This window comes from Oryza glaberrima, chromosome 2 (assembly GCF_000147395.1).
Source record: "Oryza glaberrima chromosome 2, OglaRS2, whole genome shotgun sequence".
Lineage (NCBI taxonomy): Eukaryota > Viridiplantae > Streptophyta > Magnoliopsida > Poales > Poaceae > Oryza > Oryza glaberrima.
The window spans coordinates 23433444-23502266 of NC_068327.1; the positions used below are offsets into that span (position 1 = coordinate 23433444).

At 43.2% G+C, this 68823-nt stretch overlaps 9 protein-coding genes, 1 long non-coding RNA gene and 2 pseudogenes across 11 annotated transcripts in view; 5 read left to right on the plus strand and 7 right to left on the minus strand.

The window, feature by feature from the left end:
* Positions 1 to 390: 390 nt before the first annotated feature.
* On the minus strand, positions 391 to 1088 carry LOC127762608 (cytochrome P450 734A4-like). The gene is made up of 2 exons (XM_052287094.1): positions 877 to 1088; positions 391 to 784 (listed from the first exon to the last, which is right to left on the minus strand). Exons 1-2 carry the CDS (start codon positions 1086 to 1088, stop codon positions 391 to 393), a joined length of 606 nt encoding a protein of 201 aa, XP_052143054.1.
* A 2223-nt stretch (positions 1089 to 3311) lies between these two features.
* LOC127762008 (uncharacterized) lies at positions 3312 to 7438 on the minus strand. Its single transcript, XR_008015344.1, has 3 exons — positions 7316 to 7438; positions 5287 to 5385; positions 3312 to 3715 (listed from the first exon to the last, which is right to left on the minus strand). It is a non-coding gene; the product is annotated as an uncharacterized LOC127762008 (long non-coding RNA).
* Positions 7439 to 11312: 3874 nt separating this feature from the next.
* On the plus strand, positions 11313 to 12900 carry LOC127764814 (S-adenosylmethionine decarboxylase proenzyme-like). The gene has a single exon (XM_052289736.1). The coding sequence runs from the start codon at positions 11467 to 11469 to the stop codon at positions 12652 to 12654; it is 1188 nt and encodes a 395-aa protein (XP_052145696.1). The 5' UTR covers positions 11313 to 11466; the 3' UTR covers positions 12655 to 12900.
* Positions 12901 to 13550: 650 nt separating this feature from the next.
* LOC127764813 (histone-lysine N-methyltransferase ASHR3-like) lies at positions 13551 to 22769 on the minus strand. Of its 2 annotated transcripts, none has more exons than XM_052289734.1 (11): positions 22158 to 22769; positions 20677 to 20823; positions 19319 to 19480; positions 18302 to 18328; positions 17478 to 17595; positions 17259 to 17358; positions 16578 to 16671; positions 16030 to 16078; positions 15047 to 15218; positions 14869 to 14949; positions 13551 to 14112 (listed from the first exon to the last, which is right to left on the minus strand). In XM_052289734.1, exons 1-11 carry the CDS (start codon positions 22638 to 22640, stop codon positions 13740 to 13742), a joined length of 1806 nt encoding a protein of 601 aa, XP_052145694.1. In that variant the 5' UTR covers positions 22641 to 22769; the 3' UTR covers positions 13551 to 13739. The 2 variants fall into 2 exon arrangements, with proteins under 2 accessions (XP_052145694.1, XP_052145693.1); XM_052289733.1 differs by having other exon boundaries at positions 16000 to 16078; positions 22158 to 22768.
* A 1138-nt stretch (positions 22770 to 23907) lies between these two features.
* Positions 23908 to 27273, plus strand: LOC127762876 (pentatricopeptide repeat-containing protein At1g79540). Its single transcript, XM_052287403.1, has 2 exons — positions 23908 to 24958; positions 25785 to 27273. The coding sequence occupies exons 1-2, from the start codon at positions 23966 to 23968 to the stop codon at positions 26841 to 26843; spliced, it is 2052 nt and encodes a 683-aa protein (XP_052143363.1). The 5' UTR covers positions 23908 to 23965; the 3' UTR covers positions 26844 to 27273.
* A 7962-nt stretch (positions 27274 to 35235) lies between these two features.
* LOC127762902 (eukaryotic translation initiation factor) lies at positions 35236 to 41549 on the minus strand. Its single transcript, XM_052287431.1, has 9 exons — positions 41216 to 41549; positions 40446 to 40517; positions 39471 to 39566; positions 39134 to 39346; positions 38503 to 38600; positions 38061 to 38148; positions 37630 to 37980; positions 37170 to 37412; positions 35236 to 36709 (listed from the first exon to the last, which is right to left on the minus strand). The coding sequence occupies exons 1-9, from the start codon at positions 41372 to 41374 to the stop codon at positions 35693 to 35695; spliced, it is 2337 nt and encodes a 778-aa protein (XP_052143391.1). The 5' UTR covers positions 41375 to 41549; the 3' UTR covers positions 35236 to 35692.
* A 6165-nt stretch (positions 41550 to 47714) lies between these two features.
* On the plus strand, positions 47715 to 51384 carry LOC127763313 (hydroxycinnamoyltransferase 2). The gene is made up of 3 exons (XM_052287969.1): positions 47715 to 47816; positions 47955 to 48380; positions 50227 to 51384. Exons 2-3 carry the CDS (start codon positions 47955 to 47957, stop codon positions 51127 to 51129), a joined length of 1329 nt encoding a protein of 442 aa, XP_052143929.1. The 5' UTR covers positions 47715 to 47816; the 3' UTR covers positions 51130 to 51384.
* A 3572-nt stretch (positions 51385 to 54956) lies between these two features.
* Positions 54957 to 58308, plus strand: LOC127761112 (uncharacterized). The gene is made up of 3 exons (XM_052285338.1): positions 54957 to 55215; positions 56946 to 57449; positions 57693 to 58308. The coding sequence occupies exons 1-3, from the start codon at positions 54961 to 54963 to the stop codon at positions 57933 to 57935; spliced, it is 1002 nt and encodes a 333-aa protein (XP_052141298.1). The 5' UTR covers positions 54957 to 54960; the 3' UTR covers positions 57936 to 58308.
* Positions 58309 to 58942: 634 nt separating this feature from the next.
* LOC127761855 (phosphatidyl-N-methylethanolamine N-methyltransferase) lies at positions 58943 to 61142 on the plus strand. The gene is made up of 2 exons (XM_052286187.1): positions 58943 to 59279; positions 60445 to 61142. Exons 1-2 carry the CDS (start codon positions 59026 to 59028, stop codon positions 60692 to 60694), a joined length of 504 nt encoding a protein of 167 aa, XP_052142147.1. The 5' UTR covers positions 58943 to 59025; the 3' UTR covers positions 60695 to 61142.
* Positions 61143 to 61475: 333 nt separating this feature from the next.
* Positions 61476 to 62601, minus strand: LOC127762609 (disease resistance protein RGA2-like; annotated as a pseudogene).
* Positions 62602 to 64919: 2318 nt separating this feature from the next.
* On the minus strand, positions 64920 to 65980 carry LOC127762610 (uncharacterized; annotated as a pseudogene).
* A 2599-nt stretch (positions 65981 to 68579) lies between these two features.
* LOC127764548 (disease resistance protein RGA2-like) overlaps positions 68580 to 68823 on the minus strand; it is a 1792-nt gene continuing 1548 nt past the window's right edge. The window contains exon 1 of the mRNA XM_052289440.1: positions 68580 to 68823. This exon is cut by the window's right edge and continues 1548 nt beyond it. Coding sequence (XP_052145400.1) covers positions 68688 to 68823 — 136 coding nt within the window. The 3' untranslated portion in view covers positions 68580 to 68687.

Genomic DNA, 68823 nt, shown 5'->3' on the forward strand with positions numbered 1-68823 from the left:
AATGATGTATTAATTAGGCTTAATATATTCATCTTGCGGTTTACTGACAGATTCTGTAATTAGTTTTCTTATTAGTGCCCAAACACCCCATGCAATATGCTATATAATATTCGATGTGACACGCCAAAACTTTACACCCCTAGATCTAGATAACCCCTAAGTTATGGCAAATTTTGCTACAGGACATCGCGACTTTGCGGTTTTAGCCCACGGACACAGCACGAAGTCACTTTTGGGGGAAGACACTCTTAAAATATGGTTATTTGCCGATGGACACCGCATACATTAAAATATTAATTTTTGGGTCAATAGGAGAGATGAACACTGTAAAAGATCTAAAATACCCCTGGGCCCACTTGTCATATTCTTTCTCCCTCAACAAACTCCCTCTCACACTCTAGCCAAAGCGCCACCTTCACTGCGAAGGCGACGAGGAGTAACGCGTGCGGGGATGGCCGCCATGTCGCCCAAGCGGAGGCCGCGGCGAGGAGGAACGCGTGCAGGGACGCCGCAGCGACACCCACTGTGTCGCCCGAGCGGACGGAAACCCCCCACTGCTCCGCCTTGGAGAGAGCCACGGGTGCGGTCTTGCCAGTCCGGGTGCACGGCGAGCAGCACAGTGGCCCAGGTGTTGAAGCCGTTGTCCTGCTTGTCTTTGAGCTCAGTGGTGGTCTCGTCTTCCTCGCCGTTGTCGCCGCCACTGCGTCGGCCGATGAGCCGGACTAGGCCGCGCCTGATCTCCCTGTCCATGCCCCACGACATCCTGTTCTTGGTTGGCAGGAACCTGTTCGATTGAATTCCGACGCCAACCACGAGCTCAATTTCGGCGAGAATGGCTAATCGTTTGGAAGTTTTTGGGTTGTTCGTGGAGTTTACCTATATCCCGGGATGAGCACCTTGTGGAAGGCCTCGGAGGCGAACGCCATGAGGCGGGCCTGCGTGCGGAACACGACGCGGCCGGAGTAGTAGCAGCGGCCGAACGTGGAGCGCGTGCCGAACGTGGCATGCGTGATGGCCTCCTCCGCCGTCGGCGCCACGGCCGTTCCCTGTTGCTGCTGCCTGAGAAAGAGGAATAGCAGATCTGACATGTGGGCCCAAGGGCACTTTTGACATTTCACATGATTTGTCTCTCCTCACCTGAAAATTATTATTTTAATGAGTGCGGTATCCACCAGCAAATATCCAACTTTTGAGAATGTCTTTCCCAAAAGTCACTTCGTGCGGTGTCCGTGGGCTAAAACCGCAAAGTCGTGATGTCTTGTAGCAAAATTTGCCCTAAGTTATCTATCCATACATGAATTGATCGAGAAGATAAATTAAAGCTAACACATGACCACCGCCTAAAAACATACTTTATCCATTCTAAAATAGTTATCTTTCTAACATTCAAGATTTATTCTAAAATACTTCTTATCCAATCATCTTCCATTCAAATTTCTCACTATTATACCTCTAACTACCACACCACTTCTAATAACCATATACTGTATTATCATTTAATGAGGGAGACTATGTTATTTTTTCTTAAACTTTAATACATGCTAAACTACCTAAAATGACAAGTATTTCAAGATAGAGAAAGTAGCATATTGGTTTGTACATCAAATATGAATCAACACATGAGTTGTAAAATTTGAGATTATTCAGATTATGGTGTTCTACACCATCTTGAAATGTGAAATCAAAATCCAAAGTATGTTTAAAGAAACTAATGATAAATTTTCTGTGAGTTGTAACATTTGTCCTTAAACTTCTACTCCTTCATTTTTACGTGCATGCTTCTCAAACTGCTAAATAGTAAGTTTTATACAAAATTTTCTAAAACGGGTAAAAGGAAAAAAATAGTGGAGATTTTAATATATGTGTCCAATATATAATGTCTATGCCATGTGATCAAACTCATCCAATTTATCCAATTTATATGCAAATTAGATAAAAACCACTATGCAAAACCATCTTAATTAGGAGGTTATATAAATGGTACAATATTGTAAAATTTAGGGGGTTGAATGTCCGGTTTCAAAGTTCAAAGTGCTAAATAAACTTTCATCTAAATTGTAGGGTGTATTTGGACTTTTTCAAAATCATATTAATCCATTTTTAAGTTTTTAGCTAACACTTAATTAATTATGTGCTAATCTATCGTTTCTTTTTAAGTGCTGAGAAGGAAGAGTTCCCAACGTCCCCCTCAAAAGAAAACAACCTTAATATTCCCTATTGATTTGCCAGGTTTTTCTCAATCAGCAACGTCTTAATTTGAAGTTGTAATTTAAATGTAAGCAGATAATTAAGTTTCAGATATACTCCATACTAGTTGACAAGGCTCTTTAGTTTAACAGGATATAACACTTTGGTAGCTGACATTGCTCATATATTATCGTGGAAGGGAAAATATTTTCCATACTGTTGACTACACAAACTAAAAGATTGTGCATATATGCACCAAAAGATAGATAGATATCTTCACCTATAACTACGAGACATTTGTATAAATTCATAACTCTCAGCTCATTGAATTGGAGAACAGCATGAAGTGATTATTAATTACAAACACCATATATAGGTCTGGTTTAGTTCCCACTTTTTCTTCAAACTTCCAACTTTTCCATCACATCAAAACTTTCTTACTCACACAAACTTCCAACTTTTCCGTCACATCGTTTCAATTTCAACCAAACTTCTATTTTGACGTGAACTAAACACACCCATAGAAATCTGCTATATCTAAACACTATATATAGATGGTTCTGGCCATCTCGTGTTCAAAATCATAGAACACCCAAGAAGTGCGCACGGTAAATCAATGAAGCCGCTGCATGTTTGTTACCGTGTACTGACACTCAGTACCATTGTTACCGTGTGTGTTTTTTGCATGTTACCAGGTGTTTCTGGCACACGGGAGCCTTCTCATCCCTAGTCGTGAATCCGTAAACTTTCTATATATATTGGAGACGTACGACTCTTTCTTTCAAGAAAATCTATACTTACAGCAAGCAAGAAGCTCGTTTTCAAAACTCACCATGATGAGTTTTGAAAAAAAAACTCATCAATGGTGCACTACTACATTCATACTCCCTCCGTCCGAAAAAAAGACAAACCCTAGTTTCCGTGTCCAATGTTTGACCGTTCGTCTTATTTAAAAAAATTATGAAAAAAATTAAAAAGATAAGTCACACATAAAGTATTAATTATGTTTTATCATCTAACAACAATGAAAATACTAATTATAAAAAATTTCATATAAAACAGACAGTCAAATGTTGGCACGGAAACCCAGAGTTTGTCTTTTTTTTTGAACGGAGGGAGTAGACAATACGTAATCATTGTCCTACAATTCCCAACAATTACAGTACAGTGCTTCTTGATGACATAAAGGGTTATAGTACAGGATGAAACAGTTGCACGCTTGAAATAATGCAAATGCAATTCAGCAATATGCGAATAAAGTGAGGTCCAAAGAAAACCACATGTGAAGTAACTGTAGCCAATTATTAGGCCAACATAAAGAAAAGCATCACTAACAGTTTTGCAGCGACTCTATGAAGAACACAGGACAAAAGCATCGACGCACTAAATCCAGAATGGAACAGTGTAGCTTGATCAACGAGTTGATTATGCAGGGAGGGTAAGGTTTGCAGCGGTCCGGGAAAGGGACACGTCCTTTTCTACCTTTATTCATCCCATTCCTCGACCTCCTCCAGTAAACAGTCAAATTCTTTACAAACCAAATTGAAAGTTCAGAGATATTGCTTCCAGTTTTAATAACACAGTCAGAAGCACACCAGATCAACAAAACATGATTTTCTCAGGCTAGACTGTAATATGTTTTTTTAAGTGAAAACAGGTCATGTCAAAAATTTCAGTGTTCATGCTGGAAAGTGAAACACTTGGTCAAAGTTAATACAATTTCCTGAGCATGTTCGAATCTTTTCCAATATTTATCATGTCAACATTGTTTAAATGAGTTTCTATAAATGGACACAAACAAACGTTTCACCATTACCTCGTATTAGCTTCTGGAATAAAAGCAAAAAGATTCATTACTAGCCTTCAAACATTTTCTTTTTCTCCCATCATCAAACCGCTGTTTGATTACCAATTAATTGCAGACTGCTCAGCAGCAAAGTTGTTAACTTGATTTTCCTCTATGTGTTAACTGTTATCGGCATGGATGATGCCCAGTAATTTTTTCTTCTGGGGTGAACTCAATAATGCATTGGAGGATAAAAAAGGTCGCGAGTACTAGTGAATCAACTGCAATCAAGAAATCTGGAGGACGGGTGTGTGGCATCTTGGTTTATTCAAATGATCAAATCGTAATATTCTAGGAGAATGACATTACATTACATAGTTTTAATGTGCATGGAGAAGAAAATAAAAGGGCAGGAATGCGTAGGTCAATAATAAAGGAAGAGAGGGTAAATGTGTACACTGTAAGTGCCTATATTAGATGTGCATGCTCAAGCCACTATTCGCATGTGCAAGTACATACCCGCACATTGACTATTAAAGGTGCAAAGACACAGTCACCGAGGAGAATATTTCCAAGGAGATAAAAATAGCTGACGATGATAAACTAATTGCAGAAAACTGTCCGGGCCAGGTCAATGAATGCTGATTGCAGAAAACTAATGGCTGGTTTGGTTTGAGAACCTGCTAAAATTTTTAGTAGTGCCAAAGCCCAATGCTTGGGCAAGTTTGGGACTACCAAATTTTTGGTAGAGGAAAGTTGAGAAGAGTAGAATTGATTTGATGCCAAAATGTGACTATGAGAGACAACTATGTGAACAAAACCCCAACGTTTTGGTAGTGCAGTACTTGATTTGTTTTTTTTTAAAACTAAACAGTACTTGATTTGTTACCCTACCAAATTTTGGTAGGGCAAAATTTGGTATGGTAGCAAACCAAAGTAGCCCTAAGCCACCGGACACCAGCAAACTATTCATCCAGTGAGGTTTAATCAACAAAGAGTTTTGAGAAGACACTAATACATCCGCTCTTAAGCATCACACTAACTGAATAACATGAAGATCAACAGAAGGAAACACCATTATTTTTTAACAAATTTCTGATATCAAGTCATGTGTTAATTGGTAAGTGGAAACAACTATGCTTGTTAGTTTTATATGGCCTTATCATTGGTATTGTGTACCCAAGTCGATATCTGACATGTTTTGCATTCAGAAATAATGCATGTGAAAAAAAAAGAGATTATCCTGATACTAGCTGAATAAGTTGTCGTTTGCCACAACAGTTTAAAATGGCAAGTGGTAGCAGTGTACTCACCCATTCTCCATGGTAAAGTGATTTGTAGTACTTCACAAATTTCTCAGAGGCACCAGTGTATCGTCCCCTTTGGCACTCAAAACACTTGAAGCCAACAAACTTCATTATAGAAAAGAAAGTAAGGACATATATTATTTTCAAATAAAAAAAAGTTGAAGTACGAAACACAGAGAAACTGCTAAGGCCTCACTGTGGCAAACTATACATGTGGTACTCAATATAGCCAGTAAAACAGTGCCTGGTTTTAGTTTGTTGTCAGAAAGCAGAGGTCAGCAGGTGCTGTTTTCAGTTAAATCTGAAGATTTTAAAAAAGAAGGAACTTATTAGCAATATTGAGAATAGATAATACAACAGAATAAGATGTTGTATGAATGAGAACATGGTCATGAAGGGTGATGTAAAAAGTGGGGGAAATGAAATGAAGTGTTTATATGTGCCAGTAAAGTTTCAGAAAGAGTAAATGGGTCATCAATGCAATGTATTAGGATTGGTTTGTTTAATTAAGCACACTTGGATACCAGATTCCTGTTCATTAAAAAGACATAGGCGCAATGTATTAGGATAGGCCTATCAAATTAACCACACTAAAAAATAGACACCAGATTTCAGTTCACTAATCAATTTATCATAGGTAAATTTATTTTTCCACTGGTGTGAATTAGGAAAGACATGCAGTGGTAAATATTGAAGTGCACTGTAGGCAGTAATCATGATGACACTAAACTGCCATAACCAGAAATTACCTGCAACCGGAAACATTGAGAAGAACAAACTGAACTGATAAGCAAGACATAGGCCCTGTTTGGGGGAGCTTCACCCAGCTGCAGCTTTTCCCAAAAGCTGCTTCTGCTAGAAGCTGCCCCAAGCAGTCTACAGATTACTGTAGGCAGTAATCTGTAGTCCACAGAATCTGTAGTTACAGATTCTGAAAAATGAACTAAGAAGCCAGAAGCTGGAGAAGCTGGGTTTCAGAGCTTTTCCAGATTCTCAGAAGCTGGCTACCAAATAGCTGCTTCTCAGAATCTAAAGCTCCCCCAAACAGGCCCTAAGAAACGCAATTCAGTCTGAAATGTTAAAACAGATAGAGAACAAAGCATAGAGCATTTGCAATTTCATTTCGAAATACTTCAAGAGCTTCAGACTACTCTTAAATAATAAACTGCCATGACATATAATGCGAATCAGAATAATCAACTTAGTGAAGGAATTATCATTGTTCTATTATGTCAATACCAAAAGAGAACTCTTACCAACTAGTGAAAATTTCTAAAGAACTGAAAGAATACCTATAAGGCTATATAACATGTGAAACTTTCAGCTAGCAAGCTGAGCTTGCAAAACAAACTTTAACACTTCAAACTGAGCATTCAAACTATTAAATATCCCTATTTCAACTTAGGAAGCAGAATATTCACTAATTTAGCCAACCGATGGATTTCCGTATCTAAAAATAGCTTCTAGCACAAACTTCAAAACTTTCAACTTGAATATTCCAATTTTCAACTGAAACCTTCCAACTTAGACCCATTCATAGAGAGATTACACTATAGTTAATAAACTAGATCAGAAGCTTCACTGCCATATCAATCTAAATAGATTATTGCTTCTTCCTTGCACCCAACGACATGGAATTTTACTATAGCTTTTCCCTGACAAGATTTGTGCGCAGGCACTTGAGTGTAAAATGAGAGACAGGCGCAAAATTCCCAGCCTCCCAGGGGGCAATGATGCAACCACAGGATGAGGCAATCCAATTTCCTAGTACTAAATTTAACCTACTTACCGCCGCAGATCGATAAACCGCACACGACCACACCCTCCTGCAATAATCATCCCCCTCTTCGCAGCCTCCGCGTCGCTGCTAACCCCTGACAACGCAGGACCAAGACTTCCAGAATGATCCCCCCGGTTCTCGGATTTAGTTAGGGGCAACAATGGCGGCGAGCCGGCGGGTACCAAATGGGATGGAGCGGGCGGTGTGGGACTCCACAGATGGAACGGAAGCTTCTGGAAAGGATCGCGTACGCACCTCGGCCATCATCTCCGGGGAGGCGGGGCGCCCGGTTACCCGCCGGCGTCGCGCGGCGCAACGGCGGGACGCCGAGGAGGCGGCCGCGGCCGCGGCGGTGCTTGGTGGGCGAAACTGGCGTGGGCCGCGGCCAGCCTCCATGGCTTTAGGCCTGTGGGGGTTGGATTCTTGTAGCTGATGGGCTTACAGACCAGAAGAGCCCATTGGGTATAGCCCAATAAGCCCAGAAGGAGCGATGGTCCATCCCGCTATGTTGGTGGGCTTTTTTCTTGGATACGTGTGTTGGTGGGCTTGATATGCCATTGGACTTGTTAGGCGGAATAAGTTCACTTTATGCCCCTCATCTGAATGTCGAGTTTAAATCACATTCTTTAACCGCAATATTATAAATCTTGACCACCCAACTTACAAAACCGGGTTGAATTAGTTCCTTTAGAGGTATAGATGGATGGTTTTGATGATGTGGTAGGTTGACCCGACCCACTTGTGCTAACTAAACGCTTACATGAGGAAAAATGAGCCCCACATGTCATTCTCACTCTTCCCCCTCCTCTCTCGCCTTTTTCTCTCCATCTCTAGCAAACGGCAGCTAGAAGGATCACGCCGCCAAGCCAATCGAGCCTGGATGCTGGTATCGCGATCGCCGCCTCAATAACGGCACACAAACTCTTCTTTCTATCTGCTCGCGATGAGAGAGTCCATGGCAGGAACAACGCGAGCCCACTACCACGCAAAGCATGGCAGGCCGCCATACTCTAGAACCAAATTGCCTACGACTTCCGCGTCGTGCCATGATGCACTCCTCCTATTCCCGTGAGAACGGATGCGTCCTCGTCATCCTCGGCCATGCCACCTTGCAGTCTACCGTCGTGCTCCATCCCCTTTTCGCCGATCACAATGCATCCACCTCCACCTTCTCCCCCCACCCTCGTGACGTGTCTGGGTTTGACCGCTTGCGCTGCCACTGCGGCATGCGTCGGCATCCCCTTGATCGTGCGTGTCGTCCTCGGGACCAAACTGACCATGACACTCGTCGTGTGCGGTGTTGGTGAACCCTACAAGCTATAACAAAACCTGTAAACTGCTTAAAACTTGCTTGCTTGCAGCAGATGGGGAGAAAATTGGGGGTGGGGGAGAGGACGAGAGAAGAGTGAGCATGATATGTGGGATCATTTTTGTTTTTTTTTTCCCATGCAAACGCCTAGTCAGCATAAGTGAATCGGGTCAACTTGTCATATTAGCGAAACCAGCCATCTATACCGTCGGAGGGCCTAATTTAACCGATTTTACAAGTTGGTAGGGGGTGGGGGGGTTTCAAAACTTTTGGTATTGCTGTTTACAATGTCAACATAAGGGACCTAAAGGACCTATTTGGCAAAACTCCAATTCCTAAATTTAGCTTAAGGAGTTAAGTTTGCTGTGGAGTTGTGGAGCAGCCTAAACCCACCTCCACCTCTCTAGTTTATTTTGTGATAGCGCTCCACCCAGCTCCACCCCAGTTACACTACTATTTTAGGTGGAGCTGAAACTGTTTAACTGAGCTTTAGGAGAGATGCGCATGAGCTGGAGCTGTGCCAAAGAAGCTCAAAATGAACTTATTCCTTGTTAGGTCGCGTGCGGTTTCAAACTATAGTTTCGAACTGATGACTAATTAGCACATGATTAATTAAATATTAATAAAAAAATAGAAAATTCAAATAAGTTAATATGATTTTGTAAAGCCACTTTATTATAGAAAATTTGGATAAAAATGATTGTATTTAACAGTTTAGAAAGCGTGTTCACGATGTAATCCGATGTTACCTAACGCCTCCGTTACTTACTGACGGCATGATCCGTGCAACGCAAGTTTCGAGACCGGCCGAAAGCTGGGTCGTTCCAGGAAACTTGCTTTTTCGTCTTTTTCTTCGATGACTCAAATCGATATAAATTAAATAAAAAGAAAGCAAACGCATGATTTTTTTTTTCAAATGACGCAGCAGCACCATAAAAAAGATATGGATGAAGATAAGCACGTCATATAGCTCTAACAAAAAAAATTCTCTCTCCCTCTCTCTCTCTATAAAAAAAGATAAGCACGTCATCCAGCAACACGTTTTATACTACGGACTCCTCCGAAATAGCCGCGCAAAAAAAGGAAAAAAAGAGCATCAATTCTTTTCCCCCACGACTCGTCGACGCATCCAGCGAACGCGAGGTCGCGAGCGTTTCCACGCGCCCCTGTCCACGCGTCCCGCCCAGCACCTCGTGCGGGCCCCACCTGTCATACCCACCGAGAGAGGGAGCCGTCCAGAATCAGCCCGCCAGCCCAGCCAGCCTGGAAGGCAAGAGAAGAAAAGAAAAAGAAAAAAAAAAGGGAAAACTCCGTGCACGCGGTCCACAGCCCACCCCGGGTTCCCCCTGCCCCCACGGCGGTGGAATCGGCACGCGAGGTGGGCCCCACATGACGGCGCGGGTCCAGTGAACCACGCCTTTGCACGCGAGACCTCCTCCCCCGCGGCCTCCACCACCACCCCACTATAAATACACGGCGAAGGGAAGGCCTCCCCTTCTCAGCCTCATCTTTTGGATGGTTTCGTTTTGGTATTCCCATACACTTTGTTTCTCTTCCCCGTCTCGTGGTCGAGAGAAACCGAGAGGAGAGAGGGGGAGAGGAGCGCTGCCGATTTTCCGGAGGGGGAGATCTTTTTCTTCTCCCTGAAGGTTCGAGATCGATCTGCGACGAGGAGGAGCGGGGAATCGTAACTTTATTTCCGAGGAAATTGTAAGATCTCGCGCGACCTGTTTGTTCTTCTTGGTGTTCTTCTGTCTAGTTACTTCGTTTGTTTTATGTTTGATCTATAGTCTTGATGATCTGTGAAGACTAGTTGTTGTTTTCGGTACGGATGGTAGGAAAGGTATTTTCCTTTGTTTAAGGAATTGCAAGATCTCGCGCGACCTGTTCTTGATGTTCTGTCTAGTACTTCGTTTGTTTGTTTGATCTAGTATGTTAGATGATCTATGAAAAGTAGTTATTTTCGGTACGAATGGTAGGAGAAGTATTTTCCTTTGTTGGCGTCAAAATATAATATTTAATCACTCAGTCTTGTGAATGGTAATTCTGAATTCATATTTTTCTTTTCTGATCTATATCGTGTTATTCTGTTTATGATTTTTTGCTGAGTAGATCCCCTTGTGCTCGATGTATGATAAGTTATCTATATCGTAATAGATTCGTATGTCAAAACTTAGTCGAAATTTTCGATCTCATCTCTTCTGTTAGCCACAGGTGGCTGATTGAAATATTCTTCAATTGAGTCTGAATTTTTATGTTATATGCAAATAATTGTCCCGCTCCAGTTCATATGTCTGATGAAACATGAATGTAAAGGAATTAAGACTTTGGTTATATGATTCGAGTCTGAATTTTCTTATGCTTATGCAAATAATAGTCCAAAAGAATTGGTGATTTTTTTGTGTAGTTCATATGGTTGATAAATATGAATGTGTCTCAAAAGCAACGAAGATTTTGATGACAAGACAATCTGCTATTTGAGTCTGAAATTTCTTATGCTTTTGCAAATAATAGTCATACTCAGAACGAATTACTGAAATTTCCCTCCAGTTCATACGGTTGATGAAACATGAATGTATCTCTTTAGTAATTGAAACTTTGACATCAGACAATCTGTTGCATTGCCTAGTCTTGCAGATTCTCATCGATCCTTTTAATTCTTCTCTGCAGTCAACAAATTGATGCACTAATGGAGTCCAAGGGTGGCAAAAAGAAGTCTAGCAGTAGTCGTTCCTCCCTGATGTACGAAGCTCCCCTCGGCTACAGCATTGAGGACCTCCGACCTGCCGGCGGCATCAAGAAGTTCCGCTCTGCTGCTTACTCCAACGTATGTATCGAATCAACTGAACACTAGTTTGTTTCTCTAATTGGCGGTTGATTGGTTGCTCACGATGTTAAATTGTTTTCATCTCTTGCAGTGCGCGAGGAAGCCCTCTTGATAGCCCCCTTGGCTACCTTGACCTAGTAGTTTAGTTACTCCTCTGAATTCTCGTTTTGGGCTTTCTTACATCTCTCTGGCTAGCTGCTTCCCAGTGACCGGGAAGGTCATCAGTCCTGCTTCCTTTCTTCCTCATCTCTGGCATCGTCCTTCGAAACAATGGCAGTCCTGTCAGTTGCTGACTCTCCACCGGTCTCGGCGATCGGGTTTGAGGGATATGAGAAACGCCTCGAGATCACTTTCTCCGAGGCGCCTGTCTTTGCTGACCCCAATGGCAGGGGGTTGCGTGCACTGTCACGTGCTCAGATTGACTCTGTTCTTGATCTGGCGAGGTGCACCATTGTGTCTGAGCTCTCCAATGAGGTCTTCGACTCGTATGTCCTTTCTGAATCGAGCCTCTTTGTGTACCCATACAAGATTGTGATCAAGACCTGTGGGACTACCAAGCTCCTGCTCGCCATTCCGAGGATTCTTGAGCTTGCTGAAGAGCTATCTCTGCCACTTGAAGCTGTGAAGTACTCTCGTGGGACATTCATTTTTCCTGAAGCACAGCCCTCTCCACACAAGAACTTCTCTGAGGAGGTTGCAGTCCTGAACCGCTACTTCGGCGGTCTCAAATCTGGTGGCAACGCATACGTGATTGGAGATCCTGCAAAGCCAGGGCAGAAGTGGCATGTCTACTATGCCACCCAGCACCCGGAGCAACCTGTGGTCACTCTTGAGATGTGCATGACTGGGCTGGACAAGAAGAAAGCTTCTGTCTTCTTCAAGACTTCTGCTGATGGACACACAACATGTGCTAAGGAAATGACCAAGCTCTCAGGTATCTCTGACATCATCCCAGAGATGGAAGTCTGCGACTTCGATTTCGAGCCCTGCGGCTACTCCATGAATGCCATCCACGGCCCTGCTTTCTCAACCATTCATGTGACTCCTGAGGATGGCTTCAGCTATGCCAGCTACGAGGTCATGGGCTTCAACCCTGCTTCCCTTGCCTATGGTGACCTTGTCAAGAGGGTGTTGAGATGCTTTGGCCCGTCGGAGTTCTCTGTTGCGGTTACCATCTTCGGTGGCCACAACCATGCAGGGACCTGGGCCAAGGGGCTGGATGTCGGGGCCTATTCTTGCAGCAACATGGTTGAGCAGGAGCTGCCTTCTGGGGGTTTGCTCATTTACCAGAGCTTCACTGCTACTGCTGAAATCGCCACCGGGTCGCCACGATCTGTTCTGCATTGCTTTGCTGATGAAAACACGGAGAAAGCTGGTAAAATGGAGGCTCTCTACTGGGAAGACGATGCTGTCGAGGAGATAGATGGCACAGAGGGTAAGAAGATGAGGAGCTGCTGATGAGGGAAGCGCACTGAAGATTAAAGAATACTCAAAACTCCAATAGCGATCACTCTGTTACTTTGTGAAGCAGCCAGCCAGACTATTCATATAGTACTACTATATGCTATGACCAATGTACTTTATTATCTTGCATATATTCTGAATAAAAAGGCTCTAGGTGGTCTGCTTTGTCTGCCACAGTGAGCAAAATGTATCCGAATATCAAATACAAGTCATTTTATAATAATGTCGGCATTGTCACTCCCTTTGTTTGTTCCGGTTGTGTGGTAGTATTCTGGTGATGGTGGGAGGCGGGAGGCGGCACATTATTTCTTTGTCAAGATGCTTGTTTTTCTTCCCTTGTGTGATGGATGATAGGTACTTCTTGGCATGTCTATTGGACCGTCAAAACATCTTGTGTATTGGATTTGCATGGGAATCTGATTCGACTCGATTGAGACTGCATTTGTTGCTATCAGGCAATGAATTGAGCACTTTGTACGCTGATTTGATTCTGTGTACGAACACTACGGCAATTGGCAAATATGACTTCTGTTCTGCACCTATCACTGTTCTGCACCTATCAGTGATCCAAGTGGTTCTGCAACAGGGACTGAGACAGGTACCCCTGCTTTGTTGATTTGATCTATTTCAAATGCAGTTACTTTCCACGAAGAAATGCTTCAGTGTCAATCTAGAAATGTTGAGTGAATGAATGTTGAAATCTGATATACTCTTCTGTACCAGTGCCTTCTCCGTGTTTCTGATATTTTGTCACTAGCCAGAAGGAATGTGTCAAAATAATAGTATAAGATTCTCTAAGACAATAATAGCCCTCATGTACTCGCCTCAACTTGAGGGCTGAGGCAATCGAGAGTTGGAGCACAACATTGATTACATGAGATAGTCGAGTATTCTCAGCGAACAACTGTAAATTAAACAAACTATGTAATCAAATGAATATTGTAACAAATTACAACAGGGAGTTTTGGTGGTGGTGGGGAGGAGCAATGCAAAAGAATCGTCGTTCAAAAATCAATTTCATGTGAGAAATGTGTCATCCTATATTATACAGATGAGAAGCGACTTCAGCTATTGCCACTTCATGGCAAAGCGGGCAGGGATGCAGCAGCAGCAGCAGCAGCTTCAGTAACTGACGCTTGTATGCTTGTTGGAGATGTAACGGCAACGGCTGATCTCCTCCTTTTGCATCCCCAGCATATCCGGTTTATTTTCCGTTTGCTTCTCAAGTTAAATGGTACCTCTATACAGTTGGTCCAGGGTAACAAATGTGTCATCGGTTTGTGTCTTGAAGCAGAGGTGTCCTGTTGTATCTTCAAAGATTCAAGCCACTCGTTCTCCAATGCTGCAATTGCGAGAGCACGCTGCGTAGGATTCTTTATTTGGTTGCCCAGGTAACCTTGACAATTTTGTGCCCCGCAATAGCATTTAACCTTCTCCCCGAAATGCACAAACCTGAAAAGGAACGTGAACTATTGTTACTGTTGCTCATAGAAAATCATTATTATTCACAAGACTCCTGGAAGAAAAAAAAATCTTTCTTCGTGTGGGCTGGGAGAATAGTCACCGTTTCAACGCTCCCACATAATAACGCTATTTTAATCTAAATACAAATGCTAATTGGTTTCATAAGAAAATAACAGAAAAAAATCGTGGTGTTTCTGCTACCGAAGCATGATTTGGAAATTCACCATCTAGAAGAGGAAGTGGGAAGCAAGTGAACAACGTTTGAGTGGAGGAGAAGATACTCAAAACGAGGTGAACCATTAGCATATAACTAATTGAGTATTAATTATTTAAACTTGAAAATGGATTAATATGGTTTTAAAAGTAACTTTCGTATATATGTTCTTTGCACCAAAAAAGCACCGTTTATTAGTTTGGGAAGCATGCGTGCAAAAAACGAGGTAAATTTTCTCTCTTTCTTGCCAAGTCATTCACGGAGCCCATAATGTGGATGTAAAAGCTACATGCCACACAATAATAGTACAAAGGTTCTAGTTCACACACTAGAATTTACATATGTACATATACTCCACTAGATATGCATATATTTCAAATCATGGTTAACCATAGCTGATTGCAGGAAAGCAGTTTCTCTATGCAGGAACTATATCTCCATATCAAAAGAATGTATTCATTATACCTTTTTCAGTAAGAATACTTAGGATCCTTAAAAATATAGTTTGAAAAACTATTGTTTGCACATACCTGTAGTCATAAGTTAAGTGTTCTCCAACTTGGATGGAACGAGAGGCGAAAACACCAACTCTTGTCTCACCATCAACTTGCCTGGACAAGCCACATAGACAATCAGGAACATTAATCATTTCATACTGTTCACAAACACCGAGTACAGAGCTTTTCTGTTCCAAAAAGATGGCATTACCATTTTTCTAATTTACAGTTGGGATCACAACTGTGGTTCAGAAAACGTGACGTGTTTCCTTTAAATGTTGCATCTATTGTAAAATCTTTGCTGATTTCACACATGTAGAAATGTTTATCACCTCGCCGTTTCATGTCCCAAAGCCTTTGTTCACATGTTGCATCATTGATGACTGGAATAATGTTTAAAACACATTAGAAAAGCATTTGAAAAGAACAGATGAGCATAGCATTAAGTTGTTGTAATTAGTTATACAGAGAATAGCTAAGAGCCTTTGAATCAAACCCAGAAAGATATAATACGATGCTATCCCACAGCGCCATAAAACTCAACTAAAAAACAGTGAAGGAGACATACTCTGTCCCAAAATGGAAGCATTTCTTGAGAAGTAGGTTGAATTAAATGGGGAAAGGTTGCGATTGGTTGAGCAGAGGAAGTAGGTGAAGAAATTAAATGGAGAATGGTTATGATGGGTTGAGATGAAAAGGTAGGTAGAGAAATAGCTACATTTTAGGATGCACTTTGACTGCTAGAAATAGCTACATATTAGGACAGAGGGAGTAATAAAATAAAAACCACAAAGAGCTAAGGTCACAAGAATAAGTGGCAACAAGAACTGCCATAGTTCATAATTGTAGGCTTCGTAGCTATGTTATGTTATAAAATAGAGTGGGAACAAAATGTACACTCGTTATCCAATTTTCAGATTAATATAATAAGTTTTCATCTAAAGCTGAGGTACCTTTTCTGTTAAACAGATGCAATGACTAAACAGGCTTTTTCATGCTAACTACCAATAAGTTGCTTCAAATTTATCTTCAGGAAATATTCATGTCAAGAAATTTGGATTGTACTGTAATGGCATAATGTGACTCCACAATGACATGCATACAGTTTACTAAAGAATATGCTAATTTGTATAATATAAGTTTAAATGGTAGAGTAACTTGTACCTTCACCAACATACTCAATTATAAAATCACCTTTTTCCAATGGCTCCAATGAAATAGCACCCCATCCACAACGTTTTGTCTGTACAGAAAAGTAGTTGCTGCAGTTACAGACTTATTCTCCCTAACAAATGAAGAATGATGGTGCCCGGAGGTGTCAACAGAAGGTGAAAGTAATCTACATTTGATGGCATGACAACTTCAAACAGCACTATCATAGCCATATGCCATTTTACATTAAAGAACAATACAAAGGAGGTTTGTGGACTTGAATACTTTTGAGTCGTTGGCACAATACTTCTGTTATTAGATATCATCAACGTTTGAAGCTCAGTTCCAAGTTTAGGTAAAATTCAAATAATGTAATCAGTAAGTTAGTTGTTCCATGATGATACAACTTGTAGCTAAAAGCACAGGCTCTTCGACAAATGAGGAACTTGACAAATTTAAAAAGTTACGGCAGATAATATCACAGCATGCAACTTTATATGTATGCCGAAAGAGTTACACAGGTAAGGAAGAATGTAATGGTAATTGATGTCCTTAACGAAATCAAGAAAAAAATTGCAGGACATAATTACCTTGACAGCTTTTATTTTTTTATCCTTGCGGAATGGCTTGTTCGTACACATATCTGAGCAGTGGCAATTCTTGGAACAACTCATGTAAAGGCCCCTGATAAAGTGCAGGAAAAAATTAGAACTCAGAGAAACATGTAAAAAGGCAACAGAAGAGTGGTAACGAGAGAGTGGCAATTTTTGGATGGCAGAAGAGAGTGGTTGAAATGAGTGGCAAAAAAGATGCTAAAGCACCCTCAGCTACAGTAGCATTAGCTACAGCAGTACAGCTATCAAAAGCAGATAAAGATTTATATAGGAAAACAACAATGGCAACCTTCACACATACGTAACGTAATGATATTTTGAAGAAACAAATGTCAGGCTACATTTGATTAAAACAAATTGGAAAAATGGTATCCAGTCTTACTAGTCCTTGAATGCATGGTCAACATTTTAAGACTAGTTCATTATATGATAATGATATTGATAAATTTGGCATTAAATTCCCAGCATACATAATGTACAAAAATACAGGTAAAAAGAACAGAGGACATAGCTACATGCTGAGACATGCACCCTGTTTTGTTAGAAGAGGACATTGGTGCCATCTTTAGAGCGCAACGAAGAATTTGTGCACGAATCAAACTAAAGCTTTCATGAAAACTTCTGTATGAAATGTATTGACAAAGTAAGACTGTTTACCTGCATTCGCAGTCATCTTTGCACGTAGAATCAGCACTGCAGTTTGTGCACCCAGCTTCCGCGCGAGAATCAGGACGTTTTTTCTTGATTAAATATACATCTTTTAAAAATCAAGAAAACAAATAGGATATGTCGAGATGAAAAGCAGACAAAGACGAAGGTCATTATAGAAAATGTAATAGCTAAAGGCTTCATTCTATAACTGTTACTTAAGGATACTGCGTCTGATAAACGTAAAGTGTGGTGGTTTGCAGACAGCTGCAGTGAAATCCCTGATGGTTGAATCAATCTTGAAGTCTTCATTAACATATGGAACAGGTAGTCGGCAAAATACTTCCTACAGAACAAACATGTCAGTGTGGCCATGAAGAAACATTTCACAGGCAACACACTTCATCTTCTGAAGAAAAAAAATGTTTTTTTGTTTGAATGAGATAACACTGAAATACTTTTACAAGGGTTTATAGCATTAGTATAACAAATATGCTCCTCGCCAATCTTCATGAATTTCAATTGCACTGCTGATGTTCTTTAGGTGTATAGTAAAAGCAAGTGTCAAATAGCCCTCCTGGCATAAATTAACTGATGTTTTCATCTTTTTCGTCTCCAAGTTACATTACAGCCTCGCTAACTAAATTTTTATAACACTCCCTCTGTTTCTTTTTGTATGACGTTAGTTCATTCAAATGAACTAACCAACATTAAACATTTCAGAGCAGGAGTATATTGTACTAAAATTACAAATGAACATAAAAATATGTGGCATCCTATATATAGCTGCACAAATATCAGCCGAAGTAAAAAAAAAAAGAAGCAAAAATTCACATCCCAAAATACCATTTGTCTTGTGACATAGGGGGAGCACTGCTTTAGCAGAATTCCAAAAAAACAAGAGAAACATGCCCAGAAGCCTATAATTGAACCATCCAGGTATTCCAAGGTGACTAGCTATGAAATGTGCACTATGGCTTTATCTAAAAGCAATTGAAACAAATATAGAAGAGAATATAGCAAGAATGGAGTTATATCATACAAACACTAACCTCTATGCTGTTCGTCAAGTCAGCATTCTGCCACCATTAAACAAAGTAGTCCTGTCAGACACTTCAAACATTACAAATATTACAAGAAGGCATATGAAATGACTATTTGAAGTATTCTTCAAAAGAATTAGCTTAAACAGCAACCTTTTATGGTTTTATTAATTTCCCACAATCCAAATTAGGATAAAATTTTGAATGTAATGGAGACATCAGCATTGGGCTTGAAACCATGAAACAAGTTTGTTAACCTCTGGTTAAAAGCAAGTAATAGAAAAAATGATGCTACACATGAACCTTACTAATAAGAACGGAACCATAGTGTCACAATCATTTCATGTAGTTGAAAGGAGTACAAAAATTATAGAGAAGATGAAATCAAAACAATTCCGGAAACGAATCAGTGAAAGATGAATAAGGATCATGATAGTTCAGTGTCACAGCTGCACCAAAAGGACTTTGATGCATTCATGTGTGATTGCACTAGCTTGCTTACCCTAGGAACCCAGCGAATACCAGCAATGTTATGATAAGATGGAGAAAAAAAGAAGATTAAGACTTTTCATTTATAAAAAAGCATTAACACTTCTAGAAAAAGAACTAATACTGTAAATAACTTCTAGCAAGATCAAACAATATTATATAAGCAGGATAAGATGAGTTAAAACAGAAGAGAGGTTAAAGCGACAAGAAAGAAACTTGGAAAACATGTCTTACATTCACTGAGCACAAGTGAGAAAATAATTATATATAAAGACAATTTGATATCCATCCAAAGCAGTAATTGTCATCGACATTAAAATAATGCAGCATACAGTAAAACAAAATAGCTTTGTTGCACAGATAAAAAAATGAAAATGAACATCACCCAAGGAGAAAAAAGTATGTTCCAACAATTTAGTTTTAATCTTACACCCATTTTTTTCTTGAATCTTGAGAACATATCATATTGTACTAGATTTTTTTTTGGGGGGCATCTAGCAACATAAAGTGGTCAATCTTAAGGGTAAAAGGATAGACCTCATTTTGAAGGAGCCAATCAGAGGGATGCCTCCAACAGATAGCACTTCCTTGGTCATCTTTTAAATGAATTACTGGCCATGGTGCACATTTTGTATGTGCTGCAACCGTACACCGTCCACAACGCCAAAAAAACATCTTTTGCTTACAGACCATACAGCCCTGATTGGAGATAAAATTAAATTAATGCAAGTTCAAGTAAAACTATCACTATTAATCCAAGAGCAAGAAGTGAAACATAACACCAAAAAAAAACAGAGAGAGAGAAAAGAGGCTTATAACATAACAGCACCATGGACTGCAGCAACTCTCCTTGGCTACAGACAAAACACTCTAGGGAAGCTTCTAGAAGGACAATTGATAAATGTCCAATACTCTACTTTTAACTTCACAAATTACTTTTGTTTGGGCAGCTACCAGTGAGCTCTGATTTGTTTTAGGACATGAACATTTGGAAGGTATTCTCCAGCACCTTAAATTACAACCTAATTTGAAAAAGAAAAAAAAAACCTCCTGTGCTCTTAGTTGAAAAAATAGCCTTCCATGCCTTGGCATGTGGTGTGAACACATGTGAATATGTGATGCATGGTCGGTGACTTGGGACCCATTAGATTGAAGTTTTCTCCATTAAAAGGACAAAATAGAGCAAAATTGAATGTTTAGGGCTAAAATAGGATATTTTAAAAAATGTTCTACAAACAAGACCAGCTGAAAGTTAGAAGATCATAATTAAGTCTTCACTTTTAAATATATGTTCCTTCCCCCACACATATTGCATAAATTTGTACTGCCCAGCTGGCCATGAACATGTGATAGATTTATACAATTAAAACTACACAGAATTTGACTCAGTATTAATATACTCCTTCCGTCCCAAAATATAATGACATCTAGAGTTGGGCATGGGTATCAAGCAGAAAAGTAAAATAAACTGAGGGATGGTTGTGATTGGTTGAGATGAGGAAGTAGGTGAAGACATTAAATGAGAGATGGTTGTGATTGGTTGAGATGAGAGAGTAGGTACAAAGGTAGCTATATTTTGGGACAATTATTGAACGCTAAAAGTAGCTATATTTTAGGATGGTGGGAGTATGTATTACCCGTAGGTGTGATAGTATATACTGCATCCCTTGGCCTCAAAACAATAAATAATGCACAGCTGTACTGTCTGTACATTGCATGAAAGTAACAACTATCAATGTTATGAAATTAAATAAGATGGCCAGAGAAGCCTACAAATTTCAGCAGTGGATTTTTATTTAGAGTGGTTCTTTAGTAAAATCTTACATGCTCCCTTATGTGCACGAGAGACTTAGCACATACTAGAGCACACTCCAGTTCATAAGATTGGAGCTTACATGTTGAGGGCATTTGAAGCTTTCAGCAATGAAATTTGTGGTATCTTCTGCTGCACAATTCAGGTGGAACAATTCTCCACATCTACTAACCGAACACTTTATTTCTTCTCCAGGATGAATAATCTTAGAACATAATCGACATTCAACCTGTGCAGAGATGAACATGGCATGAGCTGCTAAGCAAACAAAAAAACAATAACAAAAACTAGTGCTGATGTTGATGTAAGCCTGCTTTTACTGCAGGATTTACACAGAATATCATAGGAAACAGTCCCTTCATTAATCAATTTGACATTTGTTTATTAATGAGCTGCTGTTTTAACAAGGCAGACGCACATAAAAGTTTGATAATTATTAAGTAAGGATGTAAGCATCAAGCAATAATAGAAACCTAGGTGTCAGCTCATACAATGTTTCCAGAACTCCAACCAGGCATTTCATAAACATTCAGAATCGGACACATATCTCCAGTCCTATTGTTGGCATTGAGTGCAGTTAGCAGTCCGAATGAGGGAAACAAAATGCATGAGGAAACTCCTCCCAAAAAAGGACTGATTCTTGCACCAAAGTGACCAAACATTACAGCGGTATTAAATTTTTGGTTTTTTATACTTTAAAATGCTTCTGCTTGAACATTACACAAATTTGCATAGCGGAAACACATGTCTCAGCACATCATAAGTATATTAGCAACATCAAGCATAGCCCCACGGATAAATACTTCATGCATTCTAGCATTTCTGTGTCAGCCATCGAACATCTAGTGTTAGCACTACTACTTTTTATCCACATTATTTCTGATTACCACCTGACAGAACACGAATCGTATGGAATTTGAAGTTATCAAGATGACAAGACATTTAATGGACATTGCACGCACACCAGTGTGGGAGGACCCAAAAGTGTCAAATTTATGTGTTCACCTCCATACTGCATGCTACTGCAGTGCTACTCCCTTCAGTCAAAAAATATTGTCCTTATGGACTTTGTAGGGTATAATAAATAATAATACGGAAGTATGTCTTATGACCAATCTACCCATATCATTCTAATGTGATAATAGGAAATGCTTAAAATACATGGTTGTTCAAAATTCAAATATACAAAAATCCGAGCTCGTGTGGTCTAATGTTTCTAAGAATTTAGAACTAGAGGAAATAAAATCTGCAAAACACAAGGACACAACCAACACATTCAAAACTTCAAATGTTCTAATACGTTTTCAAACTGCTGCATTACTTATCTAAAAATGTATTACCAGTCTAAGCATCAGGGTTACAATTTTTTCTCACCCACATGGTATATATTATTATCTACTCAATTTTGCCCCTGTAAACCACTAGATCACTTCTAAAGTCATAATTTCACTCGTCATTCCCACGAAGAGACAGTTCAGTTTGTTCAAACAAAAGTTCTAAGTAAGCTCAAGCATCTGTTACTACATCAAAGCATATCATTACGAGCAAAAGAAAAACGCGTACCGCCTTAGGCGCGCCGGTTAGGAAAGGCAGCTCGCAGCGTCCGGCCGGCACGCCGAGCGCCGCCTTCTTCGCCTTCCACTCCTTAACGTACTCATCGAACGGCCGACCCGATGGATGAGCCGGCGCGGTCGCCACCGTGGACAAAGGCGACGGCGCGGAGGACGGCTTTTTCCCGCCCCCGCGGCGCGGGGCGGGGCACGCGGGGACAGCGGCGGCGCCCGCGCCCTCGCCAGCGCCCGCGAAGCTGCGAACTCGGCCGCTCCATCGGCATTCCACCGGGAGAACGGGCGCGCCGTCGCCACCGGAGGCGGATTCTGCTTCCCCCGCCGCCTCCGCCTCTGCCGACGCAGACACCGCCGCCGCGGCGGTGGTGACGGCGGCGGCGGCGGCGGGCTGCTCGCCTGCTAGCTCCCCGCCGGCGGCGGCGGCGGTGGAGGGGGGTTGCGGCGAGAGGGGGAGGCAGACGGTGCTCAGATCTGGCATGGCAGCGAGGCGGGAGGGGTTATGGGCTAGGGTTTGGAGGGCATTGGAGGTGGGTGGAGGCGTGCAGAAGGGGGAGAAGGGAATGGGGGGAATGGAGGTCTGAATTGGGGAAGAAGGGGGGAGCCCCCGCGCGGCCGCGCCTCGCAACGTTTTTTTGGGGGTGAAAATTTTTTCGTGAGTGAAAATTTTCCCCGTGCTGCTTTTGCAGAGTGGTCCGCTTGAAAATTCGGAATTCGTTTCTCTCAAACTTGCGAATAGACCCTTCACTTGATATGAATTTGTTTTTTTACTTCACCTACAAACGCGGGTGCTCGGAGCACATCCGAAAGACTGACTAGTATATCTTAAGATTGGTAAAGACTGACTAGCATCCTACACCTAGAAGCACATCCGAAAGATTGAACGGCATATTTTGATATTGACGAAGTCACCACAAATGCCTCGATGTTGTCAGGTATATCACCTACTAATGAAAATATTCAACCGTAAATACGAGCATTCATGTTCAGTATATGGCTCGAACTTGGGTAAGCTAGCTTGATCACAAGGAATCTAACCATTTGAACTATACTCACTTTATTATAAATTTCTAACCTTACTAAAATCAAATTCAAAGTGTACCCATTTGTGTTTTTTTACACGTGAAGATTTGAAGTATGTTAGGTTGAGTCATGTACTAATAATTTCATCATCACACCTTTAGTACTTTTACTGCCATTCTTTTTTTAGCGCTGCTCTCACTTGATTTGCAACATATCAAAGGATAATTTTCTTTTCGGACGAAATAAGATGAATTTTTTTGACAAATTTATATTCGTCCTTCAATAAACAGCAACATTTACATGTAGCCACCAAGTGTCCTTTTGATCACTCAAAAGATCATCATTTGAGCGACTTTAATAGGATAGCCAACTACTAGCTTCAATTTAACTATAGCCAATCCAATAGCTTATTCATACAATAGTTATATACTACACTATTAATATCTGGTCCCACTTGTCATACATACACTGTGTCTTTGAATCCGTGCTATAGCTGGCTACAAATATATAGCCCGCTACTCCTCTTTTTTCTCATTTATATCTTTAAAATATGTTTACAGCTGGCTTATAGCCTCCTATTGTACCTGCTCTCAAGGCTGCTGATCGCTGACAGACCGACGAGCGCGCCGCAACAACGAGTAGCCGTTGGATCGGAGACATCGACGGTCCAGATCGACCGATCCCCTCCCCGCCTTCCTCTTCTCCCCCCTCCTGCGTTGGTAGGGTTTTACGCCTCACTGCCCACCGCCGCCGCCGTCACCACCGGGCGCGGCCGCCGCCACCATGAGAGCCCTCATCTCCCTCTCCAAGCTCACCCGCCGCCTCCTCCCCTCCCTCGCCGTCGCCCGCGCCCCACTCCCGCCCCTCCGCCGCCGCCTCCACGCGGAACCCCCACCGCCTCCTCATCACGCGCCGCCCCCCGTCGCCTCCCGGATCCTCCAGTCCGAGCTGACCCCGGGCGCGGGCGCGGACGCGGACGCGGAGCAAGAACAGCAGCCGGCCCTCGACCCCTTGCTCGACGAGTTCCTCGCGCGCTTCGTCGCCGCGCTGCGGCCGACCCTCGCCGCGGCGTTCCCCACCCATGCCCGCCACGTGCTCGACGAGATGCTCCGCCTCGTGGCGGAGGCCGTCCTGTGCCGCCTCACCGGGGTCGAGCCGGAGGAGGGCGGCGCCGTCGAGCTCAGCGACGACCTCTGGGCGGCGGTGTGGGAGGTCAGCGCCGCCGTGCGCGACGGGATGCAGCGGGACCGGGTCCGCGCCGAGCTCCGGGGCTACCTCCACTGCGAGGAGGTGAAGGAGATGACGCGGTTCGCGTCGGACGTCGGCATCCGCGGCGAGATGCTCCGCGAGCTCCGCTTCAAGTGGGCACGGGAGAAGCTCGAGGAGGTCGAGTTCTACCGGGGCCTCGACGACATGCGCGCCCAGGCCGAGGCGGCCGCTAACCCTGTCGCGCTCCCGCCGCCCAGGCTCGCAGCCTTGCCGCAGAGGAAGGGGGAGATCAAGTTCAAGATACATGGGTTGGACTTGTCGGACCCAACGTGGGGTGAGGTTGTGGAGCGCGCGGCCGAGGCTGAAGCGCATTTTGTGCCACAGGAGGCCAAGCCAATAGAAGGGAAGGCGAAGAAGGCTGAGGAGAAGCTGATGGCGGTTGATCCGAGGAAAGGAGACCCGGCGCCTGCCATGGAAGAGTGGAAGGAGGAGCTGCTGCCGAAACGTGCCGACTGGATGGCGCTGCTCGAGCGTCTTAAAGCCCGCAATGTTGAGTTGTATCTCAAGGTGATATATCCTTTACTTGAAGGCTCTACTATTGTGCCTTATGTATGTCATGCTAGTCAAGTAGATTACTTTCAGGTTGTAAAATTCCTTGTTCTTTCATGGCACATCTTCTAGTTTTAGGTGCTTTTGCTGCTGCGCTAACCGCTAAAATACCCTGATTATGTGATTTCTTGGTTTGATCAGTTTGAAGTGTGCTTTTGCTGCTGCACTAAAATGGCCTGATTATGCTTGCTTAGGTTGACCAGTATGAACTGTGCCATTTGCATCACATTACTTGTTGACTTATAGTATTTGACGATAAAGGAACCATCAATATATGTAATAGTCTTTCTGTATCAGATATAGCTCACTTTCACCCTCTCCAAAATGCATCTTCTGACCACTAATTTTGTTCAGCGTTTTGTTGAAGATTTTAAACAATAAGATGTGTTATCTGATATTTGTTCATGATTGTTGCCTATTTAGGAATAGTGCAAATGTTGCATTCGTCTCCCATTGAAATCCTAAGTTTTAGCTACTAGCATAATCAGATAGACTGCTATTACATGTCCAGCTTTCCCATGATTGAGATAGTTGTTCTGTACCAACTTTTCTCTGTAACCTATGACTATTTCAGCTGTATTTAACGTGGTCAGGCTAGTTCACATGGAAATGAAACTTCAATTTGTGGACAATTGGCATTTAAATCCATTATTTTTAAATTGAGGGAGTACTTTGCATTTTGTAAAGTTGGCCAACTGCCACTGAGTTTAGAAAGCCTTCAGCCATCCACTTACATTGAAATCTCTTTTGTAGTTTCACATGTATGCTGTGTTGTAATTTACAGGTTGCTGAAATTCTGCTGGCTGATGAATCCTTTGGTGCAACCATTCGTGATTACTCTAAGTTAATCGATCTTCACTCTAAAGCAAATCATGTGGAAGACGCAGAAAGGATTCTAGGTAAAATGAAAGAGAATGGTATTGCACCTGATGTCGTCACATCCATCACTTTAGTCCACATGTATTGCAAGGTGGGGAATCTTGAACAAGCCAATCAGGCATTTCAATTCCTTAAGGGGGAAGGCTTCCCACCAGATATGAAGCTTTTCACGTCAATGATCAGAGCTCATCTTAAGTCTGGAGAACCAAAACAAGCAGAAAATTTGTTACGTGAAATGGAGAGATCGATCAAACCCACAAAGGAACTATTCATGGATGTAATCCTGGCATTTGCTCAGCGTGGCATGATAGATGGAGCCGAAAGGGTGAAAACATCGATGTTACTTGCTGGATTCCAGCTCACGCCAGAGTTATACACATCACTTATAGAAGCATATGGACGGGGTGGTCACGTTGGCCAAGCATATACCCTGTTTGAGCAGATGAGGAGTTCTGGACATGAACCAGATGATCGTTGCGTTGCTGGTATGATGGTTGCCTACATGATGAAGAACCAACTGGACCACGCTCTGAGCTTCCTGTTGAAGTTAGAGAAGGATGGACTTAAACCTGGAGTTAAAACAAACCTTGTCTTGCTGGATTGGTTGTCTAGGTTGCAGCTAGTGCAGGAGGCTGAACAAGTTGTGCAGAAGATTAGAAAGGCTGGAGAGGAACCCCTGGAAATGCATGTTTTCCTTGCTGATATGTACGCAAAGTCACAACAGGAAGAGAGAACCCGCAAATCCCTCAAGATTTTAGAGGAGAAGAAGAAATTATTGAAGGCTTATCATTTTGAGAGGATTATAGCAGGCCTTCTCGAAGGGGGTTTCACGGAAGAAGCCAATAAATATTTCAAAATGATGAAATCCCATGGCTTTGTTCCATCACCAACAATTGAGATTGGGGTCAAGGCTAGTTTTGGGGTTAGGGGGGGTGTTCATCCAACTGGTAGGCATCGTGGTTAAGGCTTTGTCCGTTGGCAGTGATCAGCTGCCATTCAGGCACTGATTCTGGTTTGAAAATCTTGAAGTAGCACTGACGACGCCATAGCCAATTCTGTCGAACTGAAGCGGCAAAAAAAATTTCCGGCTTCAATTGGTTTTGTTTGATCTGATATCAGATGTCTTCATTTTGAAGATGCCTCCATGAACTATGGATTCATACAAGTAGATGGCCGCGTGTCCTGTTGTTATTGCCGGGATTTTTTTTCCTCATCAATTGTACTTGCATGCTCACACTTAATAAGTCTTTTAGTCACTGTAACGCCTGGATATCTAGGTTGTGCTTGTGCCAACAATCGGATTTATCTTAGCAAATATCAGTTATGACTTCCCTGTCATAGGCATTTGTCACCAAATAAATGTTTACATTTTAATGAACAATGAAATTATATCACACTGTGAAATTGGTGCAGATGCACTAATGCGCTAAGTTATGAGCATTCCATCCCGTATCAGCCTGTCTATGTATATATTTATTCTGTTCTTATGGTAGGTAGTATTGGAGCAAACACGATGTAAATCCGTGTAAAAAAACGCGGTGTAAATCTTGAGCAAAGGATTCGTAGAATAGAGAGATTAGACAGGCGCACCACACTTTGAATCAACATTCATTTTTGAAATATAATACCCTGTAAGAAAAGCAAGGCGCCCTCCAGTCTCGTTCGCTGGGTGGTCAGAGTACAGCTTCGCCTTCTCCTCGGGCGGCAACTTGAAAAACTCCATTCCAATCCCCAACACTTTCCTCAGCATCTCCTCTGTTATCCCCTTACGATCTATGCACATTAGAAAAAAAAGTTGGAAAAAAAGCATGTTATCTCTCATTTTTCGGAGATTAGACAGGCGCACCACACTTTGAATCAACATTCATTTTTGAAATATAATACATTAGGTCAAGTTGTGTGAACGTGGGATTGTGGGAAGTACAATCGTAAACCATGACAGGCACAAAAGGAACTACTGCTATGTTTGAACAAGAGCAATAAGGCAACGGACAGATAAAAGCAAAACTCCATTTCAAAAATATATGACGTATTTTTTTTCCGTTAGGGTAAGGTTTGAATAACAATCGCTCTACTCGGACATCATTTATGCGATAAATGAAGCATAAGCATAAGTACGAACTTTTGAAGACTAATATAATAAATTCATGTCACAAAACTTATATCCTAATAAAGTATTTTTTGGTCAAATATTTATCCTAACGAAACAAAATGTCTTATATTTTGAAAAGGAGTATACAGCCAATCCTTCTTTTATTCACAAAGAGACACAGCAGATAAGTTTAACTGATATATTGGGTACCAGAGGCAACCCATTGAAATTTAAGTTTTGTCAGAATATGAGCACACAATGTGAAACTCTCATAGTTTTACAGGTAACACCTCTGACAACCATGGCCACATCTCTTCTCGCTGGTGAGAGATATCGAACTGAAACCACTCACTACCGCTGAGCTAGCTTCTTCAAGTGTTGGAACAACTTTTGCTTTATCCACTGCCGATCATATGGCAGAAATGCCTGAATTGAGTGATCATAACTGCAAATGCAGAAAAAAATAGTAGCTGATTTTTTTTTACTTTGAAAAGTATACACATAAATTAACATTGCACGATTCTGATCCAATTCTTTAAAAGTTATTTTACTCACACTAGTGCACTGATGTCAGCTAGGCCATCAATGAAGTTATAGAGGTCAGTGATATCATATGTTATGTTTGGTACCATTGGGTTTATGTCCCTAATTTTCCTTTCATAAAGACCACACAGTCCTGTCATTTCAGAAGAGAGCTGTGGTGAGTAATTTACAAAGAGCAAAAGTAAAATAAATCAAGAAGCACATTTGAAGAAATGAAATAGTTCCGATTATAACAGAGTAGAATGGATACATGTCATGCATCAAACGGGCACATAGCAGATCATAAATAAAACAATGTTTTAAACAGAATACCAAAAAAAATTGATAATGTGCAGCTGAAGAACATCCCTCTCTCCTTTCTGAAAAACAGCCTTCAACAAATAATATGTAAGAGGAGAGTCTAGTGCCATAAATCCTGATAATGTCTCTAATGCACTATATGCAAATTTGGACGTTTGCAGTTTATATGGTATTGAACTTTCAAGTTAATTTTTCTAAACAAATCGATCACATGAGAAAAGTGAATTCATAAAATTGCAAGATCATATCATACTCACTAGGACCATATAAAAAAAATATCTAAGCTATTATCTAAGCATTGCATCATTAGTTAAGCTTTCAAAACCGTACGTACCATCCAATGCATGGTTAATTGAATTATAATCCATAAATGTTCTAGAAGCCCTGTTTTGGGATGGTTGCATCAGAATAATGGTGTGCCTCCCAGCCTGCACAAATACCAAAAGAAAAAAAAAGATTCAATGCATGCTTCAAGAAACAAGAAAGAATGGTGCAATTTGATGATACTGCAAACATGCCATAACTACAGAGTGTTCAACAAATTCCTGAAAAGGTAAATATTTCCAGAGTATCCGTTACCTGAAATATATCAGGCTAGTACTACAAAAGCGAGGAGTCGTTATACTAAATAGTAATATGATAGCATGGTCAGCATCACAATTATGTCAACCAGAAAGCTTTATTATCTAAAGACAGTGATTCCCTGATAATACAACAACCCTATCCAATGTACTGCTTATAAATAAAAAATAAATACCATCGGTAGCACAAACCACATATCTTTGCTTAAAGATTATAGTATTTAAGCAGTGGCGGAGGGCTCGGTAGGGCGAGGTGTGGCGCTCGCTATACCTCACGCCACCCGATAAACCCCCCACCCCCCGCACTTTCTCCGGACAGCAGGGCGCCGAGCCGCAAAGAGCGCGGCAACGCCGCTTTGGATGAGCAACATGAAAGGGCGCGAGGCGCTGCGTGGGTGCATCCGCACGTACGCTCACCAACAGGTAGCAGGCCAAGCTGGGCTTGTTTCATGTAAATGTTTCTTTTGACTATTAAACCCTAGACCCAAATTCCCCCATCTCCTTCACCTCCATCGATTCTCCAATCCGGCAATCCCCATCCCGACCCTAATCCCCATCGGTGGTGCGGCTGCTGCCTGCTGGAGCGGAGTCGGCGCACGGGAGGGAAGGTGGAGGCGAGGAGGGGCGAGGCCGCCAGGCTCCCGAGTGGCGGGCGCAGAGCGGCGGCATCCGCACCAGGCGCCAGCACAGCATGGCACTGCGGCAGGCGGCGACTGCGAGCTATCAGGAAGTGACCAGCTAGCCAGGGGTGCAGCCACGTATCGCAGGCAGGGCGGAGGGCGCCATCGCCAGCACAGGCGCACAGCAGCCAGCCAGCCACTAACCTCTGCCAACTAGCCAGCCAGCAGCAGTGCAGCACCAACACCAAGCATAGCAAGCAAGCCAAGTCATCAGCAGAAAATGGATAGAAAGAGGAAAGGGAAGGCATTGGCATCACAAAGAGGTACATATTGTTGACAATTTAAGAATATTACAATTTGCAAATTCAAAGTGTACAAATTTGTTTCTGAAATTGCATTTGTGTAATTTGTTTTGCAGATTTGAAGAGTTACTTCAACCGGGGCTCTAGTAGTAGAAACCCAAGTACAAAGCCTGAATCTTAAGGAGTTGAGATATGTTTTAGTACATACTCTTCTATTTACACTTGTTTGCAAATGGATGATGAATTATGAACTTGTGATTAGTGCTTGTTGCCATGCTTAATGTAGACTTGTTGAGATAATGTTGTGTCGTACAATATCATGCGTTGAGATTTTTTTTTCTTTTATTCTTGTTTTGTGCTCGCAGTAGCCCATAGGCCCCCGGACCACTGTATTTAAGCAAACCACATATCTTTGCTTCTATCAAAAAGATAGCAATGGTCCATACTGCACTACATATTATGGTTTTCTATATAGACTATTGCTACACCACCGGTAACTTCTGAACAATACAAAGCTGTAACATATCATATGCACAAACATCTCAATCAGTACAACATGCACCTGCCATTTACCCAAAAAAACACACGTATGCCCAAACCCTAGAACCCTGTGGGAGGAAGGGGGGAAGATTGGGGGAGAGAACGGGTGGCTTACCATCGAGAGCGCGGGCGGGTCACTTGCGATGGCGCGAGCGCGGCGGACTTGGAGAAGGCGGCGCACAGGTAGGGGACCTTCCCGACGGCACACCGGACTCAGGAGGAGTCGGCGCGCAGGTCAGAGGAGGTGGAGTCAAAAGCGGTAAGAGAGGACCGCTCCGGAGACGGAGGAGGCGAGCTTTGGAGGGGGGGGGGGCGAGAAGAGCTAGGTACGGGGCGGAGGCTCGCCGGAGGCAGCTCCGAGCGGCGTCGAGTTCGTCGGAGTAGGCGGCGGCGGCGGCGTGTCGGCTGGGGGATTTCACGAGTCGCGGGGGAGGGGGGGAGCGTCGAGGGGTCCGGGTCGGTGGATGGAAAACGAGACCAGGTAGGAGACCCAATCCTCGCGTGTGAGTTGTGACACGTCGCAGCACGAATCTTGAAGCATCAAACTTACTAGTAGTACTTACTAATAAGTGTTGCCCTGTTAAATAGGGATGAAATTGGTTTGGATAGTTTCCGTCCATCCGGACCAATTTTCGGATACGGCAAAATTTGGTCGGAACTATCGGAAATTTTTCCCGGATATCCGGAGACCTTCATCAGCCATTCATCAGAATCAGCCCAAAGAGCCCAACCCAGCGGCCCAGCCCAACTATGTCTGTTATGCAAACCCTAGCTAGCTAGCAACAGCCAACAGGCAACAGGCAGCCGAGCCAGCTGACTACTCCCATTCCCCCGACCCTCACGCATCTTGGCCGGCGGCCGCCGCCACCGCCCACAGCCGCCTCGCCCCTTCGCCTTCGCCGCCGCCTCGCCCCTTCGCCACAGCTGCCGCCTCTTTATCGGCGTCGTCGCATCGGCCCTCTTCATCGGCGTCGTCACGTCGCCAATAGACGCCGCCTCTTCGCCGGCGTCGTCACATCGCTGTATCACCGCCACTGCCGGTCTGCCGCATCATCGTCTCATCGTAGGCCCATAAGCAGGTTTATCGGATCCACATTTATTTTTTGTGCTCCTCATTCACTGAGCCAATGAGCCCTATATATCAGAGTTTGAGACATTGAGTTGTGTTGTGGCGCTCCTTATTCATTTTTTTTTCTTTGTGCATGTGTGGTAGATCTGTCAATATGTGATGAATTCCTCTCATGCAAGTAGCAGCAGCTTCAGCTTGTGCAGTGCGAGTGTAGCAGCTTTTCCAACAAACCTAACACCATCTGAGCTGGCGCAAGTAGCTGATGCCAACCCACAACCACAAGTGCCTGATGCAGGTGCCATTGCAGCAACAGCAAGAGTTGATGTTGATTTGATAGATAATACTGCTGTGACTTTTATGCGTTAATGTGTGTGACTATGTAACTATGCAAGTGTGTGCAAGTTTGTAGCTGTTATAGTGTTATGTGTTAATGCGTGTGACTGTCATCTTGTGCAAGTAATGTGTGTGACAGTGTGACTTTGTCAGTATGTGTAAGTTTGTGGATGTTTCTCGTTATGGTATTATTAATTGTTGATCTTTGCAAATGTAACATGCTCTATTAAAAAAAATAATAAGTTATATTTCTTCGTTGATTTGTGAAGGTCAGTTTGAGGGGCTTTTATGTTCCGATTAATATTCGTTACCGTATTCGTTTCGATTCGTATTCGCTCCGTATCTGTATTCGATAATATTCGATTCCGTTTTTATATCCGGGTTTCCGATTCCGAGAAAAAATATGAAAACGAATATGATAAAGGTAGTTTCCGACCGTATCCGATCCATTTCAATTCGTGTAGCTCTAGGATTTCCTTCCTCCTAGAGATTCTTTCGCCCTGTTGCCAGCATTAAGGCATACTCCCTCCGTCCCAAAAAAAAAGACAAACCCTGGTTTCCGTGTCCAACGTTTGACCGTCCGTCTTATTTGAAAAAATTATGAAAAAAATTAAAAAAACAAGTCAAGCATAAAATATTAATCATATTTTATCATCTAACAGCAATAAAAATACGAATTATAAAAAAATTTCATATAAGACGAACAGTCAAAGTTGGACACGGAAACCCAGGGTTTGCTTTTTTTTTTTGGGACGAATGGAGTAATTAATGGTGTGACGTTATCATCTTAAAGAAAATACCAACATGATTTTTAATGACGTAAAAGATTGGAAAAGAGAAAAGAGAATGGTGCCATTCTTTTTAGAGAGAATCTCTTATACGCCACTCGAAATTGGTCAGTTCCCTTATATACCATCTAAAATTGGCTTCTCCCTTTTATGTTACTGGTTCAAGTTTTTTCACCCTTTTATGCCACTCCCAGCACTATAATGTTTGTTGACTGTTAGTTAAATATTATTTTTTCGTAAATGACCAATATGCACTCTCAACTATAAAAAATGTGTAATCTTCAAAAATTCATAACTAATTTATTTTAAATCCTTTTTGAGCGAACAAAATTTTGTCAGAACCAGTGAAAAATGCTCTTTGTATTAAAAATATTGTTGGAAAGCTGTATGTTTCATACTTATATTGAAAATTCATTTGTGATGGTGATGACTAACGTGATGAAAAAAAAATCAATTTTCATATGTTATATGCAGCAGCTATATTACTACTAAAATGTTATATATACATCAACCAACTTCTCAAGGGCAAATACATTTTTTTGCTATCGAGTTAACGGTCAACTAGCGGTGGTGTGATGGCAATGACAATGGCATAAAAGGGAGGACAAACTTGAACTGGTGGTATAGAAGGGAGGAGCCAATTTGTAGTGGCATATAAGGGAACCGGTTAATTTGGAGTGGCATATAAGGGACTCTGGTGGTATAGAAGGGAGGAGCCAATTTATAGTGGCATATAAGGGAACCGGTTAATTTGGAGTGGCATATAAGGGACTCTCTCTTCTTTTTAACATACTGATAGGCAACATAATACTACAATCATAAAGATAATACGGAGTATATTATATTAGCAATTATCAATATATATCTATGTGTGACGTGTAGAGTTTGTTATAATGGATTAAAACATGATATCAACATTCGATATGGACATACATCATGCTCTAAAGTTGTTGCAATGGTCTTTTGTCGCCCTATGCCAAACCTGCCGCCTGCTAGTGGTTGTGCAACAGTATCACGTGGTTTTGTAATGCTAGATGAGTACTCTCTTCGTTCAATAAAAAAAAATCTAATACATGACATATTATATTTTAAGTTTATTTTTTATAGGACGGAAGAAATACTCTTGTGATTTGTGAGGTAAAACTTTCACTTTGCAAAAAAATCCAGAGTTAAGGCTAAACCTAGTTTTACCTAAAGATTTGCACACATCGAGACGATCCGGATCTAAGACGTGTCTAATTTGCTGTTACGATCCGGGATCTAAGACGTGCCTAATTTGCCGTAGACATGAGATTTATTAGCTTTATAATTACAAAGTAGGGTCTCGCAAAGAAAATGTACGTTCATGTGTGTATAATAAGAAATTGAAAGTCTTGTTTGCCATTAAGAAAGCCTGAAACCATATGAATCTACTAGACTGAAACTACATTAATCCACTAGACAGAAACTATATGGTTCTAGGGGAATTGAGATATTGCACAAAACTATATGTTTCTACTAGGCAAATTGAGACATTGCACATCTCAAACATAGATTAGCCGTATGCATCTGCTCCAGATGTAGAGGCCAGTTTTTTCTTAAAAGAAAAAAAAAACTGCTGTCGTCTGCATTGTGTGTATAATAAGAAATTGAAAGTCTTGTTTGCCATGAAGCTGAAAGCTTGAAACCATATGAATCTACTAGGTTGAAACTACATTAATCCACTAGATAGAAACTATATGATTCTAGGGGAATTGAGATATTGCACAAAACTATATGTTTCTACTAGGCAAATTGAGACATTGCATATCTCAAACATAGATTAGCCGTATGCATCTGTTCCAGATGTAGAGGCCAGTTTTTTCTTAAAAGAAAAAAAAACTGCTGTCGTCTGCATTACGCCGTCACAACATTTGCTTCTAATCGCTGATGGCCTCATCTTTTCGCTTATACTTATCAGCCAAAATTTAAATTTTCAACTTTAAATTTAGAGCTAATTTTGAGGGTTTTTTATCGAAGTTTATTTTTCAGTATTTGCTTTATTCACAAACTACTTTCGTCTACAAATATATCGTTTCGTCTACAAATACGTCATTTGGCTTATTCCATAAATAAGGAATAAGCGAAATGATGAGGCCATCAGAATCATGACACGCAAGAGCGCGAAATGCAAACAGTACGAATTCCCATATCCGACCTCACAGCCTCAGATGAGAAGATATACTGCATTGACAGGTTAAATTGAACCAAACAAATCTCGAATAAATTGTCATGAGATTGGCTGGAAGAATTACATCAGATCTCAACTTTCGACTAAATTATGAACTCAGTTGTACCCAACGCTAACAAGTATGCTTGCCAACACGCAGCAGTACCTGTTACAAGGAGTAGCCGCGTAAACCACCATCGAGGTATTGTTACGGTGTTATCAGAGCTAAATCTATAGCTTTTCTTTACTTCATTATCCATTAATATGATTAGCAGTCATCTGACCTTGCAAAAAATACAGCTCACAAAAAGCTGTTCCTCAACTTCAGTGTTGTTGTTTCTCGAACTGAAAGGGCAAAACCTGCCAACTACCGAGTAACAAATAACCAATGTAACATTCCCAGTTAGGACATCAGTAATAAGGTAGAAGTTGGCCTAGTCAAACTTGCGACAAATATTTATTCCGAGGAAAGAAGTTTGCTGCACGCGTCGATCTTATCAACATGCGAGCCCAAGATAGCCTGACCTGATGGATTTGCTTTGATGGTTTTCATCATAGCTTCAAACACTGCAGCACGAAAGAAACTGTCCTCAATTTTCTTTAGAGTATCCTCAACGACTTCTATGCTCAGGCAATGTGACAAGACCAGCCGCCCAATAACTTCACCAAAATGTACTGGAGCTTTTGGAAGGTCAATAGCAAGCTCATCGAGAAGAGAACTGTAAAGCAAGCATCCAGTTTCCAAGTCAGTCGCTTTGAAAACATTCTTCTTGTAGAGATGCTCCAACAGCCTCAAAAGAGGATCGATGGAATTGGTGCCTTTATCAAGAGCAAGATTGATGGCTTCTTTAACAACTTCTGGGTAGTAATCAGGACTCTTCAGCTCCTCAATGCACTGTTGTGCTTCCTCTAGAAGAAGTATGTGGAAATACTCCTTAAGAAGAGATATGGTCTTCTTCTGAAGCTCTGTAGAGCTTGGCTTGGGGGCAGCAGCTGGTTGCTCAACTATAGGATCTACAGATGGAGCTGGGATGAGTGATTTTGGTGGTCCTGAAGTTTGAGATGGTGTGACAACCAGACCATGGGATAGTGGACCACCACTGCCCACAAGTGCACTCGTCTTGCCACTAATTAATGCTGCACTGCCTTGAGGAAGCAGTCTGGAATTATTAGGTGATGGCTTATTGGCCAATGATGGGGTGAGGTTCCGAACTGGATCAGCTCTGGGCTTTGATCTAGAACGCGGAACTTCCCAGTCATCACTACCTAGCCCTGGCATTCCAGGCATCTTTCTCGCTCCAGGCATACCAGGCAACATGCCAACTATACCAGGTTGGTTCATAGAAAAAGCTCCTGGTGAAAGGGGTCCCCCTCCTCCAGTACGGCCAGTTCTTATGCTTGCAGTCGATCCTGGACGCAATCCAAGATTGTTTTCTGCCTCTCTATGAATTTCACTGATTTTCTTAGCTTTCATCTGAGAAAGAATTAACAGAATCTCAGAACAATTCATATAGTAAAATAATATCATATTGATTTGATAGAAACAGTAAAACAGAATCCAAGATCTAAATGTTTATCATGCTCAGTGACTACTAGAATGAGTGCCACTCGGTGTATTGCAAAAAGTACATAGGACTTGAAGTGAACTAATGTCAGGTAGAAGTATTGTAAGCGTGTGAAACAGACCATCATAACTAACTCTTGTGGTGTAACCATGTATTACCAGGGCAATACTTGGGCAATTTCCAAAAACCAATGCATTCAAAAGACTCAACACAGTATCTCACCATATATATGAAGGTTCTTAGTAATCTAATTTGGTTTCATTTCTGTTATTAATAACCACTGCATAGCTATTAGCAACTAGTAGAGTACTGGGCAGATAAAAATTCTGGAGAGTAATACAAATATAAAGAGAAGTTGAGGACCTGTACCTCTTCACGTCGAGGCACCCATTGGTTTGAACGAAGATCAAGGACATCGCGTGCCATGAACCTCAATCGTGATGCCAACTGAGAATTAGTTGTTAGATCCTTCAGCCGGTTGAAGTATACGTCATTAAATCGTCGAGACTTTGGATTCTCATCCAACTCTTTACCAATTGTGTTGAAGAACTGACAGATGGCCTCCACATTTTCCTCAGCAGGGCATGTGTTGCTTTCAGAACCTAATAGCTCCTGTTTACAGAAAATGGGTAAGAAAATATTTAGTTGATAGGTAAATCAATAGGTCTGTAAAGTGCAAACAAGGATGTCTTGTGTCATCAAATGAAGGGTATTCCAACAAACTGTCTTAACATCCCGATTAGGTGCACTTCTGGCACATGCATATTCTTGACTTAATGATTTTCATTTGATGGTATATTCAGCTAAACTTGAAAGATTGCATGCGCACCTGAACAATGTGATGTACTATCTTCTCAGGGACCATTTTTTGCTTAAGTAGCTCACCAACAAGACGAATGTTTCCAAGTGTCCGAAGCTTCACTAGCCTTTCTTTATCACGTCTCTCCATCTCTTGGTCTAGACCAGTCAATTTATTGACCTCGGACCGCAGATTGTCAGCACCTTCAAATGCTTCTTGGCAATTGTTCAACAGCACACGTTTGAACGTGATCTCTTTACCACCAGGTTCTTCAGAAGGGAATGAGGGTAACTTCTCATTGAGATCAAAGCAAAGCTGAGCATACATTGGACAGAAGGTAGGCTCAAGAACAGCCTTCTCAAATATGAGACTAATAACATCCTGAAACAAAAACAGACCAGATGTAAATCACAAGGAACTGTCGAAAGGCAAAGCCAGTTGAATGAACAACAAGAACATACCTTCAAAATATCAGCTGTAGTGATCCCTGCTTCGATTAACTGGCCCTTAAGAAGATCAAACTTTTCTGGAGTCAATTTGTTCAGTATACTGTGAAACAAACAACAAATAAAGATATGCAAGAAAAAACATCATGTTTGGTTACTCTCTCCAGTCACAAATAAATACCGCTTTGGGCATCAGTACAGTCCCAAAAGCAAAACTATGACAACTAATTTCTATTAAAGGACATAAATAAAGCTCGATATATTGAGTTCTCCACAAGTTTCATGTGTCAAATCAAAATATTTAAAGAAGCATTAGTGCTCAACATTCAAAAGGTTTGGCTGCAGGTATGTCTAAAACAGCACATTAGGGACTAGACGAAAAAGAGTAAATAAATTATATTTCCTAAAGATGAAAATATAAAAATGATGAGGAAGGATGATACAAATCAAACAATACCCTTTCACTGTTTTCAGAACTCTTTCTTTGTTGGAGAGATTGCCTCTCTGGATTGACCAAGGGACTTCAGCCTTGACAAGAGCAGGAGCCGGACCAACCTGATGTTTACCACGAATGAGAATGTTTGATAATTGTCGTGTATCAAATCAAAATGATCAGATTACTTTTGCATGTAGCTTTACTTATGCAGCATCAGCATACAGCCACCAAAGCAAACATTCTAGTAATTCGTAATTATACATGCCAAAATTATAGTATGAATTTGAAGCAATCATTTCACTTGGTGCATTGACAGATGTGTAATTGCCTCCAAAGGACTAGAATTAGATAAAGCCATAAAGTCCATACATTGCATCGCTATGATGTAATTCATAAATGCAAGAATTGCCACAATATCAATCACTACTTGCAACCAGGTATATGATAATGTGCACCCATCACAAGCGCATATTGCCCCCTCGATGGAACAATTTTATACCAACAATATATATGGCACAACAACAAGCTTAGGAGTTAGGAGCAGGTGAGAAAAAGTTCAGCACAATAATTGTAAAAAAAAAAATATTGGCACATATGCAGAACAAGAGAGCTTAGAAGACAGCCCATTGATACTCTTTTATCCTCAAGATACCTGAGCTTTTGCACTGAACTGGGAGCTCAATATGTCTTGATTATTAAATTGATCTTGCTTTCCACTTGAAATGTATGATTCTTTTGCTTCACGAATTTTGTCCCAAGCTTTCTCTTCACCACCAATAGCAGGAGTTTGCACAGGTTGTTCAATCCGTGAACGCCAATCACGGTTGTCTGTCTCAGCGTAGCAGTTATATGACTGAGTTTGCACCTGCCAGATATGATAAAACATCAAACAGGTAGTAATCAGTAAACGTGAAACTGCACCAGTCTTACTGAGCAGATACAGTTTGCAACACATAGGAACAGTTGAAAGGTAAAGGAAGAGTTCTCACACTTGAGTCATTGTTAATCCAGGGTTCATCTTCACCATGGAGTTCTATGTCAATATCTTGCTTAAGCTTCAAGATGTTCTCAGGTATGTCGATAATCTGCAAAACCATAGAATCAAAGCATGTAATTGGAAAGATGTCGAGGGAAATAAAGCAGAAGACAATAATATTTGGTTATGAATACAAGAACCAGTGGTAACTGTTGCAAATATATGATGTTTTATCCATTTAAACTTCTCTGAAAACATAGGTTGTTCCACAACTTTGCTTCACTCCTATCAATGTTACAATTAAAATTCGAGTGGTTTTAGAACAGAATTACTGCAGGAGAGTCCATTATGTATGTAGGGGAAAAGATTTAGCATCATTGGGAATGATTCAAGGCACAAAGGCCATTCATGTACTCCTTAGTCATTGTCCATAACACAAAAATGATATATATGTGGAACTGAAGGCACAACATGATGGCATGCTCAACTTCCCTTTACAGGGAAATGAAGAGCCATAGAACACCCGAGGAAAACTAATTTTGTTATACAAGTTTCATACTATCAGATAGCAGAAAAGATCAACACAAAAAATAAAAGGAGACAGATTTTCTGAGTACCAAGGTCAATTTCTCTAATCATTTTGTCATATTCAACATAGACAAGTGCAAGCAACTGAATCACCCCTAAAGCTTGAAGTGAAGTTTGGATAGCTAGATTGTTATCTCACTTCCAAATCTTCAGTTCTCAATGCACATATATTAAATATAATATGTAAAACATAGAATATGTGCAAAACAAAGGTGAGCAACTGAGCAGTGTGTTTCATAAACCAAGCAAATAGATTCAGTGAAACCGCACTATTGGTTTATCAATATTTCAAAATATGAGCAGCTCCATCATTATAGAAGACAGCTATGCTAAATGTTCCATAATGATTAATTTCATCATGTAAAATACAGTAAGTAAATAAGTAGCAACAGATAAATACCTCATGCAGTTCAACAAGTTGACCCCTAGTGTAACGAACCCGCTCGAGAGGTTCAAACCGTGAGTCTCCAAGCTGTAACAGATTCAGCAAATGCCAACCGAGCAGAGGTTAATAAACTATATATTCATCTCTGGTGGCTCATATTAAATGAACCAGACCAGAAACACAATCTAGACAAAATGCATTTGAAACAAGCCAACAAGTTGCAACTCAAGAATCTCGCCATTTGATTGGCCCAGCGGAGCATGTAACGATCTAGGATGGATTGTATTCTAGCTAATTGTTTTCTTTGTGTAAAAGTTCTCTAACACTGGGTTTATTGCAGTTAGTACAAACTACAATATCGAAGGCTCGAAGCCTCTTTTAGTTTGCTGTTAGAATATTGAGGGACTTTCCTTGTGAATAAAGGGGCCAATTTGCTCCTCCATTCATCTACATTGCCTTTTGATTTGCACAGCTAGTTGTTGATAAAGGGTAGAAGCACTGCACTAAGAATAGTAAAACACACTCTTTTGATAATGTCAATCATTATTGTTCACAAATGCTATGAGAAATACAGATTCTAAATCAAGTATATCCTTCAAGTAAATCAAAGGCCAAGGAGAGTATCAAACCAAAAAACCAGTGAAATGTCACACCCATCAGCCAGCACTCGCAATGCACCCGGCAGACACCCCCCCCCCCCCCCCCCCGGGGAATATGTCCCCTTCCGCGAGGATCGAACCCTAGGACATCACCCCAGCGCCCATCCCCAAATGGAGCGGTCTCACCTTGGCAGCGAAGCCGGAGGATGCGCCGCCGCGCGGGCGGAGGAAGTCGAGGGAACCTTTGGAGGCGCCGAAGGGGAAGAGGCGGCCGGCGCGCGGGCCACCGATGCCGCCGCCGCCGCCCGGGCGCAGGCTGATCACCGCCTGATCCGCCTGCGTCATGATCCGCCTATCGAAGAAGAGAGGCGGAGAGACGGAGGCGCGGATTGGGGGCGGGGTAGGGTTTTATCCCCCCAGAGGCAGAGGCGATTTAGGGCTTCTGCGTTGCGGCGGCGCGGCGTCGTGTGGTCTGTTTTGCTATGTTGGTGGAGGGGTAGAACGGTGTTTTTCTGTAGGTTGTGTCACTGCGCTGCTCGCCTTCTCGGAGTCCTCCCATCGAGGACGAAAATGCCGTTTCGGTGCTGGAAATGACGGTATTGGGTCGGGGTCTCCGGGAGTGCGGGGAATTTGCGGGTTGTGGCCGTTGATATGGGGTTTTGACTTTTGAGGCTCACTGTGAATATACACCCGGGACAGATCTTTTGTAGTAGTAGACGGAGTAAATACGAAACTGATTAAAATTTGTTAAGCAGCGCGTGCACATCTAAAAATAGGGTTTACTCTTTTTATCTTAAAATAAATAAATTTATGATGAGGTTAATATATCATGATAATACAATTTATACAGTAGATTGTATAGATTCATAGCATTAAAATATATCGTATCTCGTATTAGATTTTTTTTATTTTTTTAATATAGAGAATAAATGGTAGTGAGACTCTCAATGGTAGAGAGTAAACGGTTCAGTTTTGTGGGCTTCGGCTTTATACCGAAGAAGTTTTCCAGCTGCCCATCGTCCAATTGCTCTTATCCAGACATTCATCCACTGACCCAGACGTGGGGCCCATGCATGCATGTAGGGCTATCATCGAGCTGAGCTCGAGCGAGCTTGCCTGCCTAGGTCCGAGCTCGACACAAGCTCGAGCTCGGCTAGGCCCACGAGCTCGACCGAGTATACAATAATGTATATTTTGATGATAAAATTTAGTAAAAAATAATAATTTTAATTAACAATATCACTAATTTTTCATTTGAATAGATACTAATTTATTCTAAAGTTACACACACTTAGGCTCGTGAGAAGCTTGAGCTCGGCTCGACAAAGCTCACGAGCTTGTAGCTAGGCTCGGGTTTGGCTCGTTAAGAGCTTGAGCCAAGCTTGAGACGCTCGTGAGCCTCGAACTTTTTTTTACAACCCTACATGCATGCATGACGCAGAACCAACAAAAGCTAGTGTGCCCACAGAGCAGGAGCAAGAACCACACATGCAGGCCCAGATCGTGGGAGACGAGGCGCCCGCAGCTTGCCTCTCTCAGGGCATTCACAATGGGTTGAGTTGGCATTCAGCCTTATTGTTTCTCAACAAATATTTTGTGTCACGTTTGCTACTACCACACCTCCCTGAAATTCGTGTGTCCAGTTTTGGTCACTCGTTCTTCAGTCTAATTCTGAGTGAGTGCGTGGGAGTGAGGCACCGTGAGCACACTGTGGCGCACTGTGGAGGTCTGATCCCTGCTTCCTCCACTACTCGGCTTGCACATGTGTACTTTGTCTTTTTCCCTTGGTCACGGCATGAGGACCGGACGCAGTGTGAACGCCCTCATGCGCACGAGATGTTCGGTATCTTCGGTGAAGTCAGTTCATAGCGGGCAAAAACCGATCTATACATGGACACCGATATACATCAAAATAAGTGCACCAACCGAAAAACGCGAAAACTAGTAATTCGGTTCGATTCGGTGTTCGGTGGCTGGTTTATTTGTGCCCACACACCCCTCCAAACATTTTTTAATAAAAAATTGTGAGCGTGTTGGGATTGAACACTGGACCCCGGGGTTGAAACCACACACCCTTCCACTCACTATCATGTGAATTGATTACTACTTCGGTTTCAACCGCTACGGACTCATCGGAACCAAGGCCATCACCACCCTGCATCGCTTGAGTGCACGGAACCCCTCGACGTGGCGGTGCACGCAACAAGAAAAAAAATGAAACGAGAAAGAGAAAGAACGAGAGTGATGGAGAAGCGATGAGAGGAGAGGAGAAACACCCATGCGAGACCCCCAACCCTGATAGTCGCCGGCGCCGCCATCTCCACCGTCATCGTCATCGGCCGCCTCCGCAGATCGAAGCTTCATCATTCCCCATTGCTGCCTTTGCCTCCGCCCCTCCCTTAGCCGACGACGGGCAACGAAGGGGAGAGAGGGAGATTGCTGAAACAAGAAATATACCTGGAATATGGGGCCCACTTTCCATGTCGGCTAAGAACAGACTCTATGCTGTTTAGGATCTCGGGTATACCAGTAGATCATTATATCTTGTATTGCAGTTTCGAGGACGAAATTCGAACTCAGCAACGACATAAAGGGACCCAAAATGAGCTTACTCCAAATAGCAACGTTGCCTGGTTCGGTTAAATGATGGCCTCGTTGCCTCAGAGCCCAATTACAAGGCACTAAAGGCAGCAGGGTTTTAGGCCTCCAGCCGGAAGGCCTCGTCAAAAGACTCAACACGTGCCGGCCGCGACAGGTGCAGTGCGGCGGCAGGCCGCGGCAACGCGCCATATCTCATCCTGACTCGGATCCTACGCAAGACGATGGTCCCTTTTAATTTACTTCTTCCGTCAAGCCTTCCCGTGGACACAAAGACACGACACAACCTCCCGAGGAGCAAAAGCAATGGAGGCAGTTGCGCTACCACACACCGACCCACCACTACCCCTCTTGCGGCTGCTTGAACGGCGAACCACCATGTTTTTGCATCTACTTTTCCCCATGGGAGTTGCGACCAAACGCAGCCATATGATCGATGCAGATCGATGCACGTCCTTGCATAGGTAGGTGTAAAGCCGCCAGGCCCCAGAGTAGTTTGCTCGATCTTCGAATCAGCCGTGCGATCGTGTGAAAATCTCCGCATGATTCATGTTGGATTTTGCGGTCTCTGGATGGGGGTCTTTGATTGACACTTTCTCCGTGCGCCTTTGGTCCCGGACTCCCTGTCCCCTGCAACTGCAAGGCCGTGCGAAGCACATAATCGGTTATTACGATTTTGTGGTGCCGTGCATGACAGTGTACATTTCTGTTGGCTATGGGCCTGTGGCTGTCGGTGTACCGGTCCGGGATGCTGACATCATGTGAAAGTTCCTTTTTAGGATTGTTGTATGCAGACATGCAGTACTTGAGTCCATGTTTCTCTGGAGCAATCATCATTCTAAACATTATTAGCAGGTTCTAAACATTATGCACGAATGAGGTACCAGTAGCACTAATCAAACACCTGCAATGCAAAGACGTCGAACGGATATCCATTCATTTTCAAATCAGACACCTTTGTTAGACAGAGTCAGACTACAGGTTTGCAGGATGAAAGGACACACGGCATATGGCAGCAGTATGGCACGGCACTGAGCACGCGTTGTACGTTCCGGCTCTCTGCCGGTGTCGCGGCGTCGCATTCGCATACCTCGTCATCTGAAGCTGATCGATCGCTGGCTTGGTCAGAGCTAATGAGTAATTGGCTACAGTATTAATTACTGTAGCATCTAACCTAAACCTTCGTCAGAAGATAGCAGCTTGGATAAGGATTTCGCACCAGTCGACGTCGCATCGTCCTCGCCCGCCGGGAGCGACTTTTCATTCTACGCAAACACTTTCTACATTTATACTACTTCCTCCATCCTAAAATATTTGACGCCATTGATTTTTTAAAAAATATTTGACTGTTCATCTTATTAAAAAAAAATTAAATAATTGTTAATTCTTTTCCTATCATTTGATTTATTATTAAATATACTTTTATGTATACATATATTTTATATTTTATGTATATACATAGTTTTACATATTTCACAAAAGTTTTTTTGAATAAGATGAACGATCAAATATGTTTAAAAAAGTCAACAACGTCAAATATTTAATGAAGGAGGGAGTACTAACCAATAATCTTATACTATGAAACGTTCAGCCGTCAGCGCTGGTCTGTGCGTGCACACACGAGCCTTGCTGCTGGGTCATCACCGCATCAGTATTATGTATCAGCTGGTTCAACGAGACAACTAAAAATTACTCCTATTCAACCAAAAGCGCCTGGTAGTATTTGACAGCAGCAGCGATCGAGCTAGTAGTACCCGCCGTACGTAGTGCCACACGTAATTCACCATCAAATTCGCGTCATCTAAACTCCAACTGCCCCATCGGTGCAGCTGAACAGAGTAGTAGAACACGAGTTGGACAAGGATTTCGCACCAGAATAAAGCTGGACGCGGCGGTGACCCGATCCATAGTTCCATACATAACCTGGGTGCCCGAATATTTGGGAAACGGTTAACTCGGGTTTGCGTTGTCAGACCATGTGCCGAGCAGATCGTACCCGGAAATGCTTTTTGGCGATTGCTCGCTCTGGGAAGGGGGTAGCGATCAGATTCGCTCCCCACCTGCCCCCTCCCTCCCTCTACCTATTTTCTTTTTTACACCGCATTACTTTCCTATTTTAGTAAAATTATGCACCTAAAGTTTATACATATCAAGTTTACACATATAAAGTTTAGAGACCAAAAGTTTATATATCCGTTTCAAATTTAAATTTGAATTCAAATATTTTTTATATATAATATTTCTATACATCTAAAGGTTCTACACCTAAAGTTTATATAACTAAAGTTTATAAGTCAAAAGTTTATATACCCGATTTAAATTTGAATTTGAATTATATCCGATTCAAATTTGAATTTGAATTCAAATATTTTTCATATATAGTATTTCTATACATCTAAAGTTTATACATCTAAAGTTAAGTTTATAGACCAAAAGTTTATAGAACTAAAGTTTATATACCCGATTCAAATTTGAATTTGAATTATATCCGATTCAAATTTGAATTTGAATTCAAATATTTTCTATATACATCTAAAGTTTATACACCTAAAGTTTATAGATCCAAAGTTTATAGAACTAAAGTTTATATACCCGATTCAAATTTGAATTTGAATTCAAATATTTTCTATATACATCTAAAGTTTATACACCTAAAGTTTATAGATCCAAAGTTTATAAGTCAAAAGTTTACATACCCGATTCAAATTTGAATTTGAAAATTCAAATTCAAATTTAAATTTGAATTCAAATTTAAATTCGAATTTAAATTTGAATTTGAATTCAAATTTTTTATATATAGTATTTCTATACATAAATTTTGCTAACTATTTGATTTTTTTAATTTTTTTTTGTGGTTTACCTTAGTAGGATGAGAAGAAGGGGAGGAGGAAGGGAAGAAGTGCGCTGCATTTAAGCTGGGGAAAAATCTCAGATTGCTGCTGTAAGATTAACCGCACATGCAAATCCAAGCAAAATCGTTCGTGGAAACGATACAGAAGATGTGACAGTGTCACCGGAGACTGATGTATTATTGCATAGTCTCAAGAGATCATCAGTCCCATCGTTTCGTTTATTTATTTACAAATGAAAAATAATTTACAAATAAAACTTTTATACATGTTTTCTTAGCGATCTAAAAACAATACTGAAAAATAAACTTCAATGAAAACCTCCCAAAATCAATTTAAATTTAAGGTTGAATATTTATATTTTAACTAATAAGTATAAGCATAAAAAAAAAGAGTCGTTACATCAATTCGCCAAAAAAAAAAACACGGGAGATCGATCAGTGGATCACACCATTTTCCAACGCCGGTGGGAAGCTGCCGCTGCTCCTGTTTGTCATTAGGGTAGGCCCACGTGAATGATAGATAGTACTAGGAAGGAAGCTGTCATCGCTGATGCGGCGAAGAGATCATCATCACCGCCGCGTCCATTGTCCGGTGGGGTGGACCGCGTCCACGGAGACGGAGGCCTCGAGCCGTCGAGCGCAGATGGAATCAAACCTTCCCCAAGCCAAGCCAGGAAAATCCGATCCACCCCCGACCTCCTCCTCCGCTTTCACGCAGGTCATCCATCCCACCAACTCCTCACCTCTTTCTCCTCCGAAGCAATCCACCACCGGTCAATTACTGGCATAAATTCCAAATAAAATACTTATTCGGGTTGCATATTCATAATTCCTTATGTTTTAAATAATGACACGGTTTACTATACTCTTATTATGATATATCCAATAAATAAACATATTTTTATTTTTATTATAACATTTTGTAAGACAAATCTATGTAGATTGTTTTAGTGTCTTTAAACTAAATATTTTTGAAGTTATTAATAGTTAAATTTATAAAAGTTTGGCTTCTAAAAAAAGTCAATAATTATGAAAATTGATGGAGTAACACTGCTACTCCTTTTCTTTTTCTTTATAAAAGTCAAGAATTATGAAAATTGATGGAGTAACACCGCTACTCTTTTTCTTTTTCTTTTACTTAAAGAAAAAGGAAAAAGAAATATATGCGATATTGGCAATTTAGCATCCCAGCGACAGCTATAAAAGGCGCTCCACCCCTCGTTAGCTCACCAGCTCTCCCCCAAGAGCTGCTTACCTAACATACTTTTACAACTCCACCATTGTCCATTGCCAAAGGCCTTCGATCTCGCCTCCCAGATCTGCCCCGCGTCGGCGAAGGTTGGTTGGAATGCTCTCTGTTTTCATCTCGTTTGCTTGCTTGGATGTTTCTATCCGTTTGCTGGTTTGCCGGTGAGGTGTTCGACCGATTGATTGGTTGATTGATTGATATGATCGTGTTGCGTGCGATGCGAGCAGATGAAGATCAACGTGCGGGGGTCGACGATGGTGCGGCCGGCGGAGGAGACGCCGCGGGTGAGGCTGTGGAACTCCAGCCTGGACCTGGTGGTGCCGCGGTTCCACACGCCGAGCGTCTACTTCTTCCGGCGCGGTGAGGCGGCGGCGGCGGAGGGCGGGAGCTACTTCGACGGGGAGAGGATGCGGCGGGCGCTGGCGGAGGCGCTGGTTCCGTTCTACCCGATGGCGGGGCGGCTGGCGCACGACGAGGACGGCCGCGTGGAGATCGACTGCAACGGGGAAGGCGTGCTGTTCGTCGAGGCCGACGCGCCGGGCGCCACCGTCGACGACTTCGGCGACTTCGCGCCCACCATGGACCTCAAGCGCCTCATCCCCACCGTCGACTACACCGACGGCATCTCCTCCTTCCCCATCCTCGTGCTCCAGGTATCCAATTCTCCTCCATTTTTTCTCCTCACGCGTAGTAGAAATCTATTCTATTTCTACCGCCACCAACTCGCTTGCTTGCGGGCGACGACCCAGTCAACACTCATGCAACAATCTCTGATTCAATGGCTAGGTGGTTAGTGGCTGGCCGCATCATGCCAACATTTTTTTTTTCTTTATTGGACCCTATCAAGCTCTAGCTTAGACCGAGTGAAGCCTCCATTCATGGTGCCAAATTGCCGACCAACCTACCTATGTGAATTATCGAAACACGTATGAATTTTTAGCATTTGTAGGCTTTTTTTAATATAGGAATTTTCATTAATTTATTCCTGGTATGAATCGAAAAGAAAAAAAATCATACCAGAAAACATTTGTTAGTACTGGAATTTTCTATGGAAATGATTAGCTTTATTCCTTAGAAATTTCCTGGAATGGCCACATATGCTCTCTGTTTTTATAGGCCTTCTATTAATACATGTCTCATGTCAACGATTATCTGAGTACGGTAATGACTAATGATTGGCCTGCGCACAGTTGAACCCTGTCATTAGATCCCATCAATTTGGAACATATGAATTTAAAAGTTTTTTTGCGGGAAATTTAAAAGAAATTGTACAGCATGAAAACAACCTAGCCGTGTAATTGTTTGGTTAGAACCATATATTCTGACAGCTAGACAAGTCGAAAACTACCATGAGAATTGGGGAAGGTGTTCTACCTACTTGAGTCCGACTTCTCGCTGTTGTTGTGACTTGCGAGCTATCATCGTTTCTTTTGTCAAACATGAAAGCGAAGTAGCGAACAAATTGTTTGATAAGATTGCCAGATCATATTTGTGCACAGCCTCACAATTGTCACAACTGCTCCAGTTGGTACATCATCAGCATCCACATGGGTGACCCCCTGACCCGGTTGAGATAGAGTGAGCTTAAGGGTGTGTTTAGTTCCTGAAAAAAGTTAAAAGTTTAAAGAAAATTGAGAGTTTAGAAAAAAAGTTAGAAGTTTATGTGTGTAGAAAAGTTTTTGATGTGATATGATGTGATGGAAAGTTGAGAATAGGGGGGAAATTAAACACGGCCTAACCAAACAACAAAATGTTAGTTATTTGCTGGACATCTTATTCTTCGGATGCACGACACATGTTGGTTGAAAGACAATGATGTACCAGCTAGAATGTAAAAAATAAAAAGCAATTTTACGGTACTTGAGAAGGTATAATGAGGTACCACTTTTTTTATTGTAAATTTGGTATCTCTTGGTACCGAGGTCTCATTGTATCTCCTCAAGGATCATCATAGAATTGCTCAAAAATAAATGTTTCTTTGTCTTTGCTTGTGCTAGCAAGCAAACCTTAATTTGATTGATCGTTCCATATAGTCTGCCCTTAATCAGGTTCTCCAGCTGTATATTTTCTGTCTAGGCTCCATCTATGATCCCATAATTGAGTTCAGGCATGTAAGGTGGTCTGCAACATCCAAGTTGGCTTGCCATGACCGAGACCTTGGGTATTATTCTAAGCAATCATTCGCTCATACACGTTTAGTGGGACAGAGGAAGTACGTTGAGATACAAGAGGTCAAATGAATTGCTTCTAGACGATTGGAATTTAATTTGGTAACGTTAGTTGAACTAGAGGTATCTTAGTGAAACGGTAGGTGCAATAAAGAAGTTGTGTCTTCCCTTAAGCACATGGTGCTGTGTGATCTCGTCCTTTTTTTTCCCACTCTAATAATTCTCAGGAGATTAAAGAAGTCTCGGTCACGTATAACTCTGTAAAAAGAATTATGTAATCTTTGTGAAAGAACAGAGCGGTTGGTTAAACTTTGGCGCCATTTTGCTCCAGGTGACCCACTTCAAGTGCGGAGGCGTCGCCCTCGGCGTGGGCATGCAGCACCACGTCGCCGACGGCTTCTCCGGCCTGCACTTCATCAACTCGTGGGCGGACCTCTGCCGCGGCGTCCCGATCGCCGTCATGCCGTTCATCGACCGCACCCTCGTCCGCGCCCGCGACCCGCCGGCGCCGTCGCACCCGCACGTCGAGTACCAGCCGGCGCCCGCCATGCTGGCCCCCGAGCCGCCGCAGGCGCTGACCGCCAAGCCGGCGCCGCCGCCCACCGCCGTGGACATCTTCAAGCTGTCCCGCTCCGACCTCGGCCGCCTCCGGTCCCAGCTCCCCCGCGGCGAGGGCGCGCCGCGGTACAGCACGTACGCGGTGCTCGCGGCGCACGTGTGGCGGTGCGCGTCGCTGGCCCGGGGCCTCCCCGCGGCGCAGCCCACCAAGCTGTACTGCGCCACGGACGGACGCCAGCGGCTGCAGCCGTCGCTGCCCGACGGCTACTTCGGCAACGTGATCTTCACGGCGACGCCGCTCGCGGAGGCCGGGAGGGTGACCGGGTCGCTGGCGGACGGCGCGGCGACGATCCAGTCGGCGCTGGACAGGATGGACAACGGCTACTGCCGGTCGGCGCTGGACTACCTGGAGCTGCAGCCCGACCTGTCGGCGCTGGTCCGCGGCGCGCACACGTTCCGGTGCCCCAACCTCGGCCTCACCAGCTGGGTGCGGCTGCCGATCCACGACGCCGACTTCGGTTGGGGGCGGCCGGTGTTCATGGGCCCCGGCGGCATCGCGTACGAGGGGCTCGCCTTCGTGCTCCCCAGCGCCAGCGGCGACGGCAGCCTGTCGGTGGCCATCTCGCTGCAGGCCGAGCACATGGAGAAGTTCCGCAAGATGATCTTCGACTTCTGATCCTCTGAAATCAAACTACACGCACGCACGCACGAACGCGCACATGCATGGAGAGGAGGCGGGGGTGGTTCTTAACAGCCTATCATCGGTAGGATGCAGCAACGATTCTTTGATTCCACACGTTAGTTCCTGCAAATTTTTCCCTTCCTGCCTTCCCGCTTTTGGGCAGGACACATTTTGTGCCAACTGTATTTGTATTGTGAACAGTTAATTAATCCGTAAACATTACGAAACACAGAGGGTTAATAAGGTTAATCGCGGTGGTTTACTTCGCCTATCAGCTTCTCAAAGTACAGAAATCGCATATGCAGGTCTTACAAACAGAAACGGTCTTCGTACTCAACTACAGCATTCCAAGCGAGGCCTAATGAACCACATGCATACGTGGCCAAGTGCGCGGTTGACGTGGCGACATGGGACCGGAGTTAGGCTGAATTCCAGCGCTCAAGTCACCTATCAGGGCGTGGAAAAACTGGAGGCTTGAGAGGGAGTAGGTTGAGAAGACGTGAAGCAACTCTGAGGGAGCTAGTTGGTGTTTGGTGGTGGTCAGTAGGTGAGGATTGGAGTATGGGACCCGATTCATTGCGATTTCGTAGCCGTCGTATCTCACGGATTATCTGGCAGGTGTGTGCAAGTGTGGAAGCAACCAAAAAGACTTCAGCTGGATAAAAAGGGACAAGTGAAGCACTAATCACTTGGGCTGGTGAGAATGAGATCAAAAGTGTCGGTCTAGCTCAAGAGTCTTGGCACGTAGAACTCGTGCTCATCGTCGGTCAAAATGGCACCAAATGGTAGAGAAAATTTGGTGTAGGATTAGTATCGCAAGGTACAGGGTGAGCAGTAAGGTAGAACTGTTTTCAGACAACGTGCATCCCACTTGTCTTATTAAAGAAGATGCATCCTTATCAGAATAACAGTTATTGCCCTGCTCTCTTGACCATCTCAATAGTCGACCAAACATCATGCTAAACCCGGATGCAGTACAGCAGACAAACAGTAGTACGTGGGTATATTTGTGGCAGTACACGTGCCAAATGTGGTCCAAGTGGGATCAACCGATTTTAGCGGGAATAACCGATGATCTTTGTGTTTTTAGAACGCAATACAAACGAAAACCCTCGTAATACGGACACATGCATACTCTATCCCTATCGATATCTTGGAAAGATTGTGCTGGTATATCTTGAGATTTACGAAGTTACCATGAACATCTCGTTGTTGACTTATACATCGCATATCACTAAAATAATAATTAGTTGTAAATGCGAGCACTCATATCAAATCTAGTACATGAATCCAAGTTGATTGGTTTCACCACAAGAAATCTAACCAGTTAAGCTATGCTCACTTCACTTTTTTTTTTTTGTTTATCATTAGACAAATGAAAATAACAAGAGGGTAACTATGGGCTCCATGTGTAAGGGAGGATAATTGGACAAAAGTGTGTTGTAACTCATTGGCACCATTGTTGCCTTCATCATTGCCACTGTACCATTAATTCATCATGCCTTGGTGTTAGAGGCGGCAACGGAATGGGTCGAGGCCGAATTGGACCGGAATGACCCCGTCCCAGAACCCACAACCGGAGGAAATGATCCCCACCCCCGCCAGGGCCCCACCATTTGCACCTTCGCGTCTCTGAGTGTCATTCGCCTCGCTGACTGTTGAGCATAGTATCTTGAGCTCCTCCTAGTGAGCGGTGTGGACCATCCATGACGGACATGCTCCTGTGTGGGTGAGGGGATAGTTGGACAAGCAAACACTAAGGGAGGAGGATGGCAGGCTGGCGGCATGGCATGACCATGCAGAAGCAACACTCACAGCTAGCCGAAAGCCTCATCTGCGGACAACGAGGGAGCAGGGTCCAGAGGAGGATAAATAGTGGCGCAACATGGTTGTGCGAGAGCAAATAGAAGACTAGCAGATGGTGACACGACTATGGGGTTGAGGGGAACAACAGCCACTTTGCGTCTTTGCAACTCAACTTGTTAGGGCAACAAAGTCGAAGCAACTGGCAACGTGCAGGTGTTGCGGGAAGGGATGTAGGGATAAGGTTGGGATGAGCAGGGCTTTTCCTTGGGTTATTAGTAGGATTATTGTCTTTTGCAATGGACTTGTAGGATGATCCAATGTACCTTACCGTTTCAAAGACTCGTAGGTGAAAACAAAAATCCACCCTGGTCCGCAAGGAGTTAAGCCCCTCCTTGACAGACCCACGGGTGAAAATGTACCTTTGTCCCCGTACGAGCGGGCGGGTACCTGGTGGGGACTTAACCCCAACAGGGCAATTGCCATCTCTACTTAGTGTTGACTTGTGGCGGCATGGTCTTGTGATGTCAAGTAGATAACATATCATTTAGTTAATTGTCAGATGGGCATGGTGTGCTTTAGCTTGCTTGGCTACGTGAGCGATGTTTGACACACATATGTGCCATGGACTTCTTTTTTATTCATGTGAACTTCTTTTTTTTTTGTTACATTGTAATAATTGGTTGTAGCTTGTTGAGCAAATGTCGGAATATTCTTTTTCATTATCTTAAAAGAAAAAGTGTGCCATAGACTGGTTTTCTTCCCTTCACTTGATAGAACACGTTTCGTACTTCGTCCAAATAGTTCACGCTTGCGGCACTGAGACAAAACATATGACCCTGTTTACCTGTTGCTTCTCTTGGCTTCCAGCCCTGTCACCCCCGGCGAGAAAAAGGACAATATGCCACTCCATTCGGTGGGTTTAGATAAAATGCCACCCAATACATTGCAAAGGATAAAATGCCACTCAATAGGTTACTTTAAGGATATTTTGCCACTTTGAAGGATTTTAAGACCAAAATACCTCTGGTTGTGGATAGAGAGGAAGAGGGAGGAGCGGAAGGTTGACCCGGACGACGCTCATGCTCGCCGGCAGCGGGTGGCGAGCGCACGGGGGCGGACTGCGACGTGCGGACAGGGGGAGGAAGACGGCGGCGCTTATCGGGAAGGACAGCGACGGCGATGGGGAAAGAAGACAACGGCGATAGGGGAGGAAGACGCTGACGAAGAGGGAGGAAGACGGCGGCTGCGACAAGGGAGGAAGGCGACGACTGCGATGGGGGAGGAAGACGGCGGTGGTGATGGGTGAGGAGGGCAACGCCGACGGGAGGGAGGAGGAGGCAATGACGATGATGCGATGGGCTCTCCAGCGCTGCTCGCACGTGTGCTCATTCCCTCCAGTGCCACCCTCGCGCGCTTACCGGCATCTTCTTCCTCTCCTTGTCACCGCTAGCGGGAGCACAGACGGCGCTCGTTCTTCCCTCGTCGCCACCCGTCACCGGCAACCATGGCCGCCGCTGTTCGACTCCCCTATCCGGCTCTCTCTCCCTTCCTCTCTCCCTCCATAGTAGGGGTATATTTGTGTTAAACCTCTTCAAAATTGTAAAATATCACAAAAATAACCTATTAAGTGATATTTTATTTTTTGCAATATATTGGGTGGCATTTCGTCGAAATCCACAATATAGAGTGGCATATTATCCTTTTTCTCCTCACCGGCTAGAGTCCAGCCTCCAGTCCAGGGCCCATCCACTTCTCCATAGACCGGACCCATCAAGCAGGCTAACAACTGAACCGGCCAACCCCTGCCTCCTTCCAGAAGCGCCCATCTCTATTCTCGACCCATCCATCCCGTCCGTCCGTTCGTCCGTCCGAGCCGGCGCCGCGCGAGTTATCCCCGTGCCGTGCGCGCTGCTCGAGTCGACGATAGCCAGCCAGCGACAGCGTGCAGCGGCCAAAGCCAAACTCCGCCCCCCTCCCTCCCTCCAATCCCCCCCCCCCCCCCCCCCCCCCCCCCAACCCATGGCTGCTCTCCTCCGCACGGCCGCCGCGCTCGCACCGCCGCCGCCGTCTCCCGCCCGGGATCCGCGCCGGCCGTCCTCCGCCGCCTCGTCGCTCGCCTTCGCCAGGCGCGCGGCGGCGCGGCCGCTCCGGGCGCAGCCGCTCCTGCCGCCGGCGGCTCGGCGAGTCCCTGGCTTCGTCGCGGGCCCGCTGCTGCGGCGGCGGCCGTGGGTAGGAGCCACCGAGGCTGACGAGGCCGCGCAGACGGCGACTGAGGTGAGAGGGGCTTGCTTCCCCATCCCCCTCGGGGGGTAATTTTTGCTGTAGCTACTGTGTCCGATCGATAAGCAGTTATTTTGAAGAGGGCATATTAGATTTGTAATTTTTGTAGCGTATCAGATAAAAGCTAGATAGCAGTGCTTGGTTCAGAACCACAAATTGCTCATCCGTAGGATACACAAGTTTTGTGTATTAGTAACTCTTTTAGGTCATGGTGTGGTATTTGATCGCTTCATACTAGCATTTTCTGCACGAATTGTTTACAAGTAGTATCTACCTTGTTTGTACCATATCTCATTTAAGCTTATGTATCCATCGAATTAATGCGAACTGGCTTTAGATGCAGGAATCTTGTGGGTGGTTTTATGTTTAGTTGATCAGCTTTTTCTATATGCTATTATGTCAATTAACAAAGAAATCCCATTCTGTGCTTTATTTGGGTGATGCAAAAGTTCTGCACTACCTATGTTCTGTGCAAAAAGTTGGCACTGAAAGCTTGGCTTATCATGATGGATGATAAAATGATTGAATTTAATACTCAATGTAGGATTTTTGTTTCACCTGATTTAATTAGTTTGGTAAAATTCTAATGGAATGCCAACTAAAGTACTTTTTCCTGACTTCTAATGGTTCACATTCTAAAGTAAGTTACTTTTCTTAATTTGCATTCAGCATAACCATGTGGTCCTCAAGCCGGTCAAGATAAATAAATGTTTTATTTAGCTTAGCCGTTGTGCAGTACTCCCTCCGCCACAAAAGTTAGACATATTTCACATTTGAGTTTTTCCAAATAAGTTGTTCCTATTTGTAGTCTTTATACATTCAATACATAAATGAAGAGATAAATTAAATGTTTGATTAGAACCCAAGGAGTCATTTAAATACTCATTGGTTGCATGCTTGCATTCACTACTTGATTTTGTAACATCCAAGATGATTTAATTTCTCCTTGGTCTTGGTGACAAAAGTGATATGTGTAACTTTTGTGGATGGAGGGAGTATGAAAGTTGGAAGGATCTGTTCTTTTTCATGACTAAGGCTGGAAATGGCAAAGTTTTGCTGATATGGGATTATTTCCAACCTATTTTGCATGTCATTGATCTATTGGGGAATCACATTTAGCATAGGTCCTCTTTTAGGAACTTGTACATCAGTACTTGTAAGTGTTTGCCATAGTTGTTGTGTAACTTCAGTATTATGAATGCATTTTAGCTGTGCCTTCCACACTTCCCTGTGCTTACACGTGTGAAGATGCTATTTTATTTTCTCAATGTTTCCTATCTTTGGCCCATGTGTATTTTGCAATCGAGTTACTTGATAACATGTAGTTATTGCATTGTTGCAAAAATCTTTTCTCTGACTCTTTACTAGTCACATTTAGCTATCCTGTTCTATTTCCTTAGATTCTGTAAGAGCAAGGCTAGATTATATAGTAGGTCAGTAATGCGACCATTTCATTTTCCAGTTTTTAACACGAGGGCCTGTGCAGATTATACTATAGGTTTATAGCACAAGAGTGTAGTGCATCTCTTTGTCAATATTTGAGGTAAGAAACTGCATTCTGCTGAAGAGTCGTATAAATGTAATACTGACAGTTGTTGAGGTGGCATGTAGCACAGTAGCAGTATGTTATTTCACTTCCACTGCTAATATAAAAGCAAAAGAAGTTGACCCTTGTCAATAGAAACACTTGGCTTCTTATTTAGACATCTTTTTTGATGTCACAGGAGGATTCTGAAACTGGAGAAACTGGTGCAGATGATGCCGCTGCAGCCACAGAAGAAACTCCCTCTGTTATTGTCACAGCATTGCAATCATACAAGGAAGCTTTGGTTAATGATGATGAAACAAAAGTCGCTGAGATAGAGGACTTTTTATTCTCTATTGAGGAGGAGAAAAATTCTCTTTTGAGCAAAATCAGTACCTTAGGCGCAGAATTGACAACTGAGCGAGACCGTATCTTGAGGATAAGTGCTGACTTTGATAACTACAGGAAAAGGGTAGAAAGAGAGAAGCTTTCGTTGATGACAAATGTGCAAGGGGAAGTTATAGAGAGCTTGCTGCCTGTCCTCGACAACTTTGAAAGAGCAAAAACACAAATAAAGGTGGAAACTGAGCAAGAAACAAAAATAAACAACAGCTATCAGAGCATTTATAAGCAATTTATTGATATTCTGAACTCACTAGGAGTTGAAGATGTGGAGACTGTTGGCAAACCATTTGATCCTATGGTAAGCATTGTTAGCAGCACATGACATACTAATCCAGTTAACTTTTGAATCAAACACTTATTTACTCAAATATTAAAATTTCCATGTCTCTTTTAAATTTTGTGCCTTCCATGGTTTTGGGTGATAAGTCTACTATAAAGGGCTGGATATGTGTAGGAATCTATTTTATTTTCCAAAATTTCTTGGGTTTTCAAAGGGTGTTACTTTTCTTAATAAGAATTGTTTGTGCACCTTCTGTTTCAGCTTCATGAGGCTATTATGAGAGAAGAATCAGTGGAGTATGAAGAAGGGGTCATCCTTCAGGAATTTCGTAAGGGTTTTATACTTGGGGAGAGACTATTGCGCCCTGCTATGGTCAAGGTGTCTGCAGGACCAGGCCCTGAAAAACCCGTGTATGACGATCCTGCGATGGTTGAAGATAGCGTAGCACCTCAAAAGGTCAAGGAGGCTGAAGATGATGGTTTTGATGATGATAATGCTGAGTGATGGGGCTTTATTTTTTATTTCACAGGAAAAATCCAGAAATTTTGATGTTTTTTCTGGAATGTGTCAAGCAGGTAATAGGATAGAGTTAGAAATTTGACTCAAATGTGTCGTTCCCACTTCCTGCTGTTGACGCTGAGTGTTGATATTGCCTCAAAATTTCTGTTTCCTCTGCGTGTGGTCAATTGTTATGGTTAGGAAATTTTCTCAGTTCATCGAGCAGTTGCAATGATAAGCTGAGGTAAATTGGTTTGGTTTTTGATCGGTTGGGAGTATTGGAGATCATGTAAAACAACAGTAGAGAATTCGATCCGCTCTTTTTTATTTCTTGTTTCCAATCTTTCAACATTTCGCTGCAAATACGTTTTCTTGTCTATTTCTTCTGTTTAACTACTGGAGCGTGCCTGCTGCCTTGTGTGCTTGTGGTCTTTGTGGACTACCGGTCACTCGATCACCATCTAGAAATTTCCCAGTCCAGACTTGTAACCTGCCATCAAGAATCAGGCTATGCACTTGATTTCATGGGAAACCTTAAACAAAAACAGAAGATCTCCAGTCTTGCAACTTGCCATCAAGAAGCAGGCTATGCACTGGATTTCTTGAAAAACATTAAACATAAATACTCACATGCTGTTCTTTACAGAGACTTGTATCCTAATGGTGACGAAGTACTTTTGAGCTGTCCTAGGATGGTACTACTATCTCACATGCTTGCCGCAGCGTTTAAGTTTTAAATCTGTTGAGAAATCTCTTGAAACAAAGGCATCATTTGCTCAGTATAGTTAGCAACCAAGTGACGGTGAAGAATTACTAGTAGACTTTACACATGTCAGGAGTCTTTTAACTATTTGCCACTCTTACGAGTAGTGCTTAACGATTTGCCACTGAACCCACATATTATAGACACATGAGGGCCCACATGTTATAGATATGGTGTGACAAATCGTTAATTGCCATGTCCCAAGAGTGGCAAATAGTAAAATTTCCCCATGTCAGGATGTCTAGTGTGAGTCGTCCCAGGTGACCCAGTAGTGTGCCGTCGCGACGACACGAAAATTGCACAAGCCCCTCGTGACCGCTCTTCGACACCGAGATGGAAATGGCGGCGGCGGCGGCGGCGGCCGTCGGCGTGCTGCTCCCGTTCCCGTTCTACTGGGCGCTCTGGAACCACCCGCAGCGGTGGGTCGACCTGTGCGGCGGCGCTGACCCGTGCCGCCGGATGGCGCAGGTGTCCCACGTCCTCAAGGCGCTGCAGCTCCTCGCCCTCGCCTCCGTCGCCTCCTTCTCCTGGCCGCCGCCGCTGTACTCTGTCGCCCTCCTCGCCGTCGGCCAGTACCTCAATTTCAAGTAAGCGAAGATATATCCCCTTAAACCCCTCTTCCGACAGTCGGACGCGATGCTATCCCCTCGTTCGGATCGTCTGCGACTTTCTAGTTTCTATGTTTGTGTTGCTAGGTTTTCGGTGTAATTTATTTGTTCCCATCTCTGATCTTTCCATGATAAAGAATCCACCAATCAGTAGTTCAGCACCAAAATTTTGCAATTGTATAAATCTGTGTTGGTCATAGCCCTGTTGGTCGTTTGCCGATTTAGTGCTGCAGACTGCAGAATCAGCAGTATGCTAAAGGGACAAAGGGAGAGTTAGGGATGCGACGATTTTCAAGCAGGATCAACGATCATCTGCTTCTATCTACCAATTATTACTGATTTATGAATTTTCTCTATGATTTGTCAGAATGGCATCAGCAAAACACACACACATAAAAAAAAATATAGCTGGAGTATAATTTTAAAAGCACAAGCAATGCTCTCATCTAATATGAAAAAAATAGGACGAATTTCATCTTAAGTTGATGTGTACTCGTAATGCTCTATAATGGACTGATGCATCTACTGACTGTCCCGTTCTCGGTAGTATTTGTTTTACATTTTAACACTATCATTTTCGCTCTGTTTTTTTTTTGTCCTAAAACCTTGTCTTCCTTAAATGATTTCCAAACTTTGAAATAAGATAAGGCCTTCAATATTAGTTATAAACATTTAAAATTGTTTATAATTGTTAACGATTTAACCATAAAAATGCTAATCCACGACTCATTGAGTTTGATAACTGTGGAAACGCTACCTTGGGGATTAGTCACTGCTAACTTATTTTTATGCTAATTCCTATGCATTCTATTTTGGAATTTCTAGCAACTCTTTACACCAGTAGGAAATAGTTTGAGGTGGTCAAGGAGGCACTCAAGCTCCATACTCTGTTTATATTCTGATTTTGGCATCCTGTCTCAGTCTAGCAGCATGTGTGCTTTGTTCTTTGGATGACCACTTCCCTATATTCTCGAAAATTGAAAGGGCCACTTTTGTAACTCATATTATTTGAGCATTTGGTGGATATGAGTATAAAACACAATGGTTTAGTAGACTGAATTCTAATTTATCAATTATCACAAAGACGGAAGGGGTTCATCATTATTCAGTTAGCTTGTGTCTGATATATGCGATTTCTCTTCAGGGTGTACCAGCTGCTCGGTGAGTCAGGGACCTACTACGGCGTCCGATTTGGAAAGAAAATCCCATGGGTGACGGAATTTCCGTTTGGTTATATCAAAGACCCTCAATATGTTGGCAGCATGCTCAGCCTTGTGGCACTGCTGTGTTGGGTTCCATTCCAATATGTTCTTCTCTGGTGCCTCGGCTATGTTTTCATGATGTGGGTGGAAAGCAAGGAAGATCCTGCCACTCGTGCCAAGCTGCTCTCCTGATCAGTTAGCTGCCGTAGAATCTGTAGCAGGCTGTCCCTTAGCTGTTCTTCTTTGATGTCTCTCTGACAATGAGTGAAAGTCCGAACTCGATCGATTGATTCAATAAAAAAGATGTGCCATATTTTTGCTGCCAAGTGATTAGCAGCCGTTTTGGCGCATCATATTTCAGTTAGGTATATGTACTATACTGTTTCAGAGCTAGGTATATTTCAGAATTCGCCGGCCAGTTCACGTACGAGAGCGGCGACTTCGTCCTGGTAAGCAAGTGAGCAAGAGGCGGGAGGCCGAGGAGATGGTCGCTGCCGCCGGCATCCCGGCGGAGTGCGCGGCCGTTGTGGAGGACTTCTGCCGCAGCGCCGCCGCCATTGCCAAGCACTCGTTCTGGACCGGACACCGGCGTTACTACCAGGAGCACGACAGGGACGACGGTTACTCTGACGAGTGTTAACACGGAGTGGTGGATCCAGAAAATCGATTCGTTGGTGTCATAACGTGTTTATCGGTATTGTAGTATGTTAATTGTGTTTAGATCATAGTGTTATAACATATGGATAAGCAGTTTTGTTATAGATTTTGCCGAAAGTCGTCGGTGTCGCTTGACACCGCTCATACTGCTGTAGATCCGCACTGATCGTTGCAGCAGGTTGAGATTCACTGGATTTTGTACATAATCTTTTAATTACTGATGAACCCATGGTGTAACTGGGTTTCAAATTTCACGGAAGCGGTAGTCAAATGCCTAGGAAGCATGACTAGTGATACTACAAAAATAAATTTCCGTTTAGTTCACAGGCACTGTACATCAATAGAACAAAGCAAGACGTAAATTTCATCAAATCAAATAGTACTACCTAGAAGCAAGCAAATTAACATGATTTTGTATAGGGTACCAAATTCATTCTTAGCTTCCTCCATGATTCAGGAGTGATTGTAGATCTCGAAGGAAGGGGTGCACGATCTGCACGGGATGACATCCACGTACCCGGAGTCATCGCCGCGACAACTGTAAGCTATCTCTCCTGCCATGTGAGAAAGCTCAGGCCCGAACTGAGAATCAAATCCTTCCTGCTTGGTGATGGAGCAGCCCTGAAGCATCAGGTGCATCGGAAGCACCAGCTTGACAGCAGGTGCATCGGAAGCACCAGCTTGACAGTGATCTGGCCAATCCACACGAACTCCTGCACATAGTCCATGTCGGCGTTGATCATGTGATCCACGAGACGCTGGAGGATGACGCACCAAAAGCGCTTCTGTGGGTTGGATCACATTAGGGAGATCAAAACTCACATGCGTAGGAACGACCCGTTCAGGGCGGCCGCGATCTATTTAGCCGTACCTGCTATCGCCAGATCATCTGCCTCGCCGCACAAAGCGAACGCCTTGAAGTGGTACCAGCACTCCTCCTTGGACATCTTGTTCTTGGTTCTGATCGCCTCCTCCATCACGTCAAAGCCCGCGATTCGATCGTGTTCGCTTGTGATGACAACCTTGCTCCAACGTGCCATGAGCAGGGACCTGTTCCGGGCAAAGCGCTCTTGTTGGGCGATGTTGCGCACAACATCGAGGTAGTGCCTAATTCGGTGATCTTCCATGCTCCGGCTTGACGTGTCCATGGTGGCGGCCACAGCTGCGCCAGCAGTGTGCAGGTACAACAACACGTTGTAGAGGCCGAAGTGCTCGATCACCGTGAAGTGCGCACGCACTCTGGCGTCGCGGGAGGCATCGTGTATGAGGGTGCTCTTCCCCGTGCCCCTAGGGCCGATGATCGGAAGGATGCCGACGTGCGCAGCCATCTCGTCCTCCTTGAGCAGGAACGCGATGTTCCGTTCCTTCTCGTCGTGACGCTTGATCGGCACACACCTCTCTGTGTTGATGCTGACCCTTCGGGGCACCCGCCGGTAGCACATATTATTTGAGCATTTGGCAATATGAGTATACTACACAACAGTTTATAGTAGACTAAGTTTTGTATTTATCACAAAGTCGGAAGGGGTTAATCATCATTCAGTTAGTAAACTTGTGGTTGATATATGTGATTTCTCTTCAGAGTGTACCAGTTATTCAGTGAGTCTGGCATCTACTGCGGTGTTCGATTTGGAAAGAAAATCCCATGGGTGACAGAATTCCTGTTTGGTTATATCAAAGACCCTCAATATGTTGGTAGCATCCTCAGCCTTGTAGCACTGCTTTGTTGGGTTCCTTTCCAGTATGTTCTGCTCTGGTGCCTCGGCTACGTTTTCATGATGTGGGTGGAAAGCAAGGAAGATCCTGTCACTCATGCCAAACTGCTCTCCTGATCAGTGATCACTTATTAGTTGTTGTTCTTGGATGTGTCTGACAACGAGTGAAAGTTTGAACTTGGTCGATTGAATCAATAAATGATGTGCCATATTTTTGCTACATGATGTACGTGCTCGGCAACAGGAGGCCACGCAACTCTCTTGCTAGCGCTTTACCACCGGATGTGCTTGGACAAGTGGGTGTCCATGAAGCGGACGTGCTCATCGTTAGCCGGTGCCGAAATATCTCTAGCTGTACAACCATGATGATAACTACTACCAGGAGCACGGCGAGGACGACGATTACTCTTACGAATGTTAACATGGAGACCATTGAGTTCGAGTATGAGTCCAACTAGTTTTGACCAATGCAGCAGGGTGAGGTTCACTTTTTTTCCTTTTGACATAGAAAATTTCCATTATCTCAGACCCAGTGAGATCACTGGCCACCATCACCTCCACCTTAGGTGGTACATCATCCCACCTGAGAATGTCATGGAGTTCAATATTACAACCCAGTGCTGCAACTGCGTGCGCCACCCGATTATATCCCCGAGGGCAATACTTGATAGTGAAAGAATTAAAATTAGAGTTTACAAAACTCTTCAGATCATAGATGACGCCGCCCAACACCAACAAAGCAAAAGTGTTGCATGCCAACGCAGATTTTAGCATCATTAAGTCTCTTTCAGCTACCACCCCCTACATTATGCATTCGCTCGCAGCTTTGATACCAGCTACATAGGCATGAACTTCTGGATGAAAAGCATCCATCATAAATTGAGCTCGTCTTGCTCCAGCTGAATGGTCCCTAATGACGAAGCCCCATCCTCCCGTTCTGGAATATTTTGATCAAAATTACCATCGGAATTTATGTTTATTTCTCCATCTCCAATCTGCACCACTTCTGTGCGTTTCCCCGCGTCTGCTTCTTTTCTTTCTCCGACTGTGCTGCTATGATGTATATGCTAGCTCAGCTAGGGTTCTTATCTTCTCACTATCCCTTGCTCTATTTTGCTCCCCCCACCATTGCCATAGGGTGATTGTTGCTAACATCCCTTCCTTGATGAGGCGAAACCAGATTTTCTCCATCACATCTCTTCCTGATGTGTGCATTGCTAATTGCATTCTTAAACCATTAAGATTGTTTTCCTGCTAGACCTTCTTCACAAACTTACATTTAAAGAACAGATGGCCAGCGTCCTCATTCATTTTATTGCAATAACACATTTGGTATAAAGATCCATTCCTATGTGTTGCAGGTTTACCCTCAGCGCCAAGCTATTATGCCCGAGCCTCCATGTGAATTGTTTCACCTTTCCTGGTACTTGCATGTTCCATAGCTTTTCCAAAAAGAACCAAGTTCATTACTTCCATTGGAAGTATCCGCATGTCCTCTCCTTCGTCTCTGCCACTCCCAATCTAGCTGCGCTTTGTACACTGATTTCACCGAAAACAAGCCTTTCTCGTCATAGTGCCAAGCCAGCATATCATCAATCTCAATATGCACAAGGATCAATAGGATTATGTCAACCTCCTCAGTCCAAAATGTCCGTGATAGCAGTTCCACATCCCAGCTCCCTGTGATAGGATCAATTAATTCTTCCACTTTTCTGAGAAAATTATTCCCCTCAGTGTTATTGGCGTTGTTGTCTGACCCCCTGGTAACCACGAATCATACCAATTATTTATGTGAGAGCCATTGCCTACTCTCCATATCATGCCATTTTTTTATTCAAATATCTATCTGAGGTTCACTTGATTGTGTACATAATTTTGAATTAATTCCGTCTAGTTCACAATTTGTGTACATATCAATGGAACAGACCGGGTCCATACATATGCAAGCAAGACACAAATTATCACTTGGCTAGAAGCAAGCAAACAAGGTTTTTTTCATACAATACCAAATTCATTTTCTGTAGGACGCACGCTCTAGATGGACCTTAGTGGCATCGCCCGGCGTGCACCATCCCTTCCTCCATGACGCAGGAGAGCTTGAAAATCTCATAGGGAGGGATGTGTGATCTGCACAGGATGACATGCACGTACCCAGAGTCATCGCCACGACAACTGTAAGCTATCCCTCCTGCCACACGATTAAGCTCATGTCCTAATTGAGGATCGCCCCTTGCTTGGTGATGGAGCAGCTGCGAAGTGTGAGGCGCATCGGAAGCACAAGGTTGAGAGCGATCTGCCCGATCAGGGCGATCTCCTGCACGTAGTCCATGTCGGCCTCGACCCTCTTGGAGTTCGAGGAGCAAAAGAGATACATGAGGCTCTGGAGTATGGCGCGCCAAAAGCACTCCCTTGGGTTGGATCGCATCAGGGCGATTAAGACATGCATCCCTAGGAACGACCCGTTCAGGACGGTCACGATCTCTTTAGCTGTAGCCGCCTGTGTTGGGTGCGCCAGCGCCACTGGATCATCCGTCGCTGAGTGAAAGGCAAGCGCCTGTAAGTGGTACCAGTACTCCTCCTTGGACATATTCTTGGTTCTCATAGCATCCTCCATCGGGCTGAGACCCACTGCAGTTTGGTCGTGTTTGCTCATGATGATGATCTTGCTCCCACGTGCCATTGGTAGGGACCCCGCTGTATCGGCGAATTTGACGATGGCTGGGGAGTCCTCCAGTATGAGCAGGGACCTATTCCAGGCAAAACGCTCTTGTTGGGCGATGTCTCACACCGTGTCGAGGTAGTGCATAATCCGATGATCTTTTGCGCTCCAGCTTGACGTGTCCGTGGTGGCGGCTCTGCCCGCGCCGGTGGAGTGCAGGTGCAACAACACTTCATCGAGGCCAAAGCGCTCGATCATCACGAAGTGCGCGCGCACTCTCGCGTCGTGGGAGGCATCGTGCATGAGGGTGCTCTTTCCCGTGCCGTGTAGCCTCCTTGTCCTCCTTGGGTAGAAACGCGATGATCCGCTGCTTCTCGGCGGACGCCCGATTCGCACATACCTCCCCCTGTTGACACTGACCCTCCGGGGCACCCGCCAGTAGCACATATTCCTTGTCTCAAATTGTAAGGCCTATATTTTTTACACGGTCTTCAATAACATACTTTGACCAGTATTTTGTTCCATTCTATGATCCCAACAAATATGAAATTAGCATCACATGAAAGTACTTCAAAATATGAATATAGTGATATAGCATACATAATACTTAGTATAGATGTAGTTAGTATGATTATTAGTCAAAAACTACCAAGTTTGATTTTCCTTATAAATGGGGCGCCCTATAATTTGGGACGAAGGGAGTATTATTTGAGCATTTGGCAATATGATTATAATACACAACAGTTTATAGTAGACTATATTTTGTATTTACCACAAAGACAGAAGGAGTTAATCACCATTGAGTTAGTTAGCTTGTGGCTGCTATATGTGATTTGTCTTCAGAGTGTGCAAATTACTCGGTGAATCTGGCACCTACTACGGTGTTAGATTCGGAAAGAAAATCCTATGGGTGACAAAATTCTTACTCGGTTATATCAAATACCCTCAATATGTTGGCTGCATGCTCAGCCTTGTTGTACCGCTTTGTTGGGTTCCTTTCCATTATGTTTTTCTCTGGTGCCTCAGCTACATTTTCATGATGTGGGTGGAAAGCAAGGAAGATCATGCCACCCGTGCCAAGCTGCTCTCCTGATGAGTGATCACTTATTAGTTGCTGTTCTTGGATGTGTCTGACAATGAGTGAAAGTCTGAACTTGGTCGATTGAATCAAAAAAAGATGTGCCATATTTTTGCTACATGATGTACGTGCTTGGCAGCAGGAGGCCATGCAGCTCTCTTGCTTGCGCGCTTACCATCGGACGTGCCTGGACAAGTGGGTGTGCCCATCGTGCCGCTCACTGGTGTCGGAAGATCTCCAATTGTACAACCACGACAATGACTGCTACCAAGAGCATGACGAGGACGACGATTACTCTAACGAGTGTTAACATGGAGACTATTGAGTTCGAGTACAAGTCCAACTAGTTTTGACCAATGCAGCATGGTGAGGTTCGCCTTTTTTTTTCTTGTGACATGGAAAATTTCCATTATCTCGGACCTAGTGAGATCACTGGTCACCATCACCTCCACCTCAGGTGGTATATCATCCCGCCTAAGAATGTCATGGAGTTCAATATTACAACACAGTGCCGCAATAGCGTGCGCCACCTGATTACAGCCCTCAGGGCAATACTTGATAGTAAAAGAATGAAAACTAGAGTTCACAAAACTCTTCAGATCACAGATAACGTTGCCCGACACCGATAGAGCAAAAGTGTTGTCCTCCAACGCAGATTTCAGCATCATTGAGTCTCTTTCAGCTACCACCCTCTGATTCCGCATTCGCTAGCGGCTTTGATACAAGCTACACAAGCAAGAACTTCCCCATGAAAAGCATCCATAAAAAATTGAGCTCGCATCGCTCTTGCTTTAATAAACCAGACCAAAATGGTCCCTAATGACGAAGCCCCATCCTTCCATTCTGGTATTTGATCAAAAGCACCATTGGAATTTATCTTCATTACTCCATCTCCGGTCTGCACCACTTCTCAGCGTTTCCTTGCGTCTACTTCTTTATTTCTGATTTAGCTTTAGGAATTCCTCCGACTGTGTTGCTATATTGTACGCTAGCTCAGCTGGGGTTCTTATCTTCCCACCCTCCCTTGCTCTATTTCACTCCCCCCCCAACCGTTGCCATAGGGTGATTGTTGCTAAGATCCCCTCCTTGATGAGCCGAGACCAGATTGTTTCCATTACATCTCTTCCCAATGTGTGCATTGCTAATTCCATTCTCAAACCATTAAGATTGTTTTCCTGCTAGACCTCCTTCACGAATGCACATTTAAAGAAGAGATGGCCAGCGTCATTCATTCGATTGCAATAACACATCTAGTATATAGATCCATTCCTTTGTTTTGCATGTTAACCCTTAGAGCCAAGCTATTATGACAGAGCCTCCATGTAAAATGTTTCACGTTTCCCAATACTCGCATGTTCCATATCTACTTCCAAAAAGAATCAAGTTCGTTACTCCCTTTTGAAGTATATGCGTGTCCCCTCCTTTGTCTCTGCCACTCCCAATTTTGTTGTGCTTTGTACACTGATTTCACCGAGAACAAGCCGTTCTCATCATAGTATCATGCTAGCATATCATCCATCTCAATATGCACAAGGATCGATCAGATTAGAGAATTATGTCAACATCCTCAGCCCAAAATATCTATGATAGCAGTTTCACATCCTAGCTCCCTATGTTCGGATCAATTAATTTCTCCACTTCTGTGAGAAGATTATTCCCCCTCAGTGTTATTGGCATTCTTGTCTGACCCCTTGGTAACCACGGATCAGACCAAATATTTATCTGAGAACCATTGCCCACTCTCTATATCATGCCATTCTTGATTCAAATGTTCATCTGAGGTTCACTTGATTGCGTACATAATTTTTGAATTAATGATGAACCCATGGTGTAACTGGGTTTCAAATTTACAGGAAGCGGTAGTCAAATGCCCATATCGCTAGTAGAAAACACGAGTAGTGATACAAAAAGAAAATTCCATTTAGTTCACAATTTCTGTACATATCAATGGAACAAACTGGGTCCATACATACGCAAGCAAGACACAAATTATCACATGGCTAGAAGCAAGCAAAACATGGTTTTGTTACACGATACCAAATTCATTTTATGCAGGACGCGCGTCCTAGATGGACCTTAGTGGCATTGCCCCGCATGCACCATCCCTTTCTCCATGACGCAGGATAGCTTGTAAATCTCGTAGGGAGGGATGCGTGATCTGCATAGGATGACATCCACGTACCCGGAGTCATCGCCGCGACAACTGTAAGCT

Excerpts from the sequence above, each read along its gene's own strand:
- LOC127762608 (XM_052287094.1), bottom strand. The coding sequence starts at position 1,088 with ATGTCAGATCTGCTATTCCTCTTTCTCAGGCAGCAGCAACAGGGAACG. Across the intron at positions 785-876 it reads GTGCTCATCCCGGGATATAG|GTTCCTGCCAACCAAGAACA; the intron begins GTAAACTCCACG and ends TCAATCGAACAG.
- LOC127764814 (XM_052289736.1), top strand. The coding sequence starts at position 11,467 with ATGGCAGTCCTGTCAGTTGCTGACTCTCCACCGGTCTCGGCGATCGGG.
- LOC127764813 (XM_052289733.1), bottom strand. The coding sequence starts at position 22,640 with ATGCCAGATCTGAGCACCGTCTGCCTCCCCCTCTCGCCGCAACCCCCC. Across the intron at positions 18,329-19,318 it reads ATTGGCTCCTTCAAAATGAG|AATGCTGACTTGACGAACAG; the intron begins GTCTATCCTTTT and ends TAATGGTGGCAG. Across the intron at positions 16,672-17,258 it reads AAAGATGACTGCGAATGCAG|GGGCCTTTACATGAGTTGTT; the intron begins GTAAACAGTCTT and ends GCACTTTATCAG.
- LOC127762876 (XM_052287403.1), top strand. The coding sequence starts at position 23,966 with ATGAGAGCCCTCATCTCCCTCTCCAAGCTCACCCGCCGCCTCCTCCCC. Across the intron at positions 24,959-25,784 it reads ATGTTGAGTTGTATCTCAAG|GTTGCTGAAATTCTGCTGGC; the intron begins GTGATATATCCT and ends TGTAATTTACAG.
- LOC127762902 (XM_052287431.1), bottom strand. The coding sequence starts at position 41,374 with ATGACGCAGGCGGATCAGGCGGTGATCAGCCTGCGCCCGGGCGGCGGC. Across the intron at positions 39,567-40,445 it reads AACTTGTTGAACTGCATGAG|ATTATCGACATACCTGAGAA; the intron begins GTATTTATCTGT and ends ATGGTTTTGCAG. Across the intron at positions 38,601-39,133 it reads AGTTCAGTGCAAAAGCTCAG|GTTGGTCCGGCTCCTGCTCT; the intron begins GTATCTTGAGGA and ends GGTAAACATCAG.
- LOC127763313 (XM_052287969.1), top strand. The coding sequence starts at position 47,955 with ATGAAGATCAACGTGCGGGGGTCGACGATGGTGCGGCCGGCGGAGGAG. Across the intron at positions 48,381-50,226 it reads TCCCCATCCTCGTGCTCCAG|GTGACCCACTTCAAGTGCGG; the intron begins GTATCCAATTCT and ends ATTTTGCTCCAG.
- LOC127761112 (XM_052285338.1), top strand. The coding sequence starts at position 54,961 with ATGGCTGCTCTCCTCCGCACGGCCGCCGCGCTCGCACCGCCGCCGCCG. Across the intron at positions 55,216-56,945 it reads CCGCGCAGACGGCGACTGAG|GAGGATTCTGAAACTGGAGA; the intron begins GTGAGAGGGGCT and ends TTGATGTCACAG. Across the intron at positions 57,450-57,692 it reads GCAAACCATTTGATCCTATG|CTTCATGAGGCTATTATGAG; the intron begins GTAAGCATTGTT and ends CTTCTGTTTCAG.
- LOC127761855 (XM_052286187.1), top strand. The coding sequence starts at position 59,026 with ATGGAAATGGCGGCGGCGGCGGCGGCGGCCGTCGGCGTGCTGCTCCCG. Across the intron at positions 59,280-60,444 it reads GGCCAGTACCTCAATTTCAA|GGTGTACCAGCTGCTCGGTG; the intron begins GTAAGCGAAGAT and ends ATTTCTCTTCAG.